This window comes from Perca flavescens, chromosome 7, assembly GCF_004354835.1.
Source record: "Perca flavescens isolate YP-PL-M2 chromosome 7, PFLA_1.0, whole genome shotgun sequence".
In the NCBI taxonomy this organism is placed as follows: Eukaryota; Metazoa; Chordata; class Actinopteri; order Perciformes; family Percidae; genus Perca; species Perca flavescens.
This window is the reverse complement of record NC_041337.1, coordinates 14,586,379-14,647,728: the sequence shown is the minus strand read 5'-3', so window position 1 is coordinate 14,647,728 and position 61,350 is coordinate 14,586,379. Positions and strand designations below refer to the sequence as shown.

At 39.7% G+C, this 61,350-nt stretch overlaps 7 protein-coding genes across 10 annotated transcripts; 3 read left to right on the top strand and 4 right to left on the bottom strand.

Moving 5' to 3' along the window:
* Window positions 1-1,893: 1,893 nt before the first annotated feature.
* Window positions 1,894-5,448, bottom strand: LOC114558688 (cytosolic sulfotransferase 3). Its single transcript, XM_028582823.1, has 8 exons — window positions 5,307-5,448; window positions 4,781-4,910; window positions 4,460-4,582; window positions 3,986-4,086; window positions 3,257-3,383; window positions 3,049-3,146; window positions 2,780-2,954; window positions 1,894-2,298 (listed from the first exon to the last, which is right to left on the bottom strand). Exons 1-8 carry the CDS (start codon window positions 5,325-5,327, stop codon window positions 2,186-2,188), a joined length of 888 nt encoding a protein of 295 aa, XP_028438624.1. The 5' UTR covers window positions 5,328-5,448; the 3' UTR covers window positions 1,894-2,185.
* Window positions 5,449-8,305: 2,857 nt separating this feature from the next.
* wdr46 (WD repeat domain 46) lies at window positions 8,306-22,501 on the top strand. 2 transcript variants are annotated; one of them, XM_028583115.1, is made up of 14 exons: window positions 8,306-8,368; window positions 8,678-8,851; window positions 10,370-10,450; window positions 10,549-10,661; window positions 10,794-10,881; window positions 11,290-11,351; window positions 11,910-12,014; window positions 12,142-12,292; window positions 14,566-14,801; window positions 17,073-17,226; window positions 18,505-18,652; window positions 21,399-21,589; window positions 21,732-21,845; window positions 21,952-22,501. In XM_028583115.1, exons 1-14 carry the CDS (start codon window positions 8,345-8,347, stop codon window positions 22,069-22,071), a joined length of 1,761 nt encoding a protein of 586 aa, XP_028438916.1. In that variant the 5' UTR covers window positions 8,306-8,344; the 3' UTR covers window positions 22,072-22,501. The 2 variants fall into 2 exon arrangements, with proteins under 2 accessions (XP_028438916.1, XP_028438915.1); XM_028583114.1 differs by having other exon boundaries at window positions 8,310-8,401.
* Window positions 22,502-23,415: 914 nt separating this feature from the next.
* b3galt4 (UDP-Gal:betaGlcNAc beta 1,3-galactosyltransferase, polypeptide 4) lies at window positions 23,416-26,053 on the bottom strand. The gene has a single exon (XM_028583844.1). The coding sequence runs from the start codon at window positions 25,618-25,620 to the stop codon at window positions 24,493-24,495; it is 1,128 nt and encodes a 375-aa protein (XP_028439645.1). The 5' UTR covers window positions 25,621-26,053; the 3' UTR covers window positions 23,416-24,492.
* A 1,203-nt stretch (window positions 26,054-27,256) lies between these two features.
* nr2c2 (nuclear receptor subfamily 2, group C, member 2) lies at window positions 27,257-40,121 on the top strand. 3 transcript variants are annotated; one of them, XM_028581838.1, is made up of 15 exons: window positions 27,257-27,390; window positions 29,477-29,562; window positions 29,848-29,943; window positions 30,174-30,374; window positions 30,537-30,642; window positions 32,932-33,111; window positions 33,310-33,466; window positions 33,601-33,691; window positions 34,317-34,462; window positions 34,743-34,920; window positions 35,338-35,459; window positions 35,560-35,699; window positions 36,183-36,320; window positions 36,488-36,593; window positions 37,692-40,121. In XM_028581838.1, exons 2-15 carry the CDS (start codon window positions 29,503-29,505, stop codon window positions 37,864-37,866), a joined length of 1,896 nt encoding a protein of 631 aa, XP_028437639.1. In that variant the 5' UTR covers window positions 27,257-27,390; window positions 29,477-29,502; the 3' UTR covers window positions 37,867-40,121. The 3 variants fall into 3 exon arrangements, with proteins under 3 accessions (XP_028437639.1, XP_028437638.1, XP_028437640.1); XM_028581837.1 differs by having other exon boundaries at window positions 36,488-36,687; window positions 37,692-37,864; XM_028581839.1 differs by lacking the exons at window positions 36,488-36,593; window positions 37,692-40,121 and having other exon boundaries at window positions 35,560-35,731; window positions 36,183-36,300.
* A 410-nt stretch (window positions 40,122-40,531) lies between these two features.
* mrps25 (mitochondrial ribosomal protein S25) lies at window positions 40,532-42,793 on the top strand. Its single transcript, XM_028581840.1, has 4 exons — window positions 40,532-40,805; window positions 41,573-41,679; window positions 41,802-41,889; window positions 42,299-42,793. Exons 1-4 carry the CDS (start codon window positions 40,672-40,674, stop codon window positions 42,486-42,488), a joined length of 519 nt encoding a protein of 172 aa, XP_028437641.1. The 5' UTR covers window positions 40,532-40,671; the 3' UTR covers window positions 42,489-42,793.
* A 297-nt stretch (window positions 42,794-43,090) lies between these two features.
* rbsn (rabenosyn, RAB effector) lies at window positions 43,091-50,457 on the bottom strand. Its single transcript, XM_028581836.1, has 12 exons — window positions 50,332-50,457; window positions 49,202-49,487; window positions 48,651-48,785; window positions 48,035-48,135; window positions 47,863-47,908; window positions 47,597-47,758; window positions 47,229-47,491; window positions 46,962-47,032; window positions 46,764-46,850; window positions 46,548-46,650; window positions 46,221-46,325; window positions 43,091-46,128 (listed from the first exon to the last, which is right to left on the bottom strand). Exons 2-12 carry the CDS (start codon window positions 49,362-49,364, stop codon window positions 45,031-45,033), a joined length of 2,334 nt encoding a protein of 777 aa, XP_028437637.1. The 5' UTR covers window positions 49,365-49,487; window positions 50,332-50,457; the 3' UTR covers window positions 43,091-45,030.
* A 3,880-nt stretch (window positions 50,458-54,337) lies between these two features.
* Window positions 54,338-56,104, bottom strand: trh (thyrotropin-releasing hormone). Its single transcript, XM_028583959.1, has 3 exons — window positions 56,023-56,104; window positions 55,396-55,603; window positions 54,338-54,957 (listed from the first exon to the last, which is right to left on the bottom strand). Exons 2-3 carry the CDS (start codon window positions 55,583-55,585, stop codon window positions 54,338-54,340), a joined length of 810 nt encoding a protein of 269 aa, XP_028439760.1. The 5' UTR covers window positions 55,586-55,603; window positions 56,023-56,104.
* Window positions 56,105-61,350: the final 5,246 nt, after the last annotated feature.

Here is a 61,350-nt window from a genome sequence, read left to right as displayed (position 1 = left end):
TAGATTTGTGCCAATATATTCAAACAACACTTCTTAAGTATCAAACAAAAATCACTCACTAAGGCAAAAAGTAAAACGTACAAATTTGTTTACAGTTCCCTTAGTTTCTTTCTGCACTGATCAGACTCTTTCAGCTTTGCGGTCATGATCCGAGCTCCCTTGATTGCACTGCCTGACACACCCCTTGCATGGGCGGGTCTTTTCATAGGTGCGTCCCCATTGGCTAATGAGTTTTTAAGTGACAGCCAGGCGTTCAGTGCAGCAGCTGAGTTTTAATGACAGACGCCCAAAACAGTGGCACTACTGTATTCCTATCACGATTTATAAAGTGTTAGTATTGATTATATATGTTAGGAAACTGCTATCTATAATAGGCCTCCTCCCAGCTCGACGTGCCTGGAACACCATCCTACGGAGACGCCCAGGGGACATGTTTACCAGATGCCCGAACCTTGGTGTTATTGGTGGAGGTTGTGTGGCCTAGCTTACTTATACAGTGGCATGGACATGATACAATTATTAAATATATACTAAAGTATTTAGGCTATTTGTGTATTAATACAATACACTGCACAATATAATGTAATTATAATATGTGAATATCCAATCCAATCCAATCCACTTTATTTCTATAGCACATTTTACAAACACAAAGTTTCCAAAGTGCTGCACAGAAGACTCAGAACATAAAAATATATATATATATAAAATATAGAAAGAATAAAGAAAGAATAAAGAAAGAATAAACACCACAGTGGACCACATAACTCACACAGAGTTAAAAGCCAAAGAATAAAAGTGTGTCTTTAGACGTGCCTTAAAACACTCAACTGTAGGGGCAGTTCGGACATGGAGGGGCAGGGCATTCCAGAGTTTAGGTCCAACCACAGAAAAGGCCCTGTCCCCCCGAGTCTTAAGTCTTGACTTAGGGACCACAAGCTGGTGCTGGCCCTCTGATCTCAGTGTCCGCGCTGGCGTATAAATTTGGATGAGGTCCGAAATATATGTTGGGGCCAGTCCATTCACAGCTTTAAAAACAAACAATAAAATCTTGAAATCAATCCTAAATATAAACAGGGAGCCAATGCAATGAGGCAAGAATTGGAGTTATATGCGCACGCTTTTTGGTTCCTGTTAAAAGTCGGGCTGCAGAGTTTTGGACTAACTGTAAGTGTGAGAGTGCGTTTTGATTTATACCAATATAAAGTGCATTACAATAGTCCAAACGAGAAGAAATAAAAGCATGTTTAGCTTGTTCAAAACTGCTAAAAGACAAAAACGGTTTAACTTTGGCTAAAGTTTGCATTTTTTTTTTTTTTTTTTTTTTTGTAAGGCAGATTTAACATAAGAATATGTGATTTTCCACCATGGGTCCCGCCGTTAGAGATGGGCCCGAGCCTGAAGCTCTGCTGTGGGACGCTACTGCAACTAAAAGTTCAACAAGCATTAGCATCAAAATGTACTTAAAGTACCAAAAGTTAAAGTATTCATTATACAGAATGACTCATTTCATAAAAATGAATATTATATTATTGGATTATAATTAATGATGAATTCATGTGTAAGCATCACTTGCAGCTCGTGAAAGAGGAAGTGATTTCAATTGATTGAGGGTTTTTAATCTATAATAATCATAATTTATTAGTTGATTATATTTTGTATGAACAATCTGATTATGCATAGTAACTAAATCTGTCAAATAAATGTAGTAGAATAAAATGTACAATCTTTCCCATGTAGCCTAGTGAGTAAAAGTATAAAGTGGCAAGAAGTGGAAATACTCAGTAAAGTACGAGTACTTCAAAATTGTGTTTAAGTAAAGCCTACCTATTATCTGATCATTTTGTTATTTGATGTCTCATGCATAGAAAAAAACAAAATGAACATCATGAATGAGTTAGTTGTTTTTATTGTTATTGTTAAACTATTATAGATTTAAGAATTGAAATATTATTTGTGGAACTCTAAAGCCTTTTGAAAAAAACTAAAAACATTAGCCTGCATCATGATAATTTAAATGAATGAATGTGAAAACTTTTTGCGGATCCCCTGGCAAAGTGCCACAAACCCCATTTTGAGAATCACTGCATTAGAAGCAACTGTAACTTGATTTTTTCACAGAAACACCACATGTCCAGTCCGTCATAGATCCATCTCCAAATATACACAGCCTGTCCAGTCCTGTTTAAATTTCAGTGCGGAACTGAAGTGTGGAATTCTTCATCTTTTTCTTGTAGTCTTCATCAAACTGTTCATTCTGGGCCACAGTGAAATGGTTCTTCCAGTCACCAACCTTCCCTGAGAACCACAGAGAGAATCACTGTTTTTTTTAGCTAAAAGAGGAGATCTGATTTTGTTTTTCTTGTCACATACATTTAACTATTTATTCATTGAAGCTAAAGTGCGTGGTTTCTGTCGCCCCCATGAGGAATTCTAAGTAATGACAACAATTCTGTCAGTACATCCACATGATACAAGCCTTCTGTGATCGCACTTATTAACACCCACCCCTCCTCCATACAGTTGCTAGTAGCCAAGGAGGACACGCAGGATTAGAAAAAACATGATGAACTCTTCAGAAGAGGTCATTATTTTTACTCGAGTTTGTATGCAAAGTTGCCGGATGACACAATCTTCTGAACATTATAGCCATACAGAGAAATACATAGAGAGTTGTAAGGAGGTGAAAGTCTTAATTAGCTTTGTATCAAGTCATTTGGCAATGGCTTGAATGTAACGGATGTTTATTAATATCAAAAAGTTATGCACTAAAGCTTACCTTTTCTCATAAAAGGAGAAATTTTGAAGTCCATAACAAAGTTCGTAGAGAAGTTGGCCATGTCGTCCTTTTTCATATTGTCAAACTGCACTCCACTTGTAACTCTTTTCTTCTCCTCGACTGAACGAGACAAACCAAGAAAGGAGCAGAGTTTGTCTATTTCCCGTCCAGTATCCTGGAAACAGAGTTGTCTCAATCAATGCATTGTTACCAGCTAGAAATGAAAGGTAGACTGAGTAGGAAGAGACACAGAACAACAACTAAATTACCTCAATCAGATCTTCGTAGAACATGTAATGGAGTTTTGAGTAAGTCTGTTTCTTCTTCCACCAGCCGTTCACATGGTCATACCAGGATCCAAACACCACTGTATAGCAACAGACCAACTCATAAAATCACTGTAGTATTCAGAAAAATACATACATGCATACATGCATCTCTGTATCAATAAAATACATCATCATACATCATACATACTCTTTCCCTCCATGAATCTTTGGATGTAGCTGCTCCATTCTCCCGGCTCTGGCTGAATCTTGTTCATGCGATCAAAGTGAAAATAAGACACCATGTTGTCTTTGGCATTGCGGGCCACGTAGACTATCTACAAAAGAAGAAAAAACGCTTCAGTAATCTGAAGACCAACGTTACATGAGACATAATATACTTTTACACACCAAGTGTTTGTTGTAGTAACTGGTGGTAGACATGCCTGAAGTTCTACTCAAATTTTCTTTATTTTTTATTATTAGTTTTTCAGCACCACAGGTGCATGTACTGTATGTGTGTATGTGGTGTGTATGTGGTGTGTAAGCGTGCGAGCATGTTTGGAATGATACTGTACCTTCTCAGGAAATCCACAGCAAATGTAGTTGTGTAATGTGCAATGGCCATAAAGACATTCTGTTGTTACTGCACTATAATGTGAGAGTTGTGTTGCTTTTTCAGATATGAATCATGCACCTTTTGTCCCTTCTAAATGTACAATTAATACAGCTTGGCGTTCTGCCCTTTGCACAGGATACTTTCAAGGGTTGGGGCAAGAGGGTCAAGGGGGATCAGGAGAGCTTTTAGGTGAAAGCAGTGGAGAGGGCTGGGGTGCAGGGACAAAGGTTTCAGGAGTCAAGTGAGGGTCAGCGGAAAAGGGCGACCAAAGGGGGCTTATTTGTCATTGATATAATGCAAAGAACACAAAAAATTACTGACCCTGCAGTTTTGCTCCCAAAAGGACTTTGGCACAAACTGGAATGGAAAGTGAGTTTTAATGAGTCGAGGAGAAGTCAGGAGGTTGTCTGCCTGGTCTTTTCCTGTATGAAGAGGTAAAGATGGAGTAAGCAAAGTGTCACAGGGCAGAAGTAATGGGTACATTTGTTTGCTGTGGTTTTTATGTTGCATGATTTTACGTATTGGGTTTCATTTTTCTGCTTGGCTGTTTGAAGTGTCACTCTCCACCCGATTGGAAAGAAAATCCAACCCCCATTTCCCCACTTACAAAAGCCATGATTCTGTAAAATGCTTTAACAGTTTAATAATAAACTAATAAAAGGCATATGAACTTTTCAGATACAACAGTAATGTTTAATGAAGTTTAAGCAGAAGGAAAAAATCCCTGCACGGTACACTTAATGTTCAATAAGTGTTTGTATATTTGTGATGCATGTACATGTATGTTTGATCAACCTGAACCAAAAGACGGGACAATGATCTCCAAAAAAGGCACTCTTTCAAAGATTGGGATGGATGTCTGACGCTCTGTCTGACCAAAATACAGCAGGTCAAGGATGTAGGAGACCCATGTGGTTCCTAAAAGACAGACAGAGACAGAGAGAGAGAGAGACAGAGAGAGAGAGAGAGAGAGAGAGAGAGAGAGAGAGAGAGAGAGAGAGAGAGAGAGAGAGAGAGAGAGAGAGAGAGAAATTATGGCAACCCCTCACTGCAATACACATATCTTTTATGAGCTCATAAAGCATTTATCTTTGCTGTTTATGTTCATGGACTGACCTGCTTTCGGGTATGTTGCAATAAGGATATCATCTGGCCTGGCCTGAAAGTTTTGAATGTTCTCCCAGTTGTCTGTGAAAAAGTGAGTCATTGAGACTCCGTGGAAATCAAAGATTTCTGGTCGAGAGATCTTATTGAAAAAAAGAGAGAGAGAAAAGAATTGTAAATCAAAGCATATGATCATTGTGTGCGAGTAATTGAACTGCAGCAATTTGACTGTGTGGAAAAGAATGCAAAGATTGTTCACTGTCAGTTGCAGACACAGAAGTCAGAATGTTAAAAAAACAATGAACTTCTACATGTCATCTTAAAAGGAGAGAAACAACAAATATCTCATCAAAAGGACATGGTGTACTCAAAGTTTTAGTGTTAAGTTGCATTTTAAAATACTTCAGTCCACAAGTCCATTCTCTTTTCCTCAGCATTACATGTTTACCAAGAAATTAACTTCACTTGAGAGTGAAGCAGAGTGAAGTAGCTCTTTGAAAAAAAGATGTTTAGACTTTAGTTTAAATTAAAGACATACCTTGTGCGGATCAAATGACATTCTTAATGCTGCTGGTTTCTCTGCTGTATTTCGACAATTTTCTCTTTCTTCTGCTCGGATTTTTCTCAGATAAGCAATCAATTTCCTTCCTCTCTCTCTTCTTGTTACATAACACTTTATCCATTGTAATTGGAGGCTCAGTCAGATGTTATATGGTTTTCCAGGCCCTCCCCTTTCCAGATGTCCAGGCTTTTACATTGTATTCCCCTGTTCTCTCAGCAGTAGAGAGATATATGGAACCATATAGCCTACTTATTTGTCAAGAATCAACTTCTTGCAGTATGTTCAAAACATGCATCAAGAATTTAAACAGGAAATATACAAAAAACATACTGCATGCACATTGAAGCAATGTCAGCCAATTGGGAGTTAGCTACACAGTGTGCATGGTTTCAACTCAACACATGTCTATATTCATTTGACTTTGAAGTGCCTTTGAGTTCATAATACATGGAAAGAATAAAGCTTTTTTGCAGTGTTCTGTTTTACATCTACAGCTCTGTTCTGTTAAAACAAAAAGACACAGCATGTCCTAGAGAGAACCACCCTTTCCCAGATATGTGTAAAGAGTCTTGGCCCATTTTCAAAAATACTCCCAATGAAGAGAAAAGGTCAAGAGGTTTAAACAAATAATGAAGGTGCTCTTCAGAAGGGTACACAATAGTTCAAAAAAGAAGAAAGGTCCAAAGCACTCATCTGGCAAAAGGATTAAAAAAAGAGCCTTTATTTAGATGGCTATTACAACACTTTGGCATGTTACAGTGAGCCTGGGGAGGAAGTAAAAAATAATCTTCATCCAAGGGCAATGTACAGCTGTGGATATGTTGCAACCTTTTAATGGAACATTTCTGTTGCACACCACATTTAAAGAACAAGTCAAATTGGATGTTTGGCACAGGCTAAAGAATAAGAAAAAATAAGTTGTGTCTGTGTGTGTAAGGGGAAGGAACACTCTTTCAAAACATGTCAAGCAAGGATAAATTACTGTAATTATTGACTTTCAGATGGAGATTAGCCGTGTGCTTGAAATTTGCCAGGAAAGTGGTGCACAAAAGCGAAGTGTATTTACTTAAAAACATAATCAGACCGAAAGGACAACACAGTACATACATCGACTTATTTCTTAACTTCAAATTTAAATTAGATTAGATTAGATTCAACTTTATTGTCATTTAGCAGAGTGCAGGTACAGAGCCAATGAAGTGCAGTTGACATCCAACCAGAAGTGCAAAAGAAGAATTAAATACCAAAGTGCAGGTTGAGTACAGTATTCTGTGCAGTTATGTAGACTGTAGAGATTAATTATGTACAACAGTGATAAATACAGGTTTTCCAGATTACATGTCTACAGTGACAGAGAAGGAGTAGAGAGGGTTATGTACATAGGGTATAAATAGACATTCTATATAAATTATATATATATATATATATATATATATATATATATATATATATATATATATATATATATATATATATATATATATATATATATATATTACAGGTTTATGGGCAGGTTATGGAATTATATATATATATATATATATATATACAGTAATTTCACAATTTTTACTTGAATGCAGTCTTCACTCTATTGTGTGAATAGTTATCAATAGAAATGGTGAAATGTGCCAAAAGTTGGTGGGCCTTCTTATTTTTATTCTTTAAACAAAACACAAAATATACATCTCGCAACATGAACAAAATTTACAGATCATTATTGGTATATGTAACTTATATATGTCGTCCGGTAAGTAACAAGAAACTGCAGTAAATGACAAAGACACGCTTGCGGTGATGACACCATGACATAGTTCGTCCACCTGAGAGTACTAACAAGTTCATTTGTCAAAAGTAGCCTAAAAACTCTGCTCATTCGATAGCATTCAATATTATTCTCAGTTCATACAAATGTTTGTTTAGGTTACATGTTTATGTAAAAAATAAAAATCCGCCTATAGCCATATCAGTGTTTCCCAAACTTTTTACAGTTATGTACCCCTTCAGACTTTTAACCTCCAGCTTCATATGCTACCCCTACCACTTCATAACCCCAAAGATTCTTTAAACCATCTCTGATAACCCCTGATGTTGCACTGTTATATTAATTTAAAAAATATTTTTTGTGTAACCCCTATGTCACTTCATGTAGGCTACCCCTGCGAGTACACGTACCCCAGTTTGGGAACCAATGAGCTATGTGTTTCTCAATATATATAAAATGTCCCACTCGCCCCATCCTGGGCGGTCCTCTTCTTTCGGCACATGCCATGCAGGGGCTTGATCTGCCCGTGACAAGGATAGCTCAGTTGGTAGAGCAGGCGCAAGTATATAGAGGTTTATGCCTCAACTCAGAGGGTCAAGGGTTCGAGTCCGATCTGTGACGATTTCCTGCATGTTTTCCCCGTCTCTCTCCTCCCTTTCATAGCTGTCCTATCCTTTAAAGGTGGAAATGCCCCAAAAAAATGAAAAAAAAAAATCTCTCTCAGCTGCCCTTGTTTTAAGCCTGTCTTTTTTGGGGGGGGCTTGGTACCCAACCTCAAATTGTAGAGGGTGGAGGTGATAACATCCCCCTGCTGACCTTGCATCCTGTCTCCCCCTTGCCGTAGCATCTTTGTTGTGCATCTTCAATCTAGTTGTGATATCAGTCTGCGACTGTGGATGTTGGAACACTGAGCTAGTAGTTGTTTCTTGGTTAGCTTAGATGTTGGGTTTCGAAGTATCCATTGGTCCCACATTCTCTTCATGTAACCCCTTTGCCTATAGGGTCACTTGTTAGTGTCTTGATTGTTTTGTCAAAATCATAGACTGTAAAAGCAGTCTTTGGTCAAAAATACTATTTCCAAGATCAACAAACTCACTATTAAATAACTATGAAGGCAGAAGAATATCATACATTTATAATGTTGTTTTTAAGTAATATGTTCGGGATTTGATCAAAATAAAAACAGTGTTTAACCGGAAGTGACGTGTTAAGACGCTATCGTCACAGGAACTGAAAAACGTATACAACAAAAATGGCGTCTCCCGGCGAGGCAGCGGTGGGTAATACACACGTGGGGGAAAAGAAGAAGGTAACTAAGAATAAATCATTAGTGAGAGAGTTTAACTTCTAATACCATCAGCTAAGAAAGACTAGGACCGTGCTTTTCAAATACACACAACGTACGTGGCATTAGCTGTGCTAGCATCGGACAGCTAACGCAAGTAGCGCGTGTGTAACGTTAGTGTACGGGGTCCTGGAGGAGGCGAGCTGACTACCGTTTCAGGGCACAAATAAATACATTAGGCTTTGTATTGTTCTAAAAGTCGCTACTGCTAACCTGCTGCCGTTTGCCCCTCTTTACTAGCCCACATCTCGTTACTGGGAGGAGCCGCAGGAGGATGGGAAACATGAAAACAAAGTGGGTGAAGACGGAGAACAGACTGAACAGTCTTTGGAAAAGAAGACGCGACAGACGCAGAAAGCAAAGAAAAGGAAGCAAGAAGAGGATCAAGGAGATGGAAATAAGTTTATATCAGGGGTAAGAGAATGGACGTGGTTGTTGGGTCACTGTCATTCAGGGAAGTGGGAAATATATCTACAGAATAACACAAGATGTATTTTTTATTCTGATTAAGATACATAAAACTGCAGTTGCAATACAACGTAGGAAAGGCTCGGGTATAAGATAACAGTAGGTGGACATCCAAAATATACTGCATACAATGCCAAAATACAGGTTAACAGTGTGGATCATCAAATATAAACTGGCTAACAGTAAGGGTAATTCTACATGGGTTACATATAGATGTTTATGTACAAATCTGAAGTACAGGTATAAGTGTGTCTGCTTAATAAATATATAGTTATAGGTATATTTATCTGAAGGAGGAATATTTCAAGGGCTAACGATTCATGACATTTACAGTTTGATAAAATACTTTGCCACTCCTTAAAAGTTTTCCCTTTTTGTTTTACATAAGTGGCTTTAAGATTGTAAGTTGTGTATATATATAAAAATATATATAATTTTTAATACGTTTTTTTATACGTTTTCTATCTTAACAAATATATAAAACCCTAAAAGTGACCAAGTCCAATATGTGCAACTGATGCAACGGTGTACGTGTCAACTTAACTGACAAAGCTACAGATCAAATGGGTGGCGCCTCGTCCTTCCACTTAAGAAGAATTAGTTGTCTAGCAATCAGAGATGCAGGGCAATAGCATTTAATTTGTATTTTGGAAGGTAACCTTCTTTAGCAACTGCTCAAAATATTGCTGTCAGCAGAGATTGATTGATAGAGATCTCTAACACATCATCCCAGTATTTACAAAGAAAATTATATTTAAGCTATACCACAATCTTGCATTATCCCAGAATCCAAACAATATCTATTTTAACACTCTAGTATTGGTATTATGTTAATATATCTCCCAGCTCTACATTAATTTACCTATATTTTAATGTTTCACAAAGTAAATCCAGTGTACAGTACAGGCCAAAAGTTTGGACACACCTTCTCATTCACTGCGTTTCCTATTTATTTTCATGACTATTTACATTGTAGATTCTCACTGAAGGCATCAAAACTATGAATGAACACATATGGAATTATGTACTTAACAAAAAAGTGTGAAATAACTGAAAACATGTCTTATATTTTAGATTATTCAAAGTAGCCACCTTTTGCTTTTTTATTGATAAGGGACAAACTTCCACTAATTAACCCTGACAAAGCACACCTGTGAAGTGAAAACCATTTCATGTGACTAACTCATGAAGCTCATTGAGAGAACACCAAGGGTTTGCAGAGCTATCAAAAAAAGCAAAGGGTGGCTACTTTGAGGAATCTAAAATATAAGACATGTTTTCAGTTATTTCACACTTTTTTGTTAAGTACATAATTCCATATGTGTTCATTCATAGTTTTGATGCCTTCAGTGAGAATCTACAATGGAAATAGTCATGAAAATAAAGAAACACATTGAATGAGAAGGTGTGTCCAAACATTTGGCATGTACTGTATGTCTTCTGATTATTGTTCATACTCCTCAGAAATCTGACCCTTTCCCTGGGCCTGCTCCTATTCCAGAAGACAGGTTGCAGAAGTTCAAGAGGAGAGATAAAACTAAAAAGGTAAGCACCCCAATGTTGCCATTACAATTTCTAGTAAATAAGTGAAGTTATCTGTTGCCACAAGCTAACATCTCATTCCTTTATTCTTCTTGTCCTAGCCTCGCCGGCAGCATTACAAGCTGAAAGACATGATTGCTCGCTCGGAAGAAACCTCAGAAATGGCCCAGAAACAAGCTGCTCGGTTTGACCTCCTACTCCCAGAGGATGCGGGGTAATTTGTTCTAAAAGTTGGCAGGCTGGTTTGTGTCACCGTGTATGATGTGACAAATATTAAATTATGAAAAATGTCCCTTTTAGCCATTGCTTAAAATCCTGTTTGTGGCATGTTTTCCTCTAATCTAAGGTTTCTAGAAGGAGATGAAGACGAGGACACGTGTACAATCTCTCAGGAAGATATTGCAGATGTTGTGGATATAACATCTGCGACAAAGGTGGGTTACTGACCAGATACTAGTGTAGATGTTGGAAGATTTCACTTCTGACATGTAAGGGCTACTTAAAATGTTGATTTACAGCAATTGCCCATTGTAAACTATGAGTTTGTTTTGGGAACACCATGCCGTACACAGCTTTGGTTGTTTCCAACCTAATTTATTAACTTATTAGTAGATAATTTGTATGGGCTTAACTTAAATCCAGTGTGTTTTAAATGATTTAATAAAAAATAAAAAAGCATAATCGTGGAAAGCAAGTAAAATACGGCATGTTTAGTAGGGGACAAGATTGTTTATTTTATGTATTTCACAAGCACTTTTATAAATACTTTGACAGGTTTGATGTTCCCCATGTTGTTTGCCTTTTATTAATTCATTTTTTTCTCTGTCCCACTTCCTCCTCAGTATTTTGATCTGAAACTGTCTCAGTTTGGACCATATCGAGTAGATTACAGCAAGACTGGACGGTCAGTATCTCGATCTCTATACTTATACAAATATACAAAGATAGAGTACAGTGGGTTTCTCAGAGCTTTTTCACTGACAACAGCGGCCCGCTGCATCTGAAAACGGTGTTAAAGACAGCATTGAGACTGAACCCAAACAGTAATGTTGAGAGGTAATGAAAATAATAAAATGCTAAACGATGACATCTATTGCATGTCTGTCCATTCAGGTAGAAGGATTTCTCCTCTGTTGCTCTTCCTAATGTGTCCTCTATTTTATACCCTGTAAAGGGATTTTTTGGTGGAGTTTTCCATATCCAAATCGAGGGTCTAAGGGCAGGGGGAGTCATATGCATATTGTGAAGTCCCATGAGACAAATTTATCATTTGTGATATTGGGCTGTATAAATAGCCTTGACTTGAATGATGCTAAAATGCTCCTTAAAGCTGGGTAAATTGCAGATGTTAACTTTCTGTGGCTTTATCACTACAAGTTAGTCCTTCTACCTTATATAGAAATATTGATTTAAATGTTTGAATTGTGGGCATTTTGTTAACAGTGCGTTTTCTTCACTTCAGTCAACTGCTGCTTGGTGGGAGGAGAGGGCATGTTGCCTGTATAGACTGGCAGTCCAAACAGCTAATGTGTGAGATAAACGTGATGGAGTCTGTCAATGATGTAAAGTAAGTCATCCAACTTAACATTGCGCAGCACTACACAAATCCCAACACTTTGTACACTACAGTCATGCTTCACCTACCAGCAACTGTTAACATAAATAATCCAAAATCAATTTCTGCCTTTATTTAGGTGGCTCCATAGTGAGGCCATGTATGCAGTGGCTCAGAAGAAGTGGCTGCATATCTATGACTCCAATGGAATAGAGCTACACTGCATCCGCAAATTCAATGATGTCCTTCGTATGCAGTTCCTCCCCTACCACTTTTTGCTAGCAACAGCGGTGGGTTCATTTAAACTCTATTTACAGGTTTTGGACACTATGTATTGTGAGTTTATTTGAATGTATTACTACAATAACCAAAAGTTGTCTTCTGATTGATTCTGAATTTGCCACAAACCCTGATGTTATCTAACATACATTAATAGAGGTTTTCCTTTTGGTTAAAACTATATTTAGTCACATTTTGGGAAATTGTTATAAATACGACAACTATCGTTGGATAACTTCAATCCGCAAGAAAAATAAGTGTCTTTTTCTATGATTTCCAAGCAGATTTATGGACGTTTCTTTGGAATGAATATCCTCGGGAAGTTTAGATGCTAGGGGTTTAAAGTACCTTAATGAGCTGTGTTGATAAGCAGGACAAACTACAATAACAAATTAAACCTACGAGCAGCGATGGACGGGCCCTCGCGCCTCTGCGCGCGTCGGGGTTACCGGCGGACACCGCTCCTTGCAACAGTGCATTCGCGTGGCACTCAGACGCCGCAAACCGTCAACAATGAAAAGGGAACTCCCCGCCGAGTTCAACGATAGGTCACACAAGACTCTACGTCCTACGGTTCATTAGCTGTGAAAGGGGGCGTGGCTAAATCATAGGGGGCGGGTCCAACCATCACCAATTAAAAATGAAGCATTTGCTGAGATGAATGATACCTCACACAAGACTTTACCTTAAATGGGTCAGCATGTATGAAAGGGGGCGTGGCTTAAACATAGGGGGCGGGCCAAACCATCACCGATAAAGAAGGAAGTCTCTGCTGAGTTCAATGATACCTCACACAAGTGTTTACATCAATCGGGCCATTAGTAATAAAATGGGGCGTGGCTTGAACATAGGGGGCGGGCCAAACCATCACCAATAAAGAAAGAACTCTCTGCTGAGTTCAATGACACCTCACACAAGACTCTACCTTAAACGGTTCAAATGTTATGAAAGGGGGTGTGGCCTGAGTAAGGGGGCGTGGTCATATTATAGGGGGCGGCTCAGTATCACACGTAGACCACACATTCTGAGTTTCATGCAAATCGGATGATGTTTGTCATATAAGGCATATTTCCTGTTGCCAGCGGGGGACGCTCAATTTTGACCTGTAGGTGTCCTCAGGCATGAACCCTTGTTAATTGTGAGAAATTTCGGGCAGATACGACAACGTACACTCAAGTTACAACAACTTCTTTGTTCATCGCTAAACACTCAAAATGGCCGCCACGCCACGCCCACACCGTCTGACGAAAAGTTTTTCTTTTAATAAATTTTCATCGTTAAGGTGTTAAGATGGTACAGACCAAGTTTGAAGTCCATCGGATGAAATCTCTAGGAGGAGTTCGTTTGTATAGCACCTTGACTTTTATGCCTACTTCCTGTTGCCACTAGGGGGCGCTACGACTAAGTAAATATCTGCCTTGATTTGTCCTCAGGGTTGGACTCTAATGAATCCTGAAAAGTTTTGAGGTAATCAGACAACGTACACTTGAGTTACACCCACTTCCTGTTTTGGCGGCGAAACGCACAAAATGGCCGCCCTGCCACGCCCTATGACAAAAAGTTTTTCTTTTAACAACTTTTCATCTTTAACATCTTAAGATGGCACAGACAGAGTTTGAAGTTGATCAGATGAACTCTCTAGGAGGAGTTCGTTAAAGTACGACATGTGGAAATGGCCAAAATCGCACTAATTTCGAACATTTAATTCAAAATGGCGGACTTCCTGTTGGGTTTAGGGTATGGCTCTAATGAAGTTTTTTTGTACATCTTGACATGTTACATATGTGTACCAAGTTTCGTGAGTCTACGTTAAACTCACGTAGGCTCAATTTTCGTAACTTTCTAGGGGGCGCTAGCGAGCCATTTTTGTGCGCCTATTCCCGAAACCCTTAAAATATGTACATTTTCACCAGACTTGATGCGACCGCCAAATTTGGTGAGTTTTTGAATATATTAAGCTCCTCAAAAAGCCAATTCATTTGACGGGAAAATAATAATAGAAAGAAACAGTAATTCCTTCAGTTTCAATAGGGCCTTCGCCGCTGTCGGCGCTCGGGCCCTAAATAAGCATTTACCGGCCCTCTTCATCTCGCGCAGCATGTTTGTTTCTCCCTACACACCACACAGTTTGAAAGCCCTTAATCTAAAGTAAAAACAGTTAATCTAAAGCAATCGCATTGACCAAACATTTTATTTCCCAGATTCTTTAACACAGACTTGGTTTCACCAACTGGAATTTTAATTGGCTCTGACAAACCTTCCTGTTTTTGCTCTTGTCTTTTAGAGTGCTACAAGTTTCCTGCAGTACCTGGATGTGTCAGTGGGAAAGGAGGTGGCAGCCATTTGCACCAAGACTGGCCGGCTTGATGTGATGTGCCAGAACCCTCATAATGCCGTCATCCACCTCGGCCACTCCAACGGCACGGTCACCCTCTGGTCTCCCAACCAGAAAGAAGCCCTTGTCAAGATGCTCTGTCACCAGGGCGGTGTGCGCTCTGTCACTGTAGACAAGACGGGCACGTGAGTCACCTTAAAACTTAACACTTCGTATGTAAGAGTACATTGATATTGGATTTCTTTTTGAGGTATAAAGCTGTAGATAATTATGTACATTATGTAGAGGTGGTTTTCACAGTAGCTCCGGTATAAACATCATTAATTAATATTTTACTTTAGTCTTTGAGAGTGTGATATAAGTTATTGTAACCATTGACAAAATCCTTTCTTCAACCCACCGCCTTGGGACAACATATTTTTAAGGATTTAGTTGTATACTTGGCCGCCTTGCATTGCACTTTGATTAAAGGGGTGATAGAATGCAAAACTGATTTCACCCTGTCCTAGTTGAATAACAACAGTTCGGTGGGTAAATAGGACATACATAGAAGATCAAAATCCCATTGACACCCCTTTACTATGAAAGTCTCATATTTTGAAACTGCCGCTGAAAACGGGCGAATCTCAACAAAGCTGGAAGTTGACGTCAACCTCCCAAAAACCGGAACGTTTGTCAGCCCATGGGTGTATTAAGAGAACGGTCACGCCCCAACATTTACATAGGCTACACAACTGACCTGAGATCAGGTAGTCTTCTGAATCTAGCTAGGTCACGCAGATCTCTGCTATTCCATTACAAAATTCACTTCTGAAACTTTTTTTATGCGAGAAATCAACTATGTAACGCTCCAATATGGGCCACTTTACGAAAATGGATGGCTAATTGCAAATTTTGTCCGACTGTGTGTCGGAGTTCAGCGCCGGTGCTGCCTGTGTTGCTGCCTCGCCGCCCGGCCTGCCTCCCTTCACAGACCCCGGCCTGCTATGACATACTTGGAGCTCCGTCACGACTGGCAGCCCACATTTTATTTCCCCAATCGCTGCCGTGACGGAGCTCCAAGTACCTCATAGCAGGCTGGGGTCTGTGAAGGAAGGCAGGCCGGGCGGCGAGGCAGCAACAAAGGCAGCACCGGCCGCTGAACTCCGACACACAGTCTTACCAAACTTGCAATTGGCCATCAATTTTCGTAAAACGGCCCATATTTGAGCTTTATATTGTTGATTTCTCGCTAAAAAAAAGTCTCAAAAGTGATTTTAATAACGAAATAACCCGATAAACAATGTACAACTTTGCAGTGTCTGAAATATGAGACCTGCTGTCGAGTCTCCCATGTGTTTCAATGTAGTTTGCTCAAACCAATCAGCACGTAGCTCATTCTGAATATTCATGAGCATACCATATTTGGAAAAAAAGCTCTTGTTCCAAATAGAGCCATATTCACAGGGTAGTTAAGGGCATAATAAAATAGCATTTGGGCAATTTTCAGCCCAACCAATGTTACATACCCTATTAAGAGACCTCAAGGAACAGTGTAAAATACCCTATATAATCATCCTATCACCCCTTTAATATTTTTATGACGGGACGTTCTTTTTGCAAAAGACAAAAAGATGAGTCTAATCTATCCATATAAAGTATGTTCTTTATTAATGCAGCTTTCCATTGTAATAATTTGTGAATTGTAGTGCTAGTGTCCCCCAGGCTAAACACTGGGTTGTTTAAAAATTAACAATTTGTAAAAGAAATCCATAAATAAATAAAAACTTTATTGTCACATTGGAATATAGGATGCACCATTAATCCAATCGTGATTACATTAAACAAAAATTGTGCGATTTAATTAAACATAAATGTGTGCTGTATGCGTGACACGCTAGTCTCTGTGTGCACTGCAGTCTCCACATTGTTGCACCTTTTCTGTCTCACTGAGGTCAAACCAGCGGCCTCTTTTTATCACACAGCCGCACTCGTACACTAAGTTACCGCTCACTCTCCTTTCTTGACCACTTGCACACTCCCGTCACTCCCTCAACGCACCTTCCATTCTCGCTCTCACTTACACTACCCCTCGTCCCAATGTCCACAAAATATATGACCAATCGGTCTCTGTTTAGGCAGTAGCCAATGTGTTGTGTATGGTCATGGGAGAATCAGAAGTTTTATTTTTAATTATTTTAATTATATCTAATTTTAATTATATCTACTTTTACTCTAAGAGGAGGTTGTACAAAGTATATTTAGTAACCCATCTTAAATGGTATTGTTTATAAGGGCATACAAAATGTATTGTTTTTAATGAGGCTTTACGTATTTTTACCATCGCAATGTGACTTTTTCTCCAAATTGTGCAGCCCTATTGGAATAACTATTACATTTTATGTTGTGAGCAGTAAACTGCAGTTTCTTCAATGTCCACCAGAGAGCAATGTGTTGTTATGGTCTCCTCTTGGCAGATATATGGTGACATCTGGTATGGATAAAAAGCTGAAGGTATATGACATTAGAGCCTTCAAGCCCCTCAAGTCCTACTTCCTCCCTGCTGGAGCTTCCTGTTTGTCTCTGAGCCAGAGGGGTCTGCTGTCTGCAGCCACAGGGGACATTGTTCAGGTCATAATCACCACCACACTACACACAACCTGATTTGTCATTGAAAAATGATCTAGTGCACAGGAAGTGATGCGTTCCATCCTTTCTCTGGGCCTCAAGTTGGTTACTGCAACACAGTATTGAAAACAACTAGGCCTGCATCTAATGCCTATTTTGATATTGGATTAATTTGTCATTGATTATTACTCCCATTCATCGATTATTATAATAAAATAATTTTTGTATTATTTCCAGCTTTTTATTCAAAAAACAAAACATTTTCCCTGTCTTCTTGTAAAATGCTCTTTAACACATATGTAGATACATACCATTTTGTTTTAGTTAATAATAATCAGATATTACTGAAGTTTCTGTTTCTGTACACTGGAGTGATGCCATGCATCAAAATGTAGACCCATCTAATCGATGATGAAATTTGTCTGCAACTATTTTTGTTATTGATTAGTAGTTGCAGCTAGGGCTGCTCGGTTATGGGAAAAAATCCTAATCCAGATTTTGGTCAATATTGAAATCATGATTATTTAACACAATTACTTATTGTCTTTTGGAAAGAAGTTGCAATTATTGAACTGTGAAACAGGGAAAAAGTTAAACAAATCAAAAGTGAAAACACCTAGAACTGTGAAATTTCCCTTAATTTTCCCATTTTTTTCCCCATTCAGAACACAAGACAAATTAAGAGTTCACTTACAAAACGTTATGTGTGAAAATAATCGTTTTTCTCTGTCGATTATTCTGTTTTTGTGATCGTTTAGGAGGCAAAATCATGATCGCGATTAAAAATTTCTGATTAATTGCACAGCCCTAGTTGCAGCCATAGAAACAACCTACATTTTTAAGGTTACCAAATCGGAAACCGGAACGCTTGAATTCACAGTTACATAAGAGTTCCATTTTAAGAGAATGACACAACCTATGGGGCAAGAAGTATGGGAATTGAGTGTTACAACAACACAGTAGACCTTTTTCAAAGCAGACATGTTTGTCTTGTCATAGCAGCAAAAGCACAGGTGAAACACACACCTGTGCTTTTCTTGCTATTACCAGCACAAAATATATGCTGTGAAAAAGGTCTGCAGGGACTTCTTGTGGCCAAAGACAGAATTTAAAAACAAGCTGAAATTGTGCACGCTTTTGCTAAATAAATTTTTTTTAATCACAATTTAGTCTCTCTTTTTTTTTCAACTGGAGATACATAGGACACTTCTTTACATATTGATAACCTTTTACTCTCATATCTCCTAATCTGTGTCTGTGAAAACTGTTGTCTCCCTGCAGGTGTACAGAGATGTGTGGAACACTCCAGTGAGTAAACCCTACATGGCTCACAGAGTTCAAAGAACAATTTGGGGAATGAACTTCTGTCCCTTTGAGGATGTCCTCGGGGTGGGTCACGGAGAGGGTTTCACCAGCATGCTCATACCAGGTCCGACTCCATTTTACATTATACCATTTTTAAAGGGTATCTTCGATATTTTTCAGCATGGGCCCTATTTTCCCCTATATTTGTGTCTAATGGGAACAACCATTTTTGAAATGCACTTCTGCTATGACAAATGTTTCAACCTCTACCTGTGAGAAGTTTCTCTGTTATTTTACTGATGACGTGGCATCTGTCAGGCAAAACACCAGCGTTAAATTGAGTGTGTTTTAACCTGCTGCTCCTGCGCGTTCTGCAGTGTTTAAAGAGTTTGAGCCAGTTTCTCTGTCGTTGCTCACTGAGGTGGTGCAACACATTAAACCTACTAACTGTCCCTTAGACGCGGGCGGGCGGGCGGGCAGAAGAGAGATAGTAAAAGAGAAAGCAGACGTGTTGTAGATTCAACCGGAGCAGAGTTAGTGGTTATTCATGTATAATGTCGGCCCTGGAGGTTAAGGCATGGAGGCCAGGCCGGGTTCGGACAGATATTTAGAAGCAACAGACACATCAGCGCGATAAGGAATTTGTTGTAAAATGGTGCTGCTGCTCCTTTTTAAGAGAGGTGTGTGTGTGTTTGATAAGTGGGCAGAAGAGAGATAGAAAAAGAGGAAGCTGATGTGTTGTAGATGCAACCAGAGCACAGTTAGTGGTTATTCATGTATAACGTCTGCCCTGGAGGTTAAGGCATGGATACCCGACCCTAGGCCGACGGTACCTGCCGGGTTCGGACAGGTATTTAGAAATTATGGTCGGGGTCGGGCTCGGACACATCAGCGCGATATGAATTAGTTGTAAAATGGTGCTGCGGCTCCTTTTTAAGAGAGGTCTGTGTGTGTGTGTGAGAACACATGCATGCAAGTGGAGGCATGAGAGTGTCTTTACACTTTCACCAACTTTTTTAGCATGTCTGTCTGCTGCTGGCTGTTGTTCTGTGTGATTTCCTGTTTTTCTGTGTGATTTCCTACCACCAAAATCCTAACCCACCAAGAAGATGCCCACAAATGATGTCAGAAATACTTTGCACAGCCTTTTGTGGTGAACTCAGCTCTAACCAAAACATGTACAGTTCTTGCAAAAGCTGTAAGTGAGATAGAGGAGGCACACAGCCTTCCCGGCACTGTCACAGCTTTAATGAGCCTTCGCACCTTAAGCTTCCCAGGGAGACGAAAAGACTACCTTAATGAAACAATAACTAAGGTTTTCAAATTGTGAATACCCTCTTTCATTAAAGACTCATAACTAAGATCTTTTTCTCAAGCCATCTGATTCATCAGCTACTAAATTATGCCAAAACAAAGGGGATTTCACAACATCACACGCACAGTCAATTAAAATACCCTGTGTTCATGGGAATAATTGGAATATTGAAAATAACAGGGATACAACTCCGTGTTCTTTCGTGCTCTTAGAGTCGGATCAATGATGTTACCTCTAAATGAGCAAAAGCCCCGATGACAAAGGTTGAAAAGCTTCTTCGGCTTATAGCCTTAACCTTAATAGTGGCACTGTGGGGACACAACATAGAATTAAATGTAATTATGAAAAAATGTTTCCAACCCAAGAGGTGCCTGTGAGAGGGAAACCAGAGAGGCTGTATTCATTTCACACAGCCCCGGGTGCTGAGAGGATATGGCAGTCCTTTTCATATTGGCAGCTGTTTGATCAGACTAACAGCGCTCCTTAACTGAACCATAGCTGCAGGTCTGATCTAACCTCCTCATCAGATTCAAAAGAGACACCGCGTCTCCAATGCACTCCAGGCTCTTTCCATAAACACAGCTGAATTATTCCTTTGAGCGCTCCTTGCTTGATACTGGCCTCCATTTTTATTTCAGAAAACAGAAGGAGTCTAAACAACCAACAAACCTCCCAGTGGTAGATATGGAGTAATGTTTCCCAGTGTCACTCTTATATCTGCCAGCAAGGGTGTGACATTTTACAGTGAGGGCATCTGATAGCTTGTAGATCAACTTTGGCTGATAGTATTCTCTTCGTAATGTGGGAAATAACAGGGAAAGTAGAGAGCAGCAAAAGAAAGAGAGAAAGAATTCATCACAGACACTGACAGTGAATGGAGGTGTAGCTAGCATGGCTCTGTGTGTTGTGTGTTGATCACGATTATCAGAGCCATTGTAGATGACTGATAACTGAGGAGTGGTGTTGTGTAAGAGTGTGTGTGTGTGTGTGTGTGTGTGTGTGTGTGTGTGTGTGTGTGTGTGTGTGTGTGTGTGTGTGTGTGTGTGTGTGTGTGCCTCTACAGTTGAGTGTTTTGAGGCACGTCTAAAGACACACTTTTATTCTTTGGCTTTTAATTCTGTGTGAGTTATGTGGTCCACTGTGGTGTTTATTCTTTCTTTTATTTTTTCTATATTTTTAAACCTGATGTTTTTTTATTTTGTTTAAATAATTTTATATGAATTGTTTTGTATGTTCTGAGTCTTCTGTGCAGCACTTTGGAAACTTTGGGTTTGTAAAATGTGCTATAGAAATAAAGTGGATTGGATTAGATGCAACCGGAGCAGAGTTAGTGGTTATTCATGTTTATAACTAGGGCTGGGTACCGAACGTCGATACTTTGATGGTATCGAAAAAAGTTTCCAAGGTTCCAAAAGCGTCTGAGCGCCTAAGGATGTGGATGTGAGGAAACTGGTGGTTCAGCTTAATGTTGTCATGTGTTTTGTTTTGAAAATCTAATCTGTGCCTTAACACTGTTCCCATCTTTACCTTTGTTCTCCTTCATTTGCATTCACAGGTGCGGGAGAGCCTAACTTTGATGGACTGGATGCAAATCCATACAGGAGTGCAAAACAGAGGCAGGAGTGGGAGGTTAAAGCCCTGCTGGAAAAGATCCAGCCAGAGCTCATCAGCCTCGACCCCACCGAGCTGGGACAGGTTGACCGCGCCACGTTTGAGCAAAGGCACCAAGACCGGGTCAAAGCTCTGGTCAGTGTCAGGAAGCATCTTATTGGCACGCATCAAATTTTATTTTAGGATACAGACCTGTACATTTTGAAATTCTGACTCTTGATCATAACATGTGTATTACCATTTACACCCTTCTAAAAGCATTTTTTTGTCTTCCCAGGGCTTTGACCCACTTGCCAAAGAAAAATTCATTCCCAAGTACAAGAAAAAGGGTCGTAGTTCAACTGGCAGTGTTGAAAGGCGCAAGAGACAAGTGGCTCATGAGGACCAGAGGGTAAATAATCTAGAATATAAGATTAAGAGCAATGCTGCAACGACATTGTGATCTTTCTGCTATATCTGCAATGTTTGGCTCATCTCTTGACTTGTTTACCCCCCAGGATGTAATCAGGAGAACTGCGGAGGACAAAATGAAGATTGAAAAAGAGAGAAAGAAGAGGGAGAAAAAGGAGGCAGTGTTATCTAGCCAGAGATCTGCTCTGGACAGATTCAAAAAATAGAAAAGGAGCCCCCTTTGTGCAGCCCAAAACCAGTGACATTCTGTGGGAGTGACCTTTGAACTTCAAATAAAGGACACATTTTTTGGACACATTAGTCCGCTGGGAAAAAAACAGACTGCAAAAATTCTGGATGTAGCCGGCTAATAAAGAGTCATTCTCATGGGTGGCGGATCATCTGTAATCAATGTTGAGTGCAGTGAAAGGACAGATCTATTTAATGTCTGTAGCCTGAAGCATTCCTGTCTACATGGTTGGATAATGTGAGGTGCCATGGCTTGTATAAGTGTCATCCAGAATTTGTGTCGAGTTGTATTTTTTTCTCTACTTATAAACCAACTTTTCACACATTTTTTAGTGCTTTGGTGGCTGAACTGACTGAGCATCAAATGTTTTCTATAAATATGTTCTAAAATAAACAACATAATGCCAAGCCTCGGAATTCAGTGTTATTTGAGATCACAGCTGACTGTAAACATTAGGAGTGGGGGAAAAATCGATACAGCATAGTATCGCGATATTTCCGTGGCAATACTGTGTTGATACACAGACGCCAAGCATTGATCTATTTTTATATATGAGTTGGTCAGTTTGTCTGCTTGACAAATAAAATGGAAGTGTGGTGAACAAACGGAGACATTAATCTCTTAAGATAAAACAGATGTTGACAAAGTTTCCTTTTGGGGACATCATTTGAAATTGGGAAAATTTGAAGTTGGAAAAAAGGTAATAAATTGCAATATATCGCAGAATATTGTAATGTGTTTAAAATCGCAGTAGCCTAGGCCTAATATCGTATTGTGATGATACCGTATAGTGAGGCCTCTGGTGATTTCCACCCCTAGTAAACCTGCTAAAATATTGCTCACACATTGTTAGCACTTTAGTTTACTTGATGTTTAGGAACTGATATTAATTCAATTCAATTCAATTTTATTTATAGTATCAAATCATAACAAGAGTTATGTCGAGACATTTTACAGATAGAGTAGGTCTAGACCACACTCTATAATTTACAAAGCCCCGACAATTACAGTAATTCCCTCAAGAGCAAGCAGTGCGACAGTGGTGAGGAAAAACTCCCTCTTGGGAAGAAACCTCGGACAGACCCAGGCTCTTGGTAGGCGGTGTCTGATGGGCCGGTTGTGGGTGTATTGCTTGAGAAATTACTAACACAAATTATACCAGAACTGAAAAGGTTTCCAGTAACATACACTTTATTACTGGAATAATTGAACAAGTGGAACAAACTTCGAGACACTCCCATAAGATACAGAGTAGTTTATTGTTGACCATATTTGATTCAAACATATTTCCTGAGTGTAAACACACAGACTTTCTCTTTGTATACATTGTGAGTGGATCAAGAAGCCTGAGGCTTCATCCTGACACATTGTAAACTGTCTTTTAAAAATGTACCTCTGGTGGTCTTCTGGCTCAACGGATAACTTTGCTTGATTAAACCTGACATCTGATGTCCCTCCCCTTCCGTTATAAATGCTAACAAACGAGCATTTTTTTCCCCTATCCCAGAATAGATATGCGGTGTAGCCATACCATACTCGCTGCGCTGACAGAACACCGTCATTCACATCCCACTTAATATTTAATTTCACTATTACAGCGAAAAGTACAATTCATTAGGATTATAGCGGTGTACAAGTCTAATGGTTATAGTTTTGATGTCAGATGATATGAGGCAGCAGAATCACCAAGCCTCCAAAGACAAAAGATTAAATTCCTCGTCTGTTCCCAGATCTGGACAAATACATCTCACTGTCTACAATTTCAACTGTCCAATTAATGGTAGGTTGCACATAATCATGTCATTATTATTTCTGAAAACACAATATTGAAATTAATCGGATACATCCTGTAGGCTACTGAGGTAATTATGTTTCTCTTTTGAACATAAAAGGTTTAGTGAATGCATTTCTTTTTGTATTACTTTCTTCCTAAGCCTGTGGTTATTGTACTATTAATTGGAGCATCATGCATTTAGGCATCTTAATAGACTAACATCTACACTTGAAGTACCTGGTGATAGACTTAACAGTTGTTATTTATGTGAAGGTAGCAGCCTATAGATGCCAGACTTGTGTGTTAGAAATACTTGTGCATTCATCACATAGTCAGCTGTATTTCCTCAGTGTCAGCATGCCATTGTTTATTCTACATCTACAGTATGTGTCGGTGGTAATGAATGATGCTGTAACAGTCTAAGGATAGCTTATGACTACTGTGACACTACTTCATACAACCAGCTGATCATACTCTTTCCTGCAAAGAAAAAGCCGGTTAAATACACAATACTGTTTAAAAAAATAAAGCTATAAAAATAGTGACATTTTACAGCCTGAAGAGCACTTGTGCTGTTCACAGTATTGAAGCGAGGCACAGCCCCAATAAATACAGTTTTCCTTATCACAATCCCTGTTCCAGCCCCAGGGCTGACCCTAGCATTGCCCTGACTTTGCAGAGCCCCAGAGAAGCACGCAGACTCAGCCAGGAGCAAGGGTGTGATGTATGGACATCAGCCCAGTAGTGGAGCATCTCCCTGGGTGGGATGTGGTGGATGGACACCATGGCCTGATAGCAGCAGCGCCCGTATGGCACACCTGGGCCACCAGAGAAGAGTGGGCAGTGCGAGGGCAGCACTCCAGCTGTCCGGGCACACAGACCAACAAACACATCCTCAGGAGGCAGAGGTGTGGATAAAGGTGATGCAGAGGCTGCCAGGGAAATCTTGAGCAATGCAGAGCGGGACAGAACATAGGCCGTACCACTGCAATAGTCCGGAAAGACAGAAGGAGGGTAGGCCCCTGCAGGGAGGTAGTGCTTGCTCTCTGGATCACGGTCCGGGGCCACATGGAGATGCACCCTACCAAGGTACAAGTCTCCTTGTTCATAGGGGTTACGGCTCTTGTTTAGGTAGTGCAGGAGAGCGCTGGGATTGAACAGGACGTCATCATCCACTTTGGCCATGAAGTGAGCCTGAGGGCAGAACCGGCGGGCCCAGCCCAGCAAGGACAATGTTTTTAGGGTGAGATTTGAGTAGGTGTCCAGAAAACGCCCCTGGATCAGGTCTCCTCGCTCTCTGGCCTCCTCTATCAGCAGCTTAGCCAGTCCAGGGTCAGACGCCACGCCTACCATGAATAGGGTCATGACCCGCAGGCCCCTCACCTCCACCTCCCCTCCCCAGGTGTTCCTGATGGCTTGGCGTGCCCTCTGGTTGGCAGGAGCCGAGGTAACCATGGTAATGAGGTATGGCTTGGCACGCTGGCACACGAGCGGGCTGGGCATGAGCAGGAACTCCTCGGGTCTGGTGGGAGAGACGCTCTGCGGGGGGATGATGCCTGCGTGCGGCTCCACCACCGTGTTCATGCTCATGGAGGTGACCCATGACTCGATGAAGTCCACAAAGAGCAGAGCCAACAGGGATGCGCTCGCTATCGCCGCGCACAGATAAGGCATAACACCAAGCCTGCCCCCCCGCTTACCAAACCGGGGCTTACATAGGCCTACCCATACTCCCCGTCCGACCATAATCATCCTCCACTACCACTGCGCAGCTCTAAAGACCGCTGTAGGTTATCTGTTACAACTCGCCTGTTTCTCACCGGTCCTCCTCCCTTGTCTCCCTGGTTAAAATCATTCTGCTAGCATTGCGTTTCCTCAGCTCCTGGCCTCCTTGCCTCTTTGATCAGAGGTGCAGTAACGCGCAGCAGCAGCCGGAGGAGAGTAGGTGTCCGTGAGGATGCGGTAAAAGGAGCTGGTATAGGCTACCCTTGTGCTGCTGCAGCCCAGTCCGTTTTTACAAAAGTGGGATGCAGCTGCGCAAATGCATGGAACGGTCGATTAGGCAGCAGCCCGAAGGTATTTCTGCCCTGATTCTTTAGCCAACGTGGAGGTACTCTGGGGTCAATTGCAACAAAGGGAAAATATGCCCAATGATCAGAATGACCCTTTCGTGGTAACGCGCTCTGGCGATGAGATGCCTTCTGCTTGTGATGAGAAGTCTGAGTAGGCTATCCCATAGGCGTAGCCTATATGCAGAATTACCATCAAAATCCTTATTGGTTTTCAGTATCGACAAATGTTGACCTAATGCATTAAAGCTATTTAAATTCAGATTCCGAAGATAGTTGCAATATGGGCAAATCATAGCGATTTTCATAATTTGAATAACTCTCTGTCGTGCGCTGGACTGGTCCTATCACACCTGGTGGTGCAGGCCGACACCTGGTGGTCATTCAGAGTACTTCCTTTTTTATGAGGTTGGACAATAAAGTCCTAATTGTTGTTTCCATAAAATGGGAGAGATGATCATGCAAATGCAAGCAAATGGTTAATGCCAATTTGAAGTCATTCTCATGGAAAATGGAACTAAGTGCACAAAGAAAACTGGAAAGAAATGCGTGTTAATAGATGATGTATTTGTTTATTCAAGATAGATAGATAGATAGATAGATAGATAGATAGATAGATAGATAGATAGATAGATAGATAGATAGATACAAACAAGTAAAAGACTAAAAAGTAAACAAAAAATATACCCTTTAAAGGTGCATGCATAGTGTGCAGGTTGGGCATTAGATTTGCAAAATGGGGAATAATATAAATTGTACAAAAAGATTTATATTGCACTATGCCAAAGTTGCAAAGAATATAAATGTAAATGTAAGTCCAGTTACAGTTAGTGAGTGAGTCCAGAGAGACCTCAGCAGCCTTCCAGTCCACTGATGTCCATTCTATATTATTTAGGGTAGTGGTTTACTTGAGGTTGCAAAACTAAACAAATCCATTACCTCCATTTTTCTTTAAAGGATGTGGTATATCTTGACTTTTTATTTATTTATTATAGAAATATATAACATTTTAAACCATTTGTTTACCAGATAAGTTATATGTATTGTCTTATATGACACCTCCTTGACTTAATGTAGTCGTCACAATTTCTCTCAATCTTCTATTTTATCGAAGAGAGCAGACAAGAAAACAATGCTTATGATACGTATGTCTCTAATACGTCTGTTAGTACACTTTTATTGTGTTAATTGTATAATACATAACTTGACAACAAAGTCCATAGACAGTCAGACATGATGACGTCAGTTCTGTCTGGCTCGCGCCAAGGGTGGGTGGGGGGTGTTGGAGGCGCGCGGGGACACGACAGAGAGGAAGGAGAAAAAAAACCCTCAACCATCATCAATGCGCTGGCGGTGCGGGGTCACGAACTATGACCTTTAACAGAAGAAAACCAAAACAAATATTTTATAAAAGAGCAGAGAGTCCGAAATCTTTGACCAGCGTTTCTCGAAGGTAAGTTCTCAGTCCCGGATTGAAAACCGTAGAAAGCTCCCTGAGATACTGGATGATAAAAGAGCGCAGCTAATCTTGTAGCTAACTTGTTAGCTAGCCGATGCGGAGCTTGCTTCCTGCCCGACTCTGGCAGCTCGGGATGCGGGCAAGGACCGTGAAACGCTGGGCGGAGTCTGGCTATGCTGATGTGCTTAACAGACAGTTACACTAACTATTAATATGTGACACCTCTGTAGACTGGAACCTGAACCAATCCCTGCATGCTAGAATGACAAATCCAGGGGGAGAGACGGGTGCAGTCAGCTCTTTCTGCAGTCGTTGTTCCGTTTGATTATATTAAGCTAGCTTAAACAGCTAACATAGAAAAGCTGCAGTTGAACTCGACCCTATTACCTTTGCCATCTCGGGGACTTAAGTGTGTTGACATGACTATTACATTATTCAACAAAGATGCATTTCTAGATTTACTACCAGTACATCAACAGTCGGCTGCTCTACTGTCTGGAAAGAAAATTGCTCTAATATATATCACAAGGATTCGTCTCCAGTATTATTGGCTGACTGCCAGATTGTCCATTTTGTTCTGTGTATTGTGATGCGTTTGTAAAGGGAGGTGCTGATGGGCACTCTGTTAGACCAATCGGTAAACAATATGAAGCAGCATGCTCCTCCCTTTGGTCAGTGAGCATAGGAGTAGCATAGGAGCTACTGCAGGCACATTGATCAGTTCATACTGTCAAATTATTATTTGTTATAATCCCAAATCAGTCGAGTGCAAAGGAGGTAATTAGTGGTTGGAGTAGATGCTATTACTTACGTAATTCTGCCAAAGGAGATGCCCAAATGCATAGTGTTCACTCACAATTGCTATACAGTTTTATCGGCTTTCAAGAACCAACAGACTGGGTAGGGGAGATGTCCATAGCCTCAGTGGATAATACTTTATTACAGTGTTTCTTCACTGATTTGATGCACTTCGGCCAACTGTTACAAAATGCAGTGATCTCAATGTGTGGTCACTTAGCATTTGATGATTTGTGGTTTTTTTCACGTAGTTCTTTTTGCTCTTTAGACAACTATTACATAGAAAGAAAAACATTTAACAAAAGTGCAAACACTCAGATTTCAGAGTTCAACTATAACATTTTCGCAATCTTTTTTTCTAATGAAGTAAAATCTTTTTCTGTGGTGTCAGCTTATTCTCTGTGTGTGAATATGCAGAGGTGCAAAACTTTCAGTATAAAGTCACATGTAAAGTGACACACCGGATTTGTTACCTAAAAATAGAAGCGAAGACTGCAAGAAAAGCAGCCGTTATGTTATGTAGGGATGTTCATATAAAAGGTGGTACATTTCTATATAGGGACATCAGTTGTCTGCCTTTGTTACAGTGTCATATTGGAAAATGTGAGGTTTCATCAGACTGTAGTATAATCTAGTTATCAACCGTCACTCAAATCTCATGTCTAGGTCGCACTCAGAGGTCATAGACTTGGCTTCTGGTGACATAGTCTATATTCACGACGTTCCATGGGATTGCTCCGATGCCGCAGGAAATTCCGCCGGATGCATGTCTTTTTGCCTATGTCCGTTTCCTTCCGCTTTCTTTGTGTTGGAATTTTAAACTCCTATGAGGACTATGGTTAACTGCTCCTCAGATCTCTGCATGGTAAATTGAGAGAGCTAGCTAGACTAACTGTCCAATCTGAGTTTTCTCTCGAACGACCCAAACAACGTTTCACTTTTTTTTTGATGTCTTGAGTGACGTTTTTTTGTGACAGCAATTTCTTTTTGGACACTTATGTTTTTAACAGTGCGTCAAATTAATGGAGAGTTGAATAATTGCTGTGCTGCTACATCATCCAAGTCACATAAAATCAGACAAATCATCCCCTCTAAGTCATCAAGAAGAAATTAACTTTTATCACGGATTAAACTTTTGTAATTCAACCAATGTCATCATGTCATCTATGATCCACCAGCACTGACATTGTATTCATACAGTAAATCTGTCGTAGTGTTGGCCTGCTCTTCTGTGACAGTTTGCACCTTTGTGGTTTATTGTCCGTGGCATCTTTCCTAACAGACCTCACTAATGACCCTTACATCATCATGACGACCAACCTGAATCTGCTCTCTCAGCAGAAAGTGGAATCTGAGCACGAGGCAGAGGTGAGCATGCAGAGGGAGAATTTCATGATGCACTGTTTGTTAGCAGTCTGAGTTGTTCCATATAACCCATACAAAGGTTATTTAAGTTGAAATAATATAATGCTGCTGCTTTTATTTGTTGCCATGGATACATACTTTCTATAGACAGAGGTTTTCTAGACCGTTCAGACCTATATTCACATAAAAGTGTTGTATAATAAAATGCAAGTAAAATATATGTGTTGCAGACTTATTGATTGTAATTTGTATGTCTTTAAGATTGTTGAAATGTGTTTCAAAATGTAGGTGTCATCGTCTCCTTCAGACTCAGTGATGAGTGAGTCTCCACAGCGCTTTCAGGTCATCTCCACTGAGCCTGCCACAACACCACAAAGGATACAGGTAACTGCTGTAATCTCAACATTATTTGACTTCATTTGTGACACTGCTGCTACCTGTTGATGTTGTCCTTTTTTGGCGCATTAGCAACGAACAAGTTAAAACGTGACTTATCTCTCCCACCTTCAATGGCACTCTGTCTTCTTTCTTTTTTTAACTTCAACCCCATTGGTGCGTGTTTATTTCCACCTCCCTCTCTTTCTGTCTCCCTCTTCCATCTCTAACACCCTCAGATTGTAACTGACCAGCAGACAGGTCAGAAGATCCAGATCGTGACAGCGATGAAGCCGTCCTGTGCTCCCAAACAGCAGTTCATTCTGACTACGGCCGACAGCTCAGGGGCTGGCAAGGTTATCCTGGCCTCACCAGACAGCCACAACACTAAGCAGCTCATCTTCACTGCTGCAGACAGCCTGATGCCAGGAAGGATACAGGTACATTTCCCCATAATATCACCCTAAGGTTCTTAGTGTTGATACTATTGGCAATATCTTCTTAGTCTTGATATTTGTTGTCAGTCAATGTCATAACCATAATTTTGACATTTTTAAGGTGAAACACAAGATTAATGGCCTGTGTTTGACATTGCTTTTCAGATCGTCACAGATCCAGTGTCAATGGAACGGTTGTTAGGGCAGTCAGGGGACTTGAGCCGGCCACAGCCAGTGGAGTACTGTGTGGTGTGTGGGGACAAGGCTTCAGGTACTAAAGCTTAGAGCTGCATTACCTGATGAAGTAAGGATTTGTGTGTGTTTTGACTCGTGTATCCTGATGCCAAATGTAACTGAATGTTTTGAATGAATGAATGAATGAAAAGAATGAATGAAATATTTATTTTGAACTATTAAAAGATATATTTAAAATGTATAAACAAATAAAAAAAGTTTTATATATATATATATATATATATATATATATAACAAAAAAGAAATTTCAACATAACACTCGACCCGTTCGAAAAGGGATAGGTTAAGGCCCTAGGCTGATCAGGTCCTACCCCAAGTCTTTACCACAACTAAATCATAGTCAAACAAGATAAATCAAACAGACCATTTTAAATAATAACAAAAAATACTACTCCAATTTACGTCCTACTTTATCTAGATATTAAGATAAGGAAGAAAAAAAACATAACATCAGTGTAACTCTCTTTCCTCACTTCGGTACTTTTCAAAAATAAATCTTTTGTACCTTATTTTAAATTGCAACATGTTTACACTATGTGTATATCGATTCATTCAGACTATTCCACAAAAGCACCCCACAAATCAAAATACACATACTTTTAAGCTTTGTCAGAACATACTGTTGTTTCAGATTTGCTGCAAATATTCCCCAGAACAGAAAATATTAGTATCGTCGGCAAAAATCACAAAATGTAAGAGGTTTGTCACCCGACATATGTCATTTATATACAGAATAAATCATTTGGGACCCAACATTGACCCCTGTGGGACTCCACAAGTGATACCCGAGCACTCTGATCTGAACTCCCCTTTTTGCACAAATTGAAGTCTGTTACTTATGTAACTTTTCATCCAATTAAGTACAACCCCTCTATTACCATACTTTTCCAGTGTATTGATTGACAAATTGCTAACAGTCCTCTCATCTATAAAATACTGAGGGTAGTTTATATATTTATTGATCCATTCCTGATTATAGTATTTAACACATTCCATATGCACTTGATATCATTTTTATTATCGTTTAATATTTTATTATAATACTTTCTTACTTATCCTCATAATACTAGTCAATTTATTTGTATATCTTTTGTACTTGTTATCTGCTTCTATAGTTCTGTATTTTATGAATTCTTTATACAAGGTATTCCTTTTTTTGCATTTTGAAGTCCCTTTTTCATCCATGGTTTCTCTATGAATTTTTGCTTTTTGTTAAATTGTTTTAAAGGACAGTATTCATCATATAATGATTTAAATATTGTCAGGAATGTATCATTAGCTCTGTTGGTATCAATTTTATCATACATTTTTTTCCAGTTATGTTTTAGTAATTCCTTTTTAAATCACAAGATCACAAACACAAATCACAAAAACTGGTCACTTATGTCATTTAGCAGTAACACGCTCTTTATGCTATTGTCCATTCGGTTTGTGAATATGTTGTCAATTAGAGTTGCACAGTGAGATGTTATTCTGCTTGGTTAGTAGAAGAAAAATCATACTGAACATTACATCGATAAATTGATCAGTCAGGTTGTGCTTGTTGGGATTTAAGAGATCTAAATTAAAATCCCCACAAATGAACACAGCTTTGTGATCTTTCTTGGCAAACAATCTTTCCATACTATTCTTAAATATTTCAGTATTATCAGATTGTCAGATCAGTATAATCCCCACCACATCATCAGTATATTAGTTGTCATATTTTTCAAAATTTCATAATTTAATCTTCTATCTACATACAAAGCCAGCCACTCCATCTCCTTTTTTATTCTCCCTATTGACGTAGTTCACGTCCTATCCATTCAACTCATAATCCACACCCTTCTCAGTGGTAAGCCAGGTCTGAGATATGGCTATCACCTGGTTTAAATTTAGATGACTTAAGTATTCTTTGATGTTCTGCTATTGAAATGAATGATTAACATTCCAGGTTCAAATTTTATGTTTGTGTTAAAATGATTGAGTAATAACAACAGTTGTTGTTCATATTGTTAAGAAAATTATTTTCAGGGTCAATATCTTGTTCAAAATCATGTAGATTATGATCAGTGAATGTAAGTGTTTTAAAGTTACAACCCAAACAATTATCATTGTCACTCATATTTCCAGCTGTTGTGAAGTTTAAGCTGTCAAGCACTTCAATAGGGTCCATAAACCTTTTAGTTCAAGTCCGTCACACACTCGGATACACATCCGTCCGTTAGCTTGGTGTGTTGCATGTTCCTGAGTCAATGCTGCACATTGTCAGCAATCAAAGGTGCACACAGTGGCTCACACACTGACTAGTTTTCTCTGTTTTCAGGGCGTCACTACGGAGCAGTCAGTTGTGAGGGATGTAAAGGCTTCTTCAAGCGGAGCGTGAGGAAGAACCTGACCTACAGCTGCCGCAGTAAACAGGACTGCATTATCAACAAACACCACCGCAATCGCTGCCAGTTCTGCCGGTTAAGGAAATGCCTTAACATGGGGATGAAGACTGACTGTGAGTTTGCATCCAAATCCAGGACACCATACGAAAACATGTTGACAAAAACACTCAAAAACACATCAGGTATTATCAGGGTATCTGCAGGTCTTGAAGTTCCCTCAAAAATATAATTTACAAAGTCTGGAATATTGTTTTTTTGCCTGCATTAGACAGTAAAAGTAGTTCTAACATTTTCTTTTTGTCTGTTCTCAGCTGTCCAGAGTGAGAGAAAGCCAGTCGACGTAGTGCCCAGAGAGAAGCATGCCAACTGTGCTGCCTCCACCCAGAAGATCTACATTCGCAAGGACCTAAACAGTCCGCTCATCGCCACACCAACCTTTATCTCTGATACAGAGACAGAAGGCTCCAGGTCAGTGGGAATCAGAGCTACAGACAAACCTCATCCTCTGTTGTTCTATCTCTCAGCTGTTGATGTTGTTGATATGTGAACTGGATTATGATGATGATGATGATGATGATGATAATGCTCTGTGACATGTGCAGATCCAGCCTGCTGGACCAGGGCATGCTGGTTAATATCCAGCAGCCAGTCATCCAAAGTGATGGAACTTTGCTGCTGGCCACTGACTCAAAGGTATAGCTGCTACTGCAGTTACTGTAAATATAACTGCCTGCCTGTTCTGCTGCTGTCTGTCTCCTGAGATGTTGGAAGGTTTTGTTGCTATTGCAGCTAAGGCTGTTATATTTGGTGTAGAATTTTGAGGTAAAAAAAAAATAAAGATTTTTGGTTGAAAGGTTTTCAAAGGTTGAGAATCTGTAAACCTGTTTTTATTCATCTTGTACTGTATAACTCACAGTACATGTTTTAATCTGCCTTTTTGCCAGAACATGCAACTTTTATGTTCACACTGTACGTAAGGACTGAGCTCCCAGTCGGTTTGTCCATTGACAGTTCCAATAAAGTTTATTCAAACAAGATAACTGTGTCCTCAATGTTGACAATAAGAGAGAAAGGCACCATGAACTATGAACCAAAAGAAAAATATAGAGCTGCAGGTGGCTGGTTTTAGAACAACAGATTGTTCTTTATTTATCCTTTTAATATGTTTAAAGAAGCATTTGTCATTGCTACAACTCATTTTTGTACTTGTGTGTACTTGTGCTCCAGTTTAGGACACACTATTTTGTGTCTATAGTGGATCCCAGTTCAGCTGACCTATTTGATTGAAAATGATCTGCATTGTGTCATTTGTCTTCAGATGGATCCTGGGCAGGGAGACTTGGGGACACTAGCCAATGTGGTAACATCACTGGCAAACCTGAGTGACTCACTAAGAGAGACTCTAAACAATGGTGATACCTCAGACAGCCAACATGAGGAGCAATCTGCCAGCGAGATAACACGGTCAGTCAGCAGTTCACAGAGTGGAGGGGAGTTTGTTAGCAGTATCTGCAACGTCTCATCACTTCAACAGGCCCCTCATGAATTCTCATCTTTTCTTGGTCAGATTATTTCAAATTGAGCATGTTTGTCTCTACAGAGGCAAACAAGTAAAAACAAATGACAAAACACATTTTTATTTATGTTGCAGAGAGTTTTCTGTCAAATTAGGTAATTTAAAGGAAGGTGTGTGTGTGTGTGTGTGTCTGGTGTGTGTCTGTGTCTGTCTGTTTGTTGTGCACAGTGCCTTTGACACCTTGGCCAAAGTTTTCAACCCACCTGAAGTAGGGGTTGGACTGAGTCTGGCAGATAAGCCTCAGTGTGTCGGTGGAACAACCATCCAGCTGATTGGTCGAGACCAGGAGACCCCCATCATTGAGGTGGAAGGACCACTGCTCACAGACAGCCATGTTGGCTTTAAGGTGGGTGAGGTCAACTGATACAGCTAATGGCCCAAACAACACACACATTTGATACTTATTATTTATGATTTAGGGATACAAATTGACTGAGTTGTCAACAAGAGAGGGAAAGGGCCACTGGGTCATAAAATTACAAAACAATTAAAAAAGCCTTTTATGCATATGGCTAATTCTTAAAAATGAAGACCATCATGTACATGCATGTTTACCTTACAGTCTTGAATTGTGTATTAGCTAAAGCTGTATTCTGTCAAAACATACAGACACTGTTCAAGTGGCTTGTTGTCAATGGCAATTGAGACACTTGTTTGTGTTTCTTTTACTTTGGCATTCATCTGTAGGTAGTCATTTGTCAGATATTTTATATATAACTTTCTCTCCTATGTCCTCCTTCTCTATCTTTTCCTCTTGATCTAGCTGACCATGCCCAGCCCCATGCCCGAGTATCTGAATGTACACTACATCTGTGAGTCAGCATCTAGACTGCTCTTTCTCTCCATGCACTGGGCACGCTCTATCCCTGCCTTTTCAGCTCTTGGGTGAGAATGCATTTGACACAGGAAGACATACATTATACAGTTAAGCCCCTTGCATTATTGTCTACATGCTCACACTCATCTAGTTTTTTTTTTTTCTCAGTCAGGAGGCAAACACCAGTTTGGTGCGAGCCTGCTGGAATGAGCTGTTCACTTTGGGTCTTGCTCAGTGCGCTCATGAGATGAACCTGTCGACCATCCTCGCTGCCATCATCAACCACCTTCAGAGCAGCATCCAGGATGGTATGGACCACAGACCTCGTCATCCCTCCTCAGTAGGACACACACACGTACAAACTGGAGTCAAGAAATGTGATTTTTATTTTGTGTTGTCATAACAGACTAGACCTAAAGCGTAGAAGAACGTCTGGGGAGGACTATAGCCATGTTTTCTCCCATTGTTTTATTGATATGTCAAACACTTGTGGCATTGTTGGCTTTGTTGATTAGATTTTGAAAAATAATGTGTTTCATCATTCTGTTGTTACACATTCGGGTATTACACTTACGAGCCACAGATGGTGCTACATCAGTGTTTGTTTCATACATGATGGCTCAGATACCACAGAAACAACATGAAAACAATCTGTCATTAACTTACAGTAATGGGGACAACCTTTGATGGTGATATGTATTTGTTTTAATTTTTTAAGTGCCTTTCCTGGTTAGATAAAGCTTAAAGTAAGTTATGAATCTTAATATGTGAAACATTTTCTTCTCTCCCAGACAAGCTTTCGGGGGAGAGGGTGAAGCAGGTGATGGAGCACATTTGGAAGTTCCAGGAGTTCTGTAACAGCATGACGAGGTTGGAGACTGACAGCTACGAATATGCCTACCTGAAAGCTATAGTGTTGTTCAGCCCTGGTGAGTCTGCTTCGAGGAGTTTCTGCTTTTCTTAGTCAAGTTAATAATAGACATTCAAGCATTCATCATTCAAATAAAAAGAATTCCATGGAAGAGTGAAATTGATTTGAATAAATTACTTGTATTTGCAGTTTGGACAACAACTGTTGTGTGTTTGACTTCATCAGATCACCCAGGTGTGGACAGCAGTGGGCAGATTGAGAAGTTCCAGGAGAAAGCCTTGATGGAGCTGCAGGACTACATTCAGAAAACCTACCCAGATGACACCTACAGGTGCATTCATACCTCCAGTCTAACCAGTCAGCTCAACCTCCCCACCATAGTGGTAGCAGTAAGCCATAGTGAATTACAGGTGATCGTTGTGAAAGTAAGTTTAAAAGAGGTTTAACCTGATATGTAGTTCAATCTTCACAATAATACTTAAGTGCTACCTACTTGGGAACCTGAAAAGTATCCTCTATTCCTTGAGAGCTTAAGGTACGGGGCAGTGATTCCCAACCTTGAGTATGTGTGCCCCAGGGGGTACTTATGCAGTTGCCGATGGTACACGAAAAGATTGTGTAGTAGCTCAAATGATAGAAAGCTAAAAGTACTGTGTTATAGGTTGAAACATCCACTCCAAGTGGTAGTAGTAGTAAGAATGCAAACCTGACCAATACAGAAATAAAGAAACCAAGCCTAAACATAGACAAATCCAGGACATAGACCACACGTGTCAAACTCAAGGCCCGCGGGCCAAATCCGGCCCCTTGCAGGCCCGTATATCAGTTTAGGTTCACAATACATTTTGGCCCGTCTAGTTTTTGTAGCTTTTTCTAAAGTTTTTGTCACTTTTGCAGATGCTTTTGGTGCCTTTTTTTCCGATGTTATTGCCGCTTTTCCTGATGTTTTGGGGGCTTTTCTTTATGTGGACCAAACTGTAAGTGAGAAGACTACATTAGACACGCAATAATCTAGTAAAAGATCCTTGACTTTTTCGATGAAATAAAAGCATGTGAATAAACTAAACATGTCCGGGCCTTGATGTCATTCTTAGTTTCCAGTGTGGCCCGTAGTGAAATTGAGTTTGACACCTCTGACATAGATTTACCCTAACCCTAATCCTAACCCACTATATCCACTTTTGTAGTTTAAAATACATTAAAATGAATACATTTGGGACACGATCAGTGGTGTTGAGGGGTACTTGAGCTCCTCTGATGCTGCTGTGGGACTACATCTGACAAAAAAAGGCTGGGAATCACTGGTATAGAGGATTTAGCTGTCTGTCTAGCTAACTGACATAGATTTTGGCACTGTAAATGCACAATAAGGATCATCTTAAGATCTCCAGATGACTTTGCAGTAATTGTTGTGTGCTTGTTTCCCCAGGTTGACCCGCATCCTGACTCGTCTCCCAGCCCTGCGCCTCATGAACTCGGGCATCACAGAGGAGCTCTTTTTCACTGGCTTGATAGGTGATGTTTCTATTGACAGCATCATTCCCTACATCCTCAAGATGGAGACGGCTGAGTATAACGGCCAGGACTCTGACCCTACAGAATGACACCCCATCACTCCAGCACCCAGAACTGTCAAATTAAAGATTAGCGAGTCTCCACTTCAGGTACTCTTATTTGTCTCTCGTGGGGATTACCGTTGAACCCCAGTTTAAAGTTCTGCAGCGGCCCCTTGTTTTGTAACGATGCATGGTGCAAAGTCATTCAGGAATCCTTGATAGATTAAGATAATTGGCGATTAGAAAACCAGGATGACACTTGGAATGTTTTCTGGAGCTGACACAGTGTGGTATTCTTACATTTCTGGCTCTAAACTCAGTACATCTGTACTGAATGGAAAAGGAATCCTCTGCAGCTGCAACTGTTCTAATCTCCTTTAATGTCTTTATGGCACTTCAAGCTAATCACACATGTAGCCTATTTTACCTTTTGAACTAAGCCTTTCAAATTGTCGTAGTCTTATCTAAGCCTTACCATGCTCTCATATTTATCCCATACATTATATCGCATTAGGTTGCAGATAATAGATGAGCTGTATCGACAAGCCGAAACAGAAATCGTACGTGTGAAAGTGAAATTTCACCTATTTAAAAGTCTAAAGACTAAAGTAAAGTCCTTACTTTAAAGTGTACTTTGAAGCTGTTAAGTATTTGTTTATGTTGGTATTTTGGAACATTGGAGCAGTATAAACTGGTATTTGAAAGAATGTGCTGCTAAATTGAGAATTCAGGCTATTACAAAGACTAAGTATGACTTTTCTGAACGTCATACCACAAGTAATAGTAACATGCTGCAATGATTGTCTCTCTCTTCAATTTTGAAATTGACACCATTTCCTCAAAGGTGAGAGACATTAATGTACAGTTCTTTACTTTAAATACATTTAAATAATAGTTAGAATGATAACTCCAATCAGGTACAAACACTAACTCAAACCTCAATGAATTTGTCCTTAATCTGTATTCATATGGACTGTCTTTCATAGCATTTATCTACCACACAGTGCATTACAACATGACCTGATTTCATTCAGTTTCACTTTTAACTCACATTCACAAAGCAACTATTAGCCAGTTAAGATGACCATATGTGTTTTTTTTTATACTGAATGACATCTCAGAGATTTTAGCTTTGGGAGTGCTTTTATGTTTAGGTACACTTATTTCTAGATTATCATGAACATGTTGCTAATATAACCTGTGCAATCACTTCATCACTTTTCCCTTTACGACAATCAATTTGTTATTTCCTTCTGTCCCATCAGTGTCATGACAATGCTTCTCAATCTGCATTTTGTATATTTATCAATGGCAGTTTTTTTTTTTTTTTATTTAAAGATTTGGGGTTCAGAAATGTTACTTATGTGTAGCTATGCTACTGTTTTTGTACTTGTGTTTGCATTTGTACTCTTAAGTGTGCACATCAATCAGCCTCCGTGTTCATGCTGACTAATACTTTGGGTTTTCTGTGTTTTCTAAAAACTTAAATTTGTTGCATACTAAGTGTACTTAAAGTACTTTTGGGCAGGTTTCCCTGATTTAAAAAAACCCCAGGTCTTCTAGGAAGCCAGTCTCGAGTGCGTCTTAAAGACCTTATTGAGACTTGCATCAGCTCACCCTCTTGTATAATGGTTCAGAATAGGCATCCACAGCAACATGAATGATAATGGGAATGTAAAGAAGTCAATAATGATTATGTCTTGTTAAATAAATGTCAATTGTAATATTTGGGGTTTGAAACCCGTACAGACTGTTTATAAAAGCACTGTTGTGAAATGACCTTTTTAAATGTAGTTTCATTAAAATGAGTGCATGTTGTTTTTAAGATGGGTTTTATAATCTTGTCGCTGTTTGCCCTAAAAACAAGCATTGTTATGAATTTTATAGTGCATTGCAGTGCATGAAGAAGTTGCTTAAGTGCATTTTATTAAATGCTATTTGAAAATGTTTATTTAAATGTTGTGGCTTTAAAATATTTACCATGAGCAGCTCCCACATTAGAGGATATTAGATTAGCAAATTCTTTTGTGTGTGGATTGAGTATCCTATGGTTAAAATTTTATACAATGTAAATGTACTTTGTTTTTCTGCTCATGTAAAATGTATTTCTTCAAACATTGAGATTGAGAAACAACATTCATGTTTTTCTCAAGTTTGTCATGACCCCACATTTCTACCTCACACCGATGAAAATATAACACAAATGTATTAAAGACTAAGCTCCTGTATCAGCATTCCAGTCTCTGAGGCTGGCTTCTCTGAAGCCACACGCTATAAAAGAAATAAACAATTATGAAATATGACATGACTGAGTCTGTAATGAAAACGTCTGTCCGATGTCCAAAACCTGGATATTACAGCTAAAGTGAAACAATGACCAATGGTATTTGAAAGTTTTTTTTTGGTAACAACATAGACAACATCACCCCACAAAAAGATGACTCATTCACTCAAACTATTGGTCAGAAAAACCTGCAGTCAGTATTCTGTAGTCAGACACATAAGGATTTTAATACAATGTTCAACCTGCCATGCTGTTTGTAAATGTGTTGTTCAATAAAGGAGAAAAGATCAAGAACAAAACATATAAGTAAGTAAGAATTGGCTTTCTTGTTTTTAGTTATTTATTTTCCTTCTTTGTATTTTTTGTTGTTGCAACAATTAATTGTTTTATTGTAGGCTATTTGTTATTTGTCTTTTTCTGCAAGTCGCTCCCTCGGTAGCTCGGGTGACAACGACTTTTGACGTCATCAAAAGGCGCCTCGGTCTGCTTCTACGACTACTCGCTCTGGTCTCTACATCCAGGTGCAGGCTGCTTTCAAATGGTATTTGTAAATAACAAAGGACTTTAAAATGCCTATGAAAGGAAGGTTTCCGATCAGGAGGACTCTGGAATATCTCCATAAAGGCGACATCATCTTCAAAAACAGAGTGAAGATCATGACGGTCAATTACAACACACATGGAGAACTTAGCGACGGAGCAAGGTCAGAGCTAACAACAGCTAGCTCAGCTAGCTAACTAAAACACTGCAAATGTATGTTTCAAAACCATATTAAGTACCACCACACTAAAAAACGGTGTCTGCTCAGTGCGCATGCGTAATTCTGTCAATCTCAATTCAACATTATAATAACTTTATCTTATACAATACATGTCCATAGCTATTAACGTTACTGTGAAAAAGTAACGTGCATTTTATGCATGACATCTGAAGTGATAGCTAGCTCGATGCATAGAACGCTGTTTCAAATGTCATGCATAAAATGTAAAGTTACCAGCACCTGTTTTTTTTTCTCATCAATTACACTTAACTTGGTATACATGAATACTTCTGTGGATCTTTGAAGCATTTAATTATATTTCACATTTAACAACTGAATCGCTATTACAGAAGATAAATACATGTGACAATGTTCAAAGATCATGAGTAATGTGTGTGGACATATTTTTCCGGTTTCCTTGGCTAGATTAAATAACTTCAGAAAACTCACTTAAGTCAGCCTTTAAGACCATTGCTATGACAACTGTTAATAAGAAAATAGTATGGAACAGTTGGGTAAATTAAACAACTGTGGTTTGGTCCATTAATCAGAACCACAAATATTTTTTAACTTAAACTAACCAAAAAAAAAAAAAAAAAAAATCACTTGTGTTGCGGTTTGTTTTCTCAAAAAATGTATTTAGAAGAAGTCAGACTGCCTCTCATGTGAAGCTGTTCTTAAATTGTGTACTTTCTCTCTCTGTTTTGCAGAAAGTTTGTGTTCTTCAATATTCCTCAGATTCAGTACAAAAACCAGTGGCTTCAAATAATGATGTTCAAAAATATGACACCATCACCATTCTTGAAGTTCTACCTGGGTGTGTATCCTTCCACTCTTGTTTGACCTGTAGTATTATTATTATTATTATTATTATTATTATTATTATTATTATTATTTATTGTATCAAGCTTGGGTTAATATCCTCTGTCTCTTTTGCAGACGATGGGGAGCAAGTTCTAGTAGATGTGGAAGGGAAGGACCACAAACAAATTTCACAACATGTCAAGAAGATTTTGGGCAAATCAGAGTAAGCTATTGAGAGTTGTTGTGAGTTAGGTAGTATATATTAAAGTCCCATCCATGTATTCCTGATGGATGTTATAAGATCACTACCTATAGAGAACCATGAATGTACTTGGGCAAGCAGATATTTTGATTTGTCAGAGTAGGAAAAGCACAGGTCATCATTCATGTTAGGAATAACATGAATGATTGCTCTGTATATTCAAGTGTTCTAGTAAGCCATGACAGTGTCATGGTGAGCCAGCATGCACAATACAGGAGCAGCAAAATGCAGTTTAGCCATCATTAGTTTTATATTTACAAATGTGCTTTTCCCACAATGACACGTCAAATGTGTTCTGTGAAAAAGGCCCATCCCAGCAGTGACCAGATAATCTATAAATATATTGATTTTACTCCTTCGCTGTTTACAGAGAAGTGTTACAAGCTGAGGCTCGAGCCAAGATGCAGGCGTCCAACCCCGCCAACTTTGGGCCCAAAAAGTACTGTCTGAGGGAGTGTATCTGTGAGGTGGAGGGCCAGGTGCCATGTCCTGGCAGCACGCCGCTGCCCAAGGAGATGACGGGCAAATATCGTGCCCAGATGGCAGCATCACATGAGTGAGAAGTGGACAATACGGCACTGTTGATATTGTAAGATTACATATAAGGACTACCGCATTGCATATTTTGTTGTAAATTCATGTAACTAAATGGGTCCCACTGATGCTGTGCATTGTGAGAACGCCACTGGCTGGACTGAGACCCTCCAGTCCACATGAGTAGCAGAAACTTACCAAAACATGACTAGCTTGTTGTCACACCCGGTGTTTTTATGTGATGGGGTTGAAAAATCCACACATCAGGATTCAATTTACATCAAGCAGTGTCAACACTGCAATCTAAACAAATAAAAATGATTTGCCTGTGTGGCGGTAGTTGTTGCTCTGTGTAAACATTAGGAAAATCTAAATCCTAAGTATTTTCATGCAAGAGGCAGTATCGAGTTGAGATTGAACATGTTACCAGATTTATGGCAAGAATGACAAACATTTTACAGAGATGACAATTTTATTGGTGCTGAGATGGGAGTTTTCTAAAGTTAATAAATTGATGTGTGTCTAAATTGTTTTACCAAATTAACTAAAATCAACTGCTAATACACATGAAGAAGCTCCTCAAGTTATTTACACTGTCACAAAACATTTAGTGTTGCATGTTTTGCTTAAAATCTTCTGTGGACATCAAAAATCAAGTGCGAGATCAACAGACAATACAAAACAGTTTTTTGTTTATGAAGAGAAATATGGACTTTATGACTGACAGGAAAGCACTATGACAAATCATGTAAAGGCTTAGCAGCACTCAGTGATAATACTTGATGGCATTCGTGTAGTGTTAATTTAACTGACACAAAATCCTAGCTAAAATGTTGCATTGACCTCCAAGAGTTTAGTTGATCTTTACAAATACAGATAAACTTCTGTACACACAAGGTTTAAGTAAAACTTTCTTTGTTACTTGACTTGAAGTTGCCTATGATGTGCTGGGGCAGATAGTGTTTAGTATGTTTATGAGTGCTGGTTGGATAAACTTTGAATGAACTTCTTAGATGAAACTACTGAACAGATAACATGCTTTACATACAGATCTTAGCAGACAGCACCGAACAGCAGCTAGGTGAGTTACGAGATTTTATCAGTATGTCCAAATGTATAAAAAAAAAAAGTAAGCAGGAAGCTTGGCCACTAGCTCGATCGAAAGGCCAACAGCACTTTAAAGAAACAGACACATGAATCGTGCAACCGAGGTGCTCAGTTGGATCAGTAGTGCCACTGTTAAGATCACAACTTTTAGGGGCCACACAGTAGGACGTGGAAAATACTTTGTTCAACGTGGCATTGACTATGCTTTTAAAAGACAAAAGTAAAAGGTCTAAAACGCATCCATGCAAAGGCCAACATGACTGACAAGATACACAAAATAAGATTACTGATCTGAATCTGCTAGAGTAACACCATACAGACAGAAAGTGTCACCTAATAGAGATAGGTTAACATTCATTTTTCACTGTAAAAGAAATTAAGCTGTTAGAACAAATACTTATTCAGCTCTTGTCATACACATTGTATTTGCAGATGTACATGTGGTTGTTCATAGTTGATCAAGGATTAAAAGCTTGTCCCCGTGATAATGTCGTCATAGTCCGTATGAGTGACACTTAACAGGGGCAACAACAATGGCTTGATTCTGTGCAATGTGCGTTTCAATTTCTTACAAATCTAGGTCACAAAGTGATCACAGGCTCTGCAACGACAAGCGGGACTGAATTAGAAATGTTAGCCTGTGATTAGATTTCAATATATAACAACTATTATAATGATCAGTTTCCTTCAAACACTAGGCTGTCCAAATATGGTCATAGAAGTCTCATTTAATTTGTTTCTAATGAAATTATCAGATAATTATTTTGTCTGAATGTTTGTGGTCCAGGTAGAACAGTAATGCATGGCTGGGTTCTTTGGTATTGGTTCAATGAACAGCAGGAAGTTCAATTACCAGAAACTAAAGTCGTTGGTGCAACGAGAGGGCACTAATCTCAATGGAATTAAAGGGCAACTTTTGTTAAACGATACATTTGGAAACGTGCATCAATTGCTTGGTTTCCATTTGTTCACCCTTGGCAACATTTCCATCTTGACTTTGTTTATAGCTTCTGCCAGAGCTCCAAATCACCCATCCTGACTACTACAGCCACACTCGATCAAACAAATATCTGACAACAACAACAAAAACATTGTTTAAATGGCATTATTCTGTCCTCAATTGTTTGTGTTTTCCCTGATACAACAGGGTTAATAACAGCAACATGCTGTACAGATGGATGTTTACTTGCAGTGCTTTCAGACTGTGCATGCTGGGAAAGGCTCCAGCCCTCTGCGACCCTGTACAGGATAAGTGGTTAAGAAAGATGTTTGGAAATTAAGGGAGTCACTCCAGACTATTTAGCTCAAGTGCATATTTAATTTTGGGACTAACCTAATCTTTTTGTGATGCAGCAGACCTCACCCAAACTAAAACCAGTGGGCTCATTAGTTATTGTAAAGTGAGCTAGCCTTGCAGGACTTGGGAAGTAGCAGGTAATCGGGGATTTTGAGGGAAAGGTATCAGTGCTTCTTTTTCTTCTGTTCTTGTAGGGTGTGCTGTAGCTCTCTCAGGTTCTCTGACAAGAGCTCCACCTCGTCGAGACGGCCACTGAGCTTGGCATCAAAAATGTAGGCTCTAATGTTGTCAATCTGCTGCAACAGCAGTTCCTCCTCTATCATATCCACGTCGGGCAAAACTTCATCATCATCCCCGTCAAAGGGGTTGGTCGAGACTCCTGGAGAATTCCCGGAGGCTTCCAGGAAAGGGTTACCTGCGTCGGTGTCGTCGCCCTCCTCAAAAGGATTGCTAGGTACGGTCTCCGCCTGTTTGTCCGCCTGGACCTCTTCATCAAATGGGTTGTATTCTTTCTTCCCGTTGCTTACCTCTTTGTGTTCCCTCTTTATGTCCTCAAAGAAGGGATTGGATGGATCCTCCTCAATGGGAGTAGAGTCCTCATCGAAAGGGTTAAGGGAGGCAGTGTTCTGTCCTTCACCACCAGGGGGGGTTACATGCCCCCCTAAGCTCCTCAGCCTGGGAGGTGACTCTTCCTGGCTTGTAAGAGCAGGGAACGCTCTTACAGAGGACGGACTCCTCTCAGCTTTCGGAGTCAGGTCCTCTGCTTCATTGTCTTCCTCTTCTTGGAAGACCCCTGCCGGACTGATATCCAGAGACCTCTCCCAAGTGAAGGGAGGCTGGGAGGAGGCCACAGTGGGGCCCCAATGCTCCCTCTCCTCCCTTTCCCAGGCTTGCAGACGATCTAGCTCCCCCTGCTGCAAGCTCTCCTCCTCAGCCAGCTTCTGGGAGAGCACGATGGCCAGGCTGGTCTGCTGCTGGTCGTATTCATCCTGCAGCTGACGCAAGTTTTCCTCCAACATGGCCACCTCGTCTGTCCTCTGGGCCTCCCGTGCCTGACGGAGGAATGACTGTATGTTCTCAATCTGCTGCAGCAGGGGGTCCTCCAGCTCGCTGCATGCATGGACGGAGTCTGCGGAGGGCAACCAGCCGCCAGCTTTGGTCATGCGTGGAGCTCTAGGGGCCTGCGGCAGCTCTCCATTAGTACTGGGAGGTTGACGGTTTTTCTCAGACTCCTGCCTTCTCTTCAGGGTCTCCTGGGTTGCCTGTTGAGCAGAAAAATACATGAAGTAAAAATATTTAGTAACTCGTTATGTGTATAAAATATCAACAGAAAAGTATCGGTACACAATCTCACCAGTCTCTCTTGTTGCAGTCTCTTCTCTTGTTCCCGTTTCCTCTTTTCTTTAAGCTCTTCATATTTATCCTTAGTGGGCAAAGACATGAGACCTAACAGTTTCTCCTAAAACAAGGAGGACATGAAGAATGGATGAATTCAGGGAAAGAAAGGATCAAAGGAGAAAGACATATGTATCTGTTGTATAAATGTAATTGAGTGATGATTGGAGAGATACTGTACAGCCCCATTGTGACAGAATTTATTTCTTGAGTGTGTAATATTTATTCTGTCCGAATGAGGCTTGCTGTAGGTCTCTTTTCATGCTGAGAATTGTCTGAACTTCACCTGGACAAATAGTGTGGCTGTATAGCGGATCATCCTCTGCAGCTGGAGGGCCTTTGGATGCGGTGGTGGATCATCTTTTGCTCTTAGTGTTAAAATTTTCTTACTGCGGAAAAAAAAACACAGAACTCCATTTGATCTTTTTAAAAACTCCATATTTGACAAAAATGAGAAGACATCTGTTCAATTTTGAAACAGTCATTTATGACCGACATCTACCTCAGGGCATCAATTAGTTCGTAGTATTTCTGCACTTCCAGTCTCAGTCCGCCAGCAGTGTCAAGATTGTATGTGGTTTCTCCGGCACTGTGAAAGCATACAGCCATGGCGGTTAGTGCGCAGTCTCTCAAATCAAAGATCCAAAAATGATTTCTCACAGGAATGCTTATTAAATAATTGCTTTTTAACTGGGCTTACTTGAGCGACTCTGCCATTCTGATGTATTCTGGAGCCTTTTCATCCACCTTCTCCATGCACATCCTCAGCCTCTGACAGGAAGACAAGTTTGGAGCAAGTGAACAAACAGGAAACCCCAAAAGACAAACACTGAACGATGGGACAGATACAACAGTGTAGATACAACTCAAGTGCTTTAAAAGAAAACACCGCATCCACTGCAAGACACAGAAAAAGACACGTAGTGATCCTTTTCATTTTAACTACGAGACTTTTTGATGCGCCAACCTCGTAAAGTTTCACTACATCCGGCATGTGGTCCTTCTCTTCCAACTTCTGCTGTATCTTCAGCAGCGTGTCCATACAGTGGTGACAGCAGCGGATCTTCTCGTCGTCCTTTTCCTCCAGTATGGAGGTAACGCTGCTCAGGCTGCTGATGCTGCCTCTCCTGGAGCCCATCCCACTGCTGCCACCTCCTGCTGGGGGAGACTGGGACTGAATGGGGCTTCCAGGTACACACAGGGCCTCTCGTGTCCCAATAATCAGCTTTTCTGTGAAAAGATAAAAGGCAAACATTTTGCAGCTTTGAGACACATATGGCAAAACTAGATATCTGATGATTTTCTCTAGTTTGCACAGGTTTTGTTCATACGTACGAGCCAAAGGTAAGGGGATAAACTCCATACACTTCCTACACATGATGGACCCACAGAGACGACAGTGGTGTCGCCTGTTCCGGATGTTGAACTTGTTTCCACAGTCAGGACAGAGCGGGACATCCGAGTCATTCACCCATGACACCACTGACTTCTCAATGGCTATAAAAGGAGGATGAACACGCATTCATTTACAATATTAAATAAATCCTATTGACATACACTGAGGAGTCCGATTTTTTATGAATACACGTATGTGGACAAACCTCTGATTTTGGCGGCATCCGAGTTGATCCTGTCAAATGATGTCAACTGAAACAAGTTTTCATAGTAAATGATTTGGCACAGTTACGCCCATGTTTAGGTTAATTTTTACAATAGCAGGAATAGATTTATGGTGTGAATGAGTTGTGATTTGTGCTATTGTACGAAGCATACTTTTTCCAGTCTAATGATGAGCTTGTTGACCTCAATGACATAGTGATCTATCCTGGCTGCCCGGTGTTTTTTAAAGAAGTCCAGGTGACTTCTGGTTGCTCCTACAAAAGCAGAGAAAGGAAAGTGTAAGAGTTCCACATGCTTAAAAGCCGCTTTTAGTCCTTATCAATACTAATTTAATTTTATCCAAATTATATGACAAACCAAGTAGAGCTGGGCAATATGTCGATATTCTATCGATATTGTGATAGGAGACTAGATATCGTCTTAGATTTTGGATATCGGAATATGGCACAAGTGTTGTCTTTTCCTGGTTTTAAAGGCTGCATTACAGTAAAGTGATGTCATTTTCTGAACTTACCAGACTGTTGTAAATGTTCTATTATTTGCCTTTACCCACATTACTGTTGAATATTTATCAAAAATCTCCTTGTGTAAATATTTTGTGAAAGCACCAATAGTCAACACTACAATATCTTTGCGGTATCGATATCGAGGTATTTGGTCAAAAATATCGTGATATTTGATTTTCTCCATATCGCCCAGCCCTAAAACCAAGCCAAAAAAAAAAAAAAAAAAAAGTGGAGATTTATTTCCACCAAGTTTCCAGTCTCACCCAGTTCCTGAGGCTCCCACATGTAGGGGTCCACTCCACCGTAGTAGAAGGACTCATAACTGCCTGTATCCGGTCTGTCATCTCCATCCCTTTTCAACAGCTTGTCTTTTGCTTTCTTTGCCTTCTGAACCAGACCTGTGCACACACAAATACATTAGCACAGCTACCTCCAAGTCCACAAGAACATCCACATCCAACTCTCTAGTTTCATTATTAATCTGAACAACTGCATACAAATCCGAGAGCTAACCCTCTTCCATGCCTCTTGTTTCCAACCAAGATTCATCCTCTCTACATTTTTATCATTTTCCTGTTTCATCTACTGTCCCTCCCTGCAGTAGAATATTTTGCCAATTCATCCTGGCAACAATTTCCCCTTGGCAAACACTGCAGTGTACTGTATATCAAATGCAAACTGTACTCCTTAAACTGCTTTTTAAGAAGGCCATAGTCAATGCAAAGTTATTTTTATTTATATTTTATTTTTTTTACAACTTAAATGGCATTGTGGCTGTGAGCAGAGTCTGCAAAGTACAATCAATTGGACTCACTTTTAAGCTGTCCCCGAACATGGCGGTCATCCCCAGAGTGCTCTTCCTCATAGTGGTCTTGGAGTTGGTAGAAGGACTGAAGGTCCTTCAGGCACAGCGGGCAAAGAAAGCCCTCCTTCACTTCACCTGTGCCCTCAAAGGGGGGTGGATAACTGGAGGCCATGACAGCTGTGGGCTATGTTTTGGGAGAAGGGGTGCAAGGTGGGACTTTGCTTTGGTCCACATGTTATGGGGTGTGCAACCCACCCCATAATAGCTCCATCACGCCAAAGAATGTCCTGGGACACTGAATAGTGGGGCAAAGCACAATGACATTGAGGCTACACATTTTTAGCAAGGAAATTCCTGATACCTTGGGGGATTTGTGATGTACAACATGGGAGGCAGAAAGGGGTGGGTAGCGAACTTCGATACACAGCATCACAGCAATATCTGACATACACACTTAATTGGAGATTATTGTAAAGCTGAGATATATTCATACGGTCAAGTGTGGTTATTACGCCTGTACAGACTTATTATCGTGTAGTAACAAAGGTTTAAAATGACAGCCACCCTAGTCCCGCCGTAACGTTAACTTAACTTAGCTACATGTTCTTTTTTGAGAGTCTAGCAAATGAGCTAACGTTACTGCAGACAGTTTTATGAGTTGCATTAATATTTTACATCAAACATCTTACAACGATTACAGCGACTTAACGTTGCATACGTTTTCTGGATCCCATGCACGTCAAAATGAACGTAGATTAAGTTTTACCGCTACATTTTTACTAGTACATCAACTAGCTAACGTTGAGTTTACTCTTCAGCCTGTGTCCAACCCACGCAGTCAGCGAAAAAAACACACCCATCTAGACGATAAGTTGTTGTTTTTTCTAAATACAAGCGAGCACTATTTTACTCGCTATGTGATATTTGCAAATTAACTATCCGACGGCTAAAGTTATGTTATTTAATGTAACGTTGGCCGCCGTTATACTGAGCAGAAAACGTTAGCTGCAACATGCTAGCTAACAGCAGCACTCGCTTTCTGTAGCCATCATTTCTCTAGTTAATCTCGTTGTTCAAAACACGTCGATAAATAACGTCAAAAAACGGATTAATCAACACGATGAATCCGTTATACTTACAAATCAATCCAATAACAACTATGTGGTTGACAGCTCGACAACACCAGCTGCAGCAGCAGTAGCCCTGCCTGGTCGTGTGATTAGCATTCAGTTGGTAAGGGAAGAGAAGAGGGACAAATGACACGAAACTCACACCAAATGTGGGCCTCAATGTAGAAGCCCTATCACAAAAAATCTTCTTTTTTTAACAGTGGTTGGGCCATATTCTGCTTCAGAATGTGGACCAGAGATTAAATCCTACCTATTAATCCTATAGGAATTATTAGGGAGTATATCTACCTGAATTCTATGTTCCCCAGCTCATCCTCTTAAATGTCCCATAGTCATTTTCAGGTTCATACTTGTATTTTGGTAACATCACAGTATAATATAGCACCTCGACCTGCTTTATAATAAAAAAACATGGAAATCTAATGTTTTACAATATAGGACCTGTAATATGACACATTAAGGATACCTTACAAAGAGTGTACATTCTTAGCAATGTTTTTTTTCCTAGGTCAAATGTTCAATGTGTGTTTCCCTGGGTCAGTTATGTTTAAATCACCCACATATGAGTATAGCCTACTGATCTAACTAACCTAAGCAAATTTTGCCAGCAAAAATTGTATTGACATTATAGGCTACATTGATATTTCAACAGTGGCTGACTGGACTTTTATTCAAATGGCATTAATGCCCATCTCCCTTCGTTCTTTTGCAATTTGAACTGCAACGAGACGATAGCCCTTACAAATCTCTTACAGTGAGGACCCTGGGAACATAGAGGTGACCCCAATTATTATAGCCTCATTCCATGCTTTTGGCAGCCTTCATTCCTCTAATCACCATGTTACAGAGAACAAAAAGTTACCGTAAAAGCCCCATCAAGATCTCTCAACATTACAGGACATATTTGAACTTTCGCTGGATATGTATGTAGGCTATTATCTGATAAATAGCTATTTTTATTTATTCTAAACTGAAAGGAAAATTGATTGGTTAATAACCGAGGGCTACTCCTTTGCAATGCTCCTGGACGTCGTCTCTCTCTCTGATATTTCTCCTCTCCTTCCCTTCCTTATTCAGTCAGATATACTGAACTATAGGCTATCTGAACAAATGCTTTCACCATCATTTCAGATTCATCCCTGTCTGTATCTTACTTACTACTTCTGCTTCTGCTTCATAATCTAAAACTGAGTGGCCTACTGGTACTCCCTTCTGTTACTGCCTATCCTCTTAATCATACTCCACACTTCTCCCAGTTTCACTGTCCAACTCTCTTTGCTTATCTTATTGTTCTTTCCACTACTGCCTGGGCTCTCTTGTATGCAAGTAAATGATCATATTTCAGACATACCAACTCTCCTTCATCTAAGAGAGCTTCATTGAGCCCCCTACCCGAAGTTAATTGTGGGAATTAAAGTCTTTTCACGATATTAGGCTACTGTACATTCCGATTTGACCCGGATGTGCTCTTTCACCCATAACTTGCACCTTTTTCGCTGCCTCAGCGTATTAGCAAAGAGGTATTAGTCAGTATCCAATTCTGTCCACTCTCCTGTTTTTCGTAAAATTGCAAAAAAAATGTGTTGTAACATATGTTGGAAACTACTGTTTTGATCAATCTCCCCTTGTGTGCCGCTCTAAATGTTAATTTTATTTTCTCTAGCCTTTTTGCTTTTGACTTGTGTATTTCTAAGTAGCCTATAGCTCCTCCCCCCCCTTTTTTTTTGCTTAGGTAATTCTTTCTTGTAGCCTGGTTGACACCAGACCCACTCTAACTGAGAGAGGGTCTGGTGTCAACCAGAGCAAATCTCAAATTTGCCGGAAGTCCGTCAGGGTTTACCCAGGCTATCTTTCTTGTACATTGGCAACATTTGTATTGTATCTATGCATGTATATTCTCTTTCCCCTACCAGAGTTTTGTATGTTTTTTTGTCAGTAATAAAAAAAAATCTTCTGTATTTCTACTTCCTGTTTTAATATCCCATCTCAACTGTAGGCGGTGCTGTGAGTCTCCACACATTTTCCATACTCATGATTCCCCCCACAATTTACCCCAACATGATTACTGGGAATCTCACAGTAGGCCTACTAGCGTGCTTGCTGTATAGGCTAAGGTTGGTGTGCAAAGCGGGAAACAGACAGTCACAGGGGGCCTCAGGTTCAATGTGTGTCAGTTGGTTTGGGACAATTTAATTAATTGCAAATTTGTTCAGGAATATGCTCTACAAAATGACCTGAAATGATAAGAGACTAAAGTAGATGCCTGCATTATTAACCCCTGAGGCAGTGGGAGAGTGGAGAGTGTCCCTGTGAAAATCTAGTTTCAAGACTTTTTGAATATTTCCGTTTATAGTGTTATGGACTGTATATAGATCTAACACAATGAAGGTGCCAGGTATAGTAGGCTATGGCATGTGCATGAGCCATGAAGTCCATGGGGGCCCAAAGCTCATTATGCCCAGAGGCCCCCTGGTTAGTCAGTCAATTAATTGGTTGGACTATCTCAGCATTTCTCAGTCTTGGGGGTCCGGACCATAAATCTAAAGATGATTAAATGTATAAGAATAAAAAAGTATTTCTGGTACGTAAAATGTATAATGTAAATCATTGTCTCCCATTTTTGCTTTTGTATTGTAAAATCCTGGATAGTTTAACCTTTTTCAGGAGTATCAAAATCCTTCAAATGAAAAAAATCATTTCAACAACATCCACAAAGGACGTAATTGATGATGAGCGGTCACAAGTAGACTTTTTTTGAGGGCTCACAAACCAAACATGTTGGAAACCACTAAACTACACTATCCACAGAATAATTTAAGTGTGTGTGCTGGGGTGTGTGCATAGCCTATTACTTTCACATTCACAGATAGGCTTGTGTACTTTTTAAAGACTTTATGTATGGCCTAAACATAAAGAATTGGAATGTTTGTGCATCTGCAATTGTTCATCCTGTATATCAGATAATGTGCATTGTTTTCCTGCTTGTAATGTTTTGTCGATCCACTGAAGCATTACCGCTGGAGCTGAAAGTTGTGTGTGCGCTTCAGTGGAGGTTCTCTATTAAATCTCCAGTTCTAACCCATATGCTTGACAAATAATTTGCAAATCGATCAGGCCTGTGCAGCTGCTCTGTTGGAATAAGCCCTATTAAAGTGAGAAGAGGATATACCTAACATTATGTCTGCTATTGAATTGCATTAATCATTCTAGATTAGGCTAACACAGAGGGACTGTTTTGTTGGACTACACACTAATTAGACCTGTTGGGTTGGATAAACAGTTTAATAGTGTTTAATAGTGCTCTAAGGCATGAATTACTGCAACTAAAGCAAACCATACATTTTTACCAATGCGTTTTATTGTCCAACAAAAATACTGGTGATTGACGTTAAGGCAAAAGTAGCTTTTAATTTACAACATTAAGTTAAATAAACTTAATCCATGCAATAATATGTTGAAAAATAATCAATGGCACATTTTATTTGCTGCGTTATATTCATTATATTTTACATAAGTAGAAAAGAATGAAACACAAATCAATCAATGAAGGGATTTCATTTTGCAAAGCTGTAAACTTAGCCACTTTCATTGATCAAAGCATGTACTGTACTGACAAGCGTGTGTTGCCTCACAGAGGCAACATCGCAAAAGCCAGTAGACTAATGCTTTCATTCTTTGACTTGGTTTTTAACATAAGTAGCCTAATTAACGGAATAAATACTAAATCATTCTAATAATAACTCGTTAATAAAGTTCAACATAGGGAACGCACTCTAATGAAAATCATACAGCGATAGTCAGTTTGGAGGACAATTACGCAGAAGCTTTCCAAAGAAACAAGCAGCAGATAAATGCTTTGCAATGATTATACAGTAACCGTTGGCCAAAGAAAAACGGTGGCACAAACGTTTAAATGATGTAAATTATTTTTTTCATTTTTAATAATTCATTATGGTCACATATTTATTTGTTTACAATAATACAGCAGTAAACGCACACCAGACTTGGGTTTAATCTACTCTTCCACTAAATCATCCTCGGGTGCAAACCTTTTACCCGGGTGTTGTCTCTTCTCGTCGACATGACTCTTGTTGATGTTGTCTAAAAAGTCGAGCAGCAAACTCGTCTTTCTGCAGCTCGTATGGTCCAATACATCACACGGACTGTTTGTGCCTAAATCCGGATTGGAGTTATCCCAAAAGCGTTTTCCGGGGTGCTGACGCTTTTCCAACTCAACGAGGTCTTCGTCTCCATCCGCATCCGCATCCCACTCCCCATCGTCGTCCTCATCCTCGGGATGACGCTTACCTGGGTGCTGGCGTTTGCTGTGCAGCACCAGGTAGCGCTTTCCCGGATGCTGTCGTTTTGAAAGTTCGCTCAGGAGCATTACGGGGTTTTCGGAAATCTGTCCCGTCGTGAAGCGCTTTCCCGGGTGCTGCCTTTTCTGGAGCTCCATGAACGAGTGCATTTCATCTTCGCGTTTACCCGGGTGCTGTCTCCTTTGAACATCCAAGTACTGCTCATCCTCGTCTTCTTCTCTCCTCCCCGGATGCTGGCGCTTCTCAAAATCCTCGCTGTACCTCTTACCAGGATGCTGTCGTTTTGTCACCCATTCTGCCTGAGAGGAAGATCCCTCTGGAGAAAGGAAAACATTATTTAGGTTACTCCAAGTAGCCTAAAGTCTAGTTTAATATTCCTTTACTGCAAAAATGTGTTTCCCCAGCTTGTCTATGTCGTGCGTAAATTGCGCACAAACGAATGCTGGTGGTCTATCTTACTTGAATCATATCAAATTGGAAAAAGATGATATGCCATTTTCATGTTTCATTCGATTTTTCATTATTTTTTTGATGATTATAATTATTTTGCAGAAAACAAATCCAAAAGTACGCGTAAAACTCAACACGACTTGGAACATTACTTAGAACTTTAGTTAAAGACTTTTAGTTTTAAACATGAGACATTAAATTTGATAGCAGGTTTAAAACCATAAAACCTTTTTTTAAATACTGTTTGGCACTATTTTGGATCAAATCAGTCGTTGCCTGTAAAATTGATCAAACATTTACGCACCGTTTCTGCCGTCTTCATCCTGCATCTTTTTGAGAATGGACCGTAACAGGATACTTTCTGCTCTCTGTAGTATGATGTCGTCTATGGTCCTTCCGTCCGTCTCGTCCTCAGCGGGGATGCCCTGTCCTCCAGATACAGTCAAGTTGCAGAGCACGAGGGAAGCCAAGATGAGCAGACATGCCGTCTTCATTGTAATTTAGTTGGTCGTCTGATGAAGAAAGAGATGGGACATAATATATAACAGATTAGATTCCAGGGGGGCAAGGTGATCTCTCTAAACATGGCTTAAAATTGTTTTCTTCTGAGAAGAGGTGTTAAACAATCGGAGGAGAAAATTGGTCCAGTGCAAAATTGCAATTCTGACCAGTGACAAGTTCTTATAAAATCCTTAAACAAGTCAACCTGCATAGAAACAAATGGAGTAATGTATTTAATAATTACTAAAGCATTTTAAACTTGTTTTACAGAACAAATAGATGTAAACTGAACCTCACGCTGTCTAAAAACGAAAAGTCGAAATAAAATTCGAATAACACAATAAATGTGACCCACCCAGAAACAGAGCCATCAACCCAAAAGATAGACATATTTACTATAAGGGTTTCTACTGAGGTGCGCCAGACTTACCTGGGAAGTATCCAAAGTCTCCTCTTTCCCAACGTCTGTTGAGCGCACAGTGATGATAGTTGCTCTCAGCCTCAGCGGTTGGTGAGCCGGAAAGGCCAGTCTGGAGGTATGAGCAGATAACTTCCCGTCTCAGCATTTATACTTACCGGTCACTGTCGTCACACCAACGCTGGAGTCATTTTTCGGGATCCCTCGACCCCACTGATGTCACCAAGTCGTGCGCAACTGGATGTGGCGAATGATCGCCCAATAGGGACCGCTGCCCAGTTTTTCATTTGAAAAACAAATAAAAGCTAGAGTATGAGATAGACAGCAAGCACTACAGGATGACTGGATAATATGAATTCATGCTTAAATTGTGTATTTTAGACCAGAGATCTTTAACATGCGCCCTAGGGGGTCCTCAGAGTTACTGCAGGAGGGCCACCAAATTATTGTTTTTTTTAAAGTCTTTTCAAAAAATAAAATTTCTTAACGTGAATTCAACATATTATTAGCAAATATAAATGAGCCTATTTGTGAAAATAAACACATTGATGATACTGGCCTATAGGTAAAGAAATCACTAAGGTAGCCATCCACAGACATGGTTTATCCTAAGGATTCACTGTGCCACATGTATTTGTCTGTTTCGTCTCTCTCTTAGTTAAGGGGTCCTTGGCTTAAAACACGTTGAAGACCCTTGTTTAAGACCACACAAGTCATTTATTCATATTAATCCATTTTCTCTTTTACATTGAATTATCTTTCATTTTGGTGGATAAATGTTTCATTTATTCAGTTTTTTTTTTAAAATATATACAGAGTATGAGTTTACGTACAACAGGTTTCTATTCTATCTCCCTGCTGTTTGCCACTCAGATGACATAAATGGTCTGCAAATCTTAAAAAATCTAAAGGTCTCCTATGGGGCACCAGTAACGGCTGCAGAGAGATTAATTCATATTTTTCATAAATACCCTAAGGTCACAGGACTCAGGAGGGAGAGATGAATCCATCTGGTTCTTCTGAGCACAAGTAATGCACTCTCTGGTCACGATGCAACACAGCTGAATGTATTAGAGGGGGATCTAACAAGTTTTACATGGAGTGGGAGCAAAGGATTTTAACTCGGTATGTTATGAAGCAAACAGAATGTGGTGAAAAAACAAATGTGGTGACTTCTGAAGCCAGATTTATTGCTAATTAATATAATTTGTCAAATGCCGTGATGAAAAGTAACAGGACATTTACTCAAATGTATAAGTACAAAATTAGACATACATATACTAGAATATTTCCATTTTCTGGTATACTTATACTCCACTACAATGCTTTTTACTGCATTACATTTATCTGACAGCTGGAGTTACTGGTTACTTTGCAGAGTGTATACATTAGAACTCGAAAGTGATTGGATGATTCGTTACTCAATTATCAGGAAATTCATCTCGATTGATCAATATTGTACATACTATTTATATTTTTACAGTGTGGAACTGATACTTATACTACTACTACTGATACTTTAGCAAAAGGCCAGAGTACTTCTTCCATCACTGGTGAATTTGATTACATTGGGTTTGTGAACCATGTAGCTACAGTACCTCTGCAGGTGAAATGTTGTTGAACTAGGGAAACCCAAGCATTACACTTCCAAAGCAGACATTTTGACTTTATAGGAGGAAAAACACAGGTGAAACTTGTCAATGATGTCTCAGTTCCATTAAGTTCCATTATAGAACAACTCATTTTTTCTCCTTTTTGTGTTCTCTCTTCATCCTGATATCTCTGATATGATTTCCTGAGGTGTCAAAATGCAGATATCTGCTGTTTTTTGTTGTTTTTTTACACAGAAAGAAGTGTGTCGTATCAGCTTGAGACCATCACAAAAGCATGCAACCTGGTGGATATAAAACACACAGGGTTCCTCTCAGCTGGACGTCAGGTCAGTGGTGGTTGGTGAGTTCACTTGAGTGTTGTCATGAATGAGCTGGTCTTGGTATTGAGTACTTATGCACTACCCTTTACCCTGTTACTTAAAAAGAAGAATAACTGGATTTGAATGCAACTGTCTGGGATCCTGATCACACCTGCATAGTAAGACTCAGTCATTGATGAATGCTGCTGTGAATTGAATTGGCCGTGTAATGCTCTAATTACTTGCTTTCAAGGTGCCGTCGTGTCCAATACTTCAAGTGGGTTTTAGACTCCCACAGATCCTGCAGTCAAAAACACCAATATGATGGTGGAAATTATTAGGTACAGTGTGCTTGATAACAGATTTCTCATTGAATAGTGTCAGAAATCTTTAGCTCATATTTAGCTGTAACATAGTCTGGCTTTTTGGATGTAAATATAAAGCTTGACAAGCTTGACGCGACCCCTTTCCACTATCTCCGCTATCTATTTTGCAAGGGCACTGTTGCCGCATCCTGGGCTTTTTTTGTTAAACCTCACTAGATGAGTTGAATGCCTCTCTCCTCAGTTAAACTCAGTGACATTGTGATGAAGGAAGAATAATTCCTAGTGAGCCCAAGACCATTCTCTGTCTGGTTGTGATTTCGTTCTGCGCTGCGTTGCTTCAGACAGACACAGAAAGTGGTAGTGGCATAATTAAAACACATCTCATCTGTATGGGAAACAACCTCCTTTTGTCTGTCATGTATGTCCCTACCTTCCTATCGGACCAAGTGTGTAATGACACACCCAAAGGAACCAATTAATTGCCCAAGAGAATCATGTTGGATTTGAAGCAGTTTAAAATGGCAGCATGCACTGAGTCAAAGTCTGTTGAATCTGTTTGGTGAACGCTGGGTCCTGATACCAAAGATGTAGAACAATTAAAGCAGATGGAATGATTGCTGCAGGTGTAGCAGAATTTAGGTTGCCACTTTTTTCCGCTCTTTTATCACTGTAAGACCTGTAGGGAATTATGTCAGACCGCAATTAAAATTTGCTTCCCTTTTCTCTTGATTAATTCTTACTCATCCTGCACAACAAAAAAGAAGCTTGCTGTCAGAGACTTTTAGAGCTGGGAAATCATAACAATTAGTATTCTGGTCAGGATTATGTGCCTCATGTACTGAGGAAGAGGACAGGTTAAGTATACACACTGTGGAATGGAAGAAAATAATAAGACTCATTAGCCTCTGTCCTCTGTTTACTCTTGCTATTGTTAATTATATATCTTTATAAAGTCTTAGTGAACTTCTTCAGTGTGGAAAGAAAGTTACTGCAAAGCATGGCTACATGTGTACCCCGGTTAATGCTGTATACATCAGAAGCCTGTAGTGGCTTAGCAGCTATCTTTGAGGTTTAACTCAGGTTTTTGAGTATCACAAAGCTGGCTTTCTTGTAACCGGGTTAGATCACCATGGTAACCTATGCTGCACACAGCTAACCTGTTCCAAAACAGGTGCAACAAGATAGACTTTTGCTATGGCTTAGATTAAACTAATAGCCAGACTTCAAACAGATGTCTAAAGCCATCTGGTGCACGAAGCACACCAGTTTTTTTATCTTAAAAAAATTGTTTATTTGTCATGAATTTTGGGTGAGTTAAGACTTCTTTTTTTAAATAAAAAAAAACATGCCTTACTGAGCCACCACATGAGTTAACAGAGTCAGTTGATAACCTGCTTTGTGATACCTGTTATTCAGGATCACAAATAGTTAGTCTCAGTGAAGCCAGGTAACACAAAGACTAAGTTGAATTTCCTCTGTGATTTCGGCCCTAGTTCCTGCAGCCTGTCTTCCAATGTGCAGCTCCTGAGACTGAAACATTTTCCTTGGTAACTTAGTGCCTAATGATCCCAGCAGACTTTAGTGTAAGCCTCACTCTTTCAATACTGGGAAGTCAAAAGCAGCTGTGGTTTCATATTTATTTTGATTAGGACAATGCACATTAATCAACATTTCTGTAAATGCGCCAGTGTTAGCCAGTCGGCTAATTTTCAACTGTAGTGCCTTCAAAGACAAAAACAGTATAATATCACCATGTACACCATTGAACTAGAGAGACAAGCATATTTAGACATTTGACTACGGATGAAATTTTAATGTTCACAGAGAGGAAACCTTGCAGCAATACATATAACACAAATAATTGACATTATGCATCCATGTTAAATTCAATTTAAATTGCTTTAAATACTATCTCCTTACAAACTGGCATATATAACTCTTATCATCTCCAGTGACATCATTCACATTAATCCTCAATTTCAGTCAGCAGCAGGGTGTTTTATTGGCTGTCAGGTTGACTGGGATTTCATTGAGCAGGATGTGATCTGAATTTGGTTCTCGATATGTAATTTTTGTGACTCATTGAAGAAGATGACGGTAAAAACAATCTGCTGCAGATGAGCTAAATCCTATAAAACAGAGATGTCTGGTCCTCATCTCAGACATATTGAAACTTTTGAGTGATGGCTTTCTGTTTTTTTTTAACCTGCACTGTAGTAACCTTTTTATGTGGCGAATGTGTTAGCAAACAGTTCCTATTGTACACATCTAACAGAAAAAGACCAACATCAGTTATTTGGAGTCGTGTTTCTAGGTACCTGCTCTCCTTTAGCTCTGTTTTGGTCTCTACCAACTCCTGAGGGAAATCTGTGGCTTTTTAGCTGCTAAATGCTCCACTTTGTCCACCAGTTAGTTGCTAACTTTGCCTGTCTATCGTTTGATGCTGAACAGTTAGTGTACATTGGGTTTTAAAAGCTTTTTCTCCAAAAACCGCTGCCTGCTGGGGACTGTCTTCCGAAAGAAAATTTACTTCAGTGCCCCGAAAAACATTTTTTTTCTTTTTACATTCAGCTTACAAAGCTCTCTAATAACATTTATCATAACGTTATTATAGAGCAACAAAGTCTGCGTGTAGGGAGGTGGTCAAGGTTAATGGATGGGTCAACAAAATGTTGAACTTTAACATGGAAGGCAGTTGTTAATTCAGGTAAGGAATCGAAAGGTGGTCTGAAAGAACAAACAAGTTGACTGGGTGAAAAACCCAAACCATGATCTTTCAATGAGCTGAAAGATGCTATAACGTTATGTGGGTTCGTCACCAAGAGTGACCTCTTTTACATTACATAATATAGTCGTCTGACCCATTGTTATATAATATAAAAATATTTATAATAGTAGGTTTAAATTAACAATTGTGCTGTCATAGGGTAGCAGGCTGGTTTGGCAACCATGATTATACTGTTCAAAAACAATACTGCAGTAATCCACAGTGGTGAACAATGCTTCTTAGCAGCTCTAAAATCACATAGAGACACATCCTCTCATGACTTACTGCTTAATAATTCTCCAGTATTTTTTTCAGGGCTTGGAATGAAGGATTTT

What these genes read in the sequence shown, in the direction of transcription:
- b3galt4 (XM_028583844.1), bottom strand. Translation starts at nt 25,620, where the DNA reads ATGATTATGGTCGGACGGGGAGTATGGGTAGGCCTATGTAAGCCCCGG.
- rbsn (XM_028581836.1), bottom strand. Translation starts at nt 49,364, where the DNA reads ATGGCCTCCAGTTATCCACCCCCCTTTGAGGGCACAGGTGAAGTGAAG. An exon ending in AGAATGGCAGAGTCGCTCAA is followed by an intron (nt 46,851 to 46,961) that starts GTAAGCCCAGTT and finishes ATGCTTTCACAG; the next exon opens with TGCCGGAGAAACCACATACA. An exon ending in GACTGCAACAAGAGAGACTG is followed by an intron (nt 46,129 to 46,220) that starts GTGAGATTGTGT and finishes TCTGCTCAACAG; the next exon opens with GCAACCCAGGAGACCCTGAA.
- nr2c2 (XM_028581837.1), top strand. Translation starts at nt 29,503, where the DNA reads ATGACGACCAACCTGAATCTGCTCTCTCAGCAGAAAGTGGAATCTGAG. An exon ending in TCTGCCAGCGAGATAACACG is followed by an intron (nt 34,463 to 34,742) that starts GTCAGTCAGCAG and finishes TGTTGTGCACAG; the next exon opens with TGCCTTTGACACCTTGGCCA. An exon ending in TATAGTGTTGTTCAGCCCTG is followed by an intron (nt 36,321 to 36,487) that starts GTGAGTCTGCTT and finishes TGACTTCATCAG; the next exon opens with ATCACCCAGGTGTGGACAGC.
- LOC114558688 (XM_028582823.1), bottom strand. Translation starts at nt 5,327, where the DNA reads ATGTCATTTGATCCGCACAAG. An exon ending in TGCAACATACCCGAAAGCAG is followed by an intron (nt 4,583 to 4,780) that starts GTCAGTCCATGA and finishes TCTGTCTTTTAG; the next exon opens with GAACCACATGGGTCTCCTAC. An exon ending in TTCTCCTTTTATGAGAAAAG is followed by an intron (nt 2,299 to 2,779) that starts GTAAGCTTTAGT and finishes TGTGGTTCTCAG; the next exon opens with GGAAGGTTGGTGACTGGAAG.
- mrps25 (XM_028581840.1), top strand. Translation starts at nt 40,672, where the DNA reads ATGCCTATGAAAGGAAGGTTTCCGATCAGGAGGACTCTGGAATATCTC. An exon ending in GAACTTAGCGACGGAGCAAG is followed by an intron (nt 40,806 to 41,572) that starts GTCAGAGCTAAC and finishes TCTGTTTTGCAG; the next exon opens with AAAGTTTGTGTTCTTCAATA. An exon ending in ATTCTTGAAGTTCTACCTGG is followed by an intron (nt 41,680 to 41,801) that starts GTGTGTATCCTT and finishes TCTCTTTTGCAG; the next exon opens with ACGATGGGGAGCAAGTTCTA.
- trh (XM_028583959.1), bottom strand. Translation starts at nt 55,585, where the DNA reads ATGAAGACGGCATGTCTGCTCATCTTGGCTTCCCTCGTGCTCTGCAAC. An exon ending in GGATGAAGACGGCAGAAACG is followed by an intron (nt 54,958 to 55,395) that starts GTGCGTAAATGT and finishes TCCTTTCTCCAG; the next exon opens with AGGGATCTTCCTCTCAGGCA.
- wdr46 (XM_028583114.1), top strand. Translation starts at nt 8,345, where the DNA reads ATGGCGTCTCCCGGCGAGGCAGCGGTGGGTAATACACACGTGGGGGAA. An exon ending in ATATAACATCTGCGACAAAG is followed by an intron (nt 10,882 to 11,289) that starts GTGGGTTACTGA and finishes CTTCCTCCTCAG; the next exon opens with TATTTTGATCTGAAACTGTC. An exon ending in GAGTCTGTCAATGATGTAAA is followed by an intron (nt 12,015 to 12,141) that starts GTAAGTCATCCA and finishes GCCTTTATTTAG; the next exon opens with GTGGCTCCATAGTGAGGCCA.